The 65,666-nt window shown below is 49.8% G+C and overlaps 1 protein-coding gene and 2 long non-coding RNA genes across 3 annotated transcripts; 2 read left to right on the forward strand and 1 right to left on the reverse strand.

Annotated features, from left to right (window-relative positions):
- The first annotated feature begins 32,115 nt into the window (after positions 1 to 32,115).
- Positions 32,116 to 39,396, forward strand: LOC122173435 (uncharacterized). The gene is made up of 3 exons (XR_010591968.1): positions 32,116 to 36,126; positions 37,605 to 37,674; positions 38,625 to 39,396. It is a non-coding gene; the product is annotated as an uncharacterized LOC122173435 (long non-coding RNA).
- A 1,564-nt stretch (positions 39,397 to 40,960) lies between these two features.
- LOC101948475 (E3 ubiquitin-protein ligase TRIM15-like) lies at positions 40,961 to 58,441 on the forward strand. The gene is made up of 7 exons (XM_042847973.2): positions 40,961 to 41,683; positions 45,449 to 45,544; positions 47,428 to 47,658; positions 48,836 to 48,858; positions 50,163 to 50,278; positions 51,786 to 51,818; positions 56,058 to 58,441. The coding sequence occupies exons 1-7, from the start codon at positions 41,504 to 41,506 to the stop codon at positions 56,615 to 56,617; spliced, it is 1,239 nt and encodes a 412-aa protein (XP_042703907.1). The 5' UTR covers positions 40,961 to 41,503; the 3' UTR covers positions 56,618 to 58,441.
- On the reverse strand, positions 41,457 to 44,549 carry LOC135974904 (uncharacterized). Its single transcript, XR_010591970.1, has 2 exons — positions 44,411 to 44,549; positions 41,457 to 41,710 (listed from the first exon to the last, which is right to left on the reverse strand). It is a non-coding gene; the product is annotated as an uncharacterized LOC135974904 (long non-coding RNA).
- Positions 58,442 to 65,666: the final 7,225 nt, after the last annotated feature.

Consider the following 65,666-nt stretch of genomic DNA (forward strand, 5'->3'; position numbering starts at 1 on the left):
GCCCGCCCAGTGCAGTCCACCACCATCCTGGCATCGTCCTGGACGCAGAGGGGCTCCTCTGCAAATTTCTGCACGGCGAAGTCCAGGCAGCCTCTGAGCTCCTCGGTCAGCGCCCCCCAGGCCTGGAGCCAGCGCCGCACCCTCAGCAGCTCGTCCACGCTCAGCGGCTCCGGGCGCACGGCCAGCCTGGCCAGGTACAGCTCAGCCGTCCGCACCTCAGCGCTCTACCAGACGCGGTGGTGGAGGAGATAGACCGAGATCTCGCAGTCCCCCTGGCCGGAGAGGAACTCCAGCACCCGCCCCGCACACTGGACGCTCAGCCGGGCATTGGCCTGGACTGCCGGCGGCTCCTTGCTGAACTCCTCGATGGCCCGCTCGAAACAGGCCCGGAGCTCGTAGCTCCCCTCGTCCAGGCCCTGCAGCCGGTCCCGGTGCCTCAGGAGGTTGGCAATGGTCAGAGGCTCCCGGAAGGACAGCAGGGCAGCAATGTGGAGCAGGACGTCCCGGAGGAGGCTGAGGACACCCTGGGGGAGGCTCAGCGGACGGATCGTCAGAGCTGTGGGGTCCCTGGCGCTTGGAGGGGAGAGGCCCAGCGTCTCCTGGTGCAGCACAGGCGCCAGGATGCAGAGGACGATGGAGACCAGCATCACGGCCAAGGCCGTCATGAGACACTTTCGCAACAGGTGGCCCAGCTGCCTCCTGGCCCAGCCCAGGAGCAACCAGTGGAGCCAGTTAACGGCCCAGCTGTAGCTGATGGTCAGTGGCTGAGCCATGGCCCTTCAGTGTCCACGCACAGCTGGCTGGGGGTGGGGGGTCAATGCAACTCAGTGTCCGGACGACCAGCTCAGCACTGCCCAGCCATGGCCTGGGCCCTAAGGGGTGGGAAGGAGACTGGATCAGTTCTGGTGACCCTCACTCCCAACACACAGCCAGTGTGAGCTGGAGCCGGTTCGCACCGGTTCGCAGGAACCGGTTGTTATATTTAGAAGCCCTTTTAGAACCGGTTGTCCCGGTTCTAAAAGGGCGTTTAAATTTAATATAAGCTCCAGCAGCTCCCTGCCCTGCCCCCGGCCCCCAGCCCCCGGCCCCAGCTCACCTGGCTCCGGCTTCGCCTCTGCCTCCTCCCCTGAAGGCTCCACCTCCCGGCTTCCCGCCAATCAGCTGTTCGCACGGGAAACCTGAGAGGGCTGAGAAGGAAGCAGCACTTCCTCCAGGTGAGCTGGGGCGGGGGGCGTGAGGAGGGCTCCAGGCGCCGCGTGGCTCCGGCCGGCCCTGGCCCTGGCCCTGGCCCTGACTCCGGCCGGCTGGGCAGCGTGGCTCCAGGCCAGACCCCGGCCCCGACTCCAGCCCGGGCCCCTGACTCCGGCCCGGCCCCCAAGTTCAGCCCAGACCCCGGCACCGACTCTGGGCCGGCCCCGGCTACGGGTCCCGGACCCCGGACCCCGACTCCGGAACGGCCTGCGGCTCTGGGCTGGCCCACAGCTCCAGGCCGGCCCCTGGCTCCAGCCCCCGACTCTGCGCTGGCCCCCGGCTCTGGCCCGGCCCCCGGCTCTGGCCCAGCCCCGACTCCAGGCTGGCCCCTGACTCCGGGCCAGCGCCCACACCTCCTGGCTCTGACTCTGGGCAACGCAGCCCCCACCTCCAGGCAGCCCGGTAAGGGGGGTGGTGGGGTGGATTAGGGTCGGGACTGGTGGCGGTCAGACAGCAGGGAAAAGGGGAATTGTATGGGGGCAAGGGTCCTGGGGGGCAGTCAGGAAGGAGCAGGTGTTGGATGGGGCGGTGGGGGGCAGTCAAGGGCAGAGTTTCCAGGGGCAGTCGGGACAGAGAGAAGGGGTGGTTGGATGGGGCAGGGGTCCTGGGGGGCCATCAGGAATGAGAGGGCGGGTTGGATGGGGCGGCAGGGGGCTGTTAGGGGACAGGGAAAGGGGGTGGATGGGGCAGGAGACCCGGGAGTGGGGTGTCAAGGTATGTGGGGGGTTGGATGGGGCAGGAGTCCCGGGGGGGGCAGTCAGGAAGGAGCAGGGGTGTTGGATGGGGCGGTGGGGGGCAGTCAGGGGCAGGGGGTTCCAGGGGCAGTCGGGACAGAGAGAAGGGGTGGTTGGATGGGGCAGGGGTCCTGGGGGGGCCATCAGGAATGAGAGGAGGGGTTGGATGAGGTGGCAGGGGGCAGTTAGGGGACAGGGAAAGGGGGTGGATGGGGCAGGAGACCCGGGGGTGGGGTGTCAAGGTATGTGGGGGGTTGGATGGGGCAGGAGTCCCGGGGGATGGGGGGCACAACCCCCTCGTGGGGTGGGGAGGAGCGAACTGGTTGTTAATATTTTGGCAGCTCATCACTGCATGCAGCCCCCTGCTAGCCCAGCCCTGTGCTCCCCCCGCCCCCAGCCCTGCCTGCGCCCCTCACTCCCAACACACAGCCCCTGCCAGCCCAGCCCTGCCCCCCCAGCCCTGCCTGCGCCCCTCACTCCCAACACACAGCCCCTGCCAGCCCAGCCCTGGGCTCCCCCCGCCCCCAGCCCTGCCTGCGCCCCTCACTCCCGACACGCAGCCCCTACTAGCCCAGCCCTGCCCCCCCCAGCTCTGCCGGTGCCCCTCACTCCCGACACGCAACCCCCTGCAAGGCCAGCCCTGGGCTCCCCCAGCCCTGCCCGGGCTGCAGCTGGGGAGTGAGGAGCACCGGCGGATCTGGGTGGGGGGTGTCAGTGACATTCCTACCCCAGCACTTCCAGTGTCTCCTGTTCTCTCAGCACAACTTGCTTCTCTGGCTGTGTCTCTGCCCCAACATGAATTAAAATCCCCCCCCCCCCCGCCACTTCTCCCGTTAGTTTCGGTTTCCTTCCTTCCCCTGGAGCGGGGCGTGGGGCCGGGCAGGAGGCAGCTGGTTCCCTGGTCTGTCCATCCTCTCCGCCTTGTGATCTGTGTCCCCCCCCATCCTGCCCAGGGGGCCCCTGCCCCCCCCCACACTGTTTCCAAGGTGGGGCGTGTCCCAGACTCCCAGCTCCATCGGGCTCACCTGGGATTTTCCGTTCACAGGAGATTTGGCTTTTCTCCTACTCTGTTTTCGATCTTATCTGGAAAAATCGCCCTGCTGACTTTCAAATTCCCCACAAACTGCAGCCCCCCAAAAGTTTGAGAGCCACGGGCCCTGAAATGCAGAGGTCAGAGCCCGGCTGATGGGGGTGAAAGCAGGGACTGAATGAGCTCTCCCCGGACAGGTATCTGGGGAGGGGAAAACGCTTCAGGCCCAGACTGTATTTACTGTACTTGAACACACCTTCTCTGCCCAGGTATCCAGCAGACACAGCTGTGTTTGCCCAAGTGATCAACTTTGGTTGGTGTTGGGTTACAGGCTACACTCATTACTCTAGTTGCTTTCCACACACCACTCTTAGTATAACTTGCTATAGGTGATGCACCAAAATATTTGGACGCTAATATTTTCACTGCATCATTCAATGTATTAACCTTTTTGGGGGATATTGCAGGTTATATACAGTATGTGTTTAATGACTTTTAAACCAAACCTTGTACTTTTGGATAATTTTAAGCATTATGCCCACTGTGACGGGTTGGATCACAGAAACCCCCTTGGGAGCTGCCACCCGATGTGCAAAGACTACCCCTGCTTCTGCTTTCCCTGCCAGCTCAGGACTCCAGCACCCTGTCTTGCTGAGCCAGACACTCCCGTCTGGCTCCAGACACAGACCCAGGGTCTGAATCACTTGTCCCAAAGCTGCAAGTTACCTGAAAACAGCGTACAGAAGTGCGCTTGTCTTTAGCACTCAGATGCTCAACTCCCAATGGGGTCTAAACCCAAATAAATCCGTTTCACCCTGCATAAAGCTTATGCAGGGCAAACTCATAAATTGTTCGCCCTCTATAACACTGATAGATATGCACAGTTGTTTGCTCCCCCAGGTATTAATACATACTCTGAGTAAATTACTAAACAAAAAGTGATTTTATTAAATACAGACAGTAGGATTTAAGTGGTTCAAAGTAGTAACAGATAGAACAAAGTAAGTCACCAAGCAAAATAAAATAAAATGCGCGAATCTATGCCTAATCAAACTGAATACAGATAATTTCCTCACCAGTTCCAGAGTGCTCCCTTTTACAGGCTAATCTCCTTTTAGCCTGGGTCCAGCAATCACTCACACCCCCTGCAGTTACTGTCCTTTGTTTCAGTCTCCTTCAAGTATCCTGGGGGGGGTGGAGAGGCTCCTTCTTTAGCCAGCTGAAGACAAAATGGAGGGGTCTCCCCTGGGTTTAAATAGATTCTCTCTTGTGGGTGGAGACCCCCCTCCTCCCTCCTCTGCAAAGTCCAGCTCCAAGATGGAGTTTTGGAATCACCTGGGCAAGTCACATGCCCCTGCATGACTCAGTCGTTGCAGGCCGACGCCATTGTCCACATGGCATCTTGCATGTCTCCAGGAAGACTTCTCATGTGGATTGGAGCATTCCAAGATGCATTGTTCCCCAAGTGTTTCCTGATCAGGTACTTAACCTGGTGAATTCCTTCCTAAAGAAGCTGACCAAATGCCTCACAGAGCTTACTTAGAAATCAAGCAAGCATACAGCCAGTTATATCATACATACATTTATAAACGTCCCCCCATAAAGCCTTATGGGGTACGCTGTCACACCCTCCCCCTGAACTTACTGCCAGAGACTTGGACACTGTCCATGGCGGAGGCAGTATACCTAAAGTTCCTCTTTTCTGGACAGGGCATCTGCTACCCAGTTCTCCTTTCCTTTAATATGAGTAATCTCCATGTCAAACTCCTGTAGGACCAGGCTCCAGCGTAGCAGTTTGGAGTTGGTGCCCTTAGTTCGGTGAAGCCATACTAAAGGTGAATTGTCAGTTAGAATTCTGAACCTCCTATTAAAAAGGTAAGGTCTCAATTGTTTGACGGCCCACACAATGGCATAGCATTCCTTCTCTATGACAGAGTAATTCTGTTCGGCCGGGGACAGTTTTTTGCTCAGGAAGGCAATGGGATGCTTCTTACTGTCTTCCCCTGTCTGCATCAGCACAGCACCCAACCCTGTGTCTGACGCGTCAGTGCACAACTCAAAAGGCTTTTCGAAGTCAGGGCTGGCCAGCACAGGCTTCGCAGACAGGAGTGCTTTCACCTTGTTGAAGCCTTTTTGGCATGCCTCTGACCAAATGACCTTATTAGGTTGATGCTTTTTACATAAGTCCGTGATTGGGGACACAACGTCACTGAACCCCACCACAAACCTCCTGTAATAGTTTGCCAAGCCTATGAAGGATTGGACTTGCCTTTTAGTCTGGGGTACAGGCCATTTCACGATGGCTTCCACCTTAAGAGGGTCGGGGGATATTTTACCCCCCCCCCCACCCAGTGCCCCAGATAAGGGACTTTGGCTGCCCCTATCTTGCACTTGGAGGGCTTCACAGTTAGCCCAGCCTCTTTGAGCTTTGATAGCACGACTTCCAGGTGCTCTTTGTGGTCACCCCAGGTGTTGCTGAATACAGCAATGTCATCTATATACGCCCTAGCATAATGCTGTAAGCCATTTAACACTCTGTTGACCAGTCTCTGGAAGGTGGCACCCGCATTTACCAGACCAAAAGGTAACACTGTGAATTCATAGAGCCCTATGTCCGTGATAAAAGCTGATTTTTGTTGTCCTCTCCCTCCAGAGGGATCTGCCAGTAACCCTTGGTCAGATCAAAGGTACTAAGGTACTTGGCTTGGCTCAGCACATCCAGCATGTCATCAATTCTTGGCATGGGGTATGCATCTGTTACAGTGACAGCATTGAGTTTTCTATAGTCTACACAAAATCTAACGGTGCCATCTCTTTTGGGGACCAAGACCACAGGGGAAGCCCATGCACTGTCGGAATCCTTAATTACCCCCAAGTCCAACATGCTTTGTATCTCAGCCTGAATTTGCTCCTTCACCTTGCCGGTGGCCCTATAAGGCCTGGAAGGAGGAGGTTGAGCCCCTTTCGTGAGGATCCTATGGGACAGCAAGTGCGTCCTCCCTGGTTTGTTGGAAAACACCTCACTGTACTTCTGCAGTGTTGACAACGCTTCCCTCCTTTCGAGTGGTGTCAGCTCACTACAGATTTCTATACTTTCAAGGGACGACCCGTCTTGGCATTCAGCCATCAGATCAGTGAGTGGGTGTGCCTCAGTTTCCCCTTCGACACAACAGATCATGTTTACCTCGGCCACTCTGCTGTGATAGGCCTTGAGTCTGTTTACATGTACCAACTGGGGTACCGCATCATCCAGGGGCTTTTTAACTTTGTAAGTGTCCTCATTCGCCACTTCAACCACTTCAAAGGGCCCCTCCCAGGAGTTTTGCATCTTGAACTTTTTGGCAGGGCCGAGTACCATGACCAAATCTCCCACATCAAAAGTGCGTTTACAAGTATTTTTATCATACCACGCCTTTTGCTTGGCCTGACTGCTCTGGAGGTTGTTTTGTACAATCTCCATCATGTCTTTCAACTCCCTCCTGAACCTCTGGACATACTCAGTTACAGGTTCCTCCCTTACCGTGTTGCATCCTTCCCAGGTATCCCTGATGAGATCGAGGGGTCCTCTCACTTTCCTCCCATACAGAAGGTCAAATGGGGAAAAGCCTGTGGACTCTTGGGGTACCTCCCTGTAGGCATACAGCAGGAACGGTAATAGTTCATCCCAACTTTGGCCCCTCTTTTTGGCATACATCCCCAGCATGGATTTTAGGGTCCCATTGAATCTTTCCACCAGCCCATTGGCCTGGGGGTGGTAGGGGGCCGTCTTAAGCTGTTTCACTCCACACACCTTCCATAGCTCATTGAACAACTGCGACATAAAGTTTGCCCCCCGATCAGACAAAATCTCCTTAGGGAAGCCCACTCTGCTGAATATGGTGAGCAGAGCTCTTGCCACTGTCTCGGCTTCTATGTTAGACAGTGCAATTGCCTCAGGGTACCGAGTGGCGAAGTCTACTACCACCAAGATATACTTGTTCCCTCTCCGAGTGGGGCGTGGCATAGGACCCACTATGTCTATTGCCACTCTTTGGAATGCCTCCTGGATGATGGGCAAGGGACGCAGCGGAGCCTTCTGGGGTCCCCCCGGCTTCTTCCTCTCCTGACACACCGCACAAGTCCTACAATAATCCCTCACATCGTTCTGTATCCCTGGCCAGTAGAAATTCCTCCTCAGCCTGTCATATGTCCTCTGTACCCCCAAGTGACCAGCAAAGGGACTATCATGCGCTACCAGCACTAATTCCCCCCGGTGTTGGCTGGGTACAACCAACTGCTTATAGGGTTGACCGGGACCCTGGTTTTTACCTACAGGGGCCTGCCTGTACAGTTTCCCGTCTTCTTCAAAAAACTTCTCCCCCCCCCTCCCTTCCTGGAGTTCCCTCCGAGATACACTCTCTTATACTTTCAAGGGAGGGGTCCGCCCTTTGTCTAGCTGCAAATTCCTGACAGACAACCCTTGAGATAGCATCCCCGTCCCTGGGCACTGACTGCATCTCCCCTGCCCCCACCCCTGGGAGCCTGTTGTCCTCAGCCAGACAGAGGCCTGGCTCTGTCTCTCCCATATTTGGAAGTACCCCGCCTCCCTGCACTGTCCTGTCAATGAGACCCTCCCCCAACTCCTCTATGGGTTCCAAGGTCCCCGCCACATCCCTGGGGGCTCCCTCTGAGTCACCCACCCCCGTGTTCCCTGGGGCAGGAGGGGTTGGCTGTTCAGCTGCATCAGACCTACAGTCATCAGCCGGAACAGCCTCCCCCTCACAGCCTTTCTTCATGCTGCGAGTTACCACACTAACAGTCCTAGTTCTGCTGAAAAAATCATTTCCCAGCAACATGTCCGCGGGGATGTCCTCGAGCATCCCCACCAGTAAATCCCTTTCCCTACCTTCCCATTCCACATGAACCTTAGCCAGGGGCACAGGGAACCTCTGCGGCCCCACCCCCTTAATGTGGGTCATCTGCCCAGTCAGGACACTAGTGTCTGGGACCACACTCGGTCGAACCAGAGAGAACTGAGCCGCCGTATCCCTCCATCCCAGACACTCCATGCCATCAATCTTGACGACCTTGATGTGTTCCCTGTCCGCTTCACCAGGCCCCATGTCCACCAAGCTGGTGTGATAAGAGGTGGGGGTGCCCTCTGGGCCCTCAGGGCTGAAGGCAACCGAGCTAACATGGGACAAGGGAGGTTTACTCTCCTTCAATTTGGGACAGCTACTCCTCAGGTGCCCTGGGGAATTGCAGTGAAAGCACCTTCTGGGATCCCCGGCTTGTGTAGGAAATTTGGGACGAGTAACAGGAGAATGGGGGGATGACTGCCCAGGCTCCTTTTCCCCAGACCCCGGAGTAAAACGGTGATTCTGCTTTCCCCCAACCTTATACCCCTCCGCCAGTGGTTTATGTTTGATCGCGGCTTGGGCCTGTTCATAAGAGTCAGCATACTCAGCTAATTCACCCACTGCATTTACCTTTTTGTCCCACAAATACTGTTTAACCTCATCACTGCACATATTCAGGAAGTGTTCCTGAGTAACCAGATCACACATCCCTTCAAAGCTGGTAATGCCTCTCCCCCGCACCCATTTATCTACCAAATCTCTCATTTCATTGGCATAAGCCACATTACTTAATCCAGATCCCCTCTTAAGGCTCCTGAATTTAACCCTGTAGGTTTCAGGTGTAACCTGAAACTGTTTCAAAACCAGTTCCTTAAATTTACCATAGTTTGAAGCATCATCAATAGGCATCTTATTGAATATGTCCAGAGCTCTGCCAGTCAATTTTGCTATCAATGTGGTCATCTTCTGATCTTCAGGGATGGCATGGAGGGTGCACAGTCTCTCAAAGGTGATGAAATATTCGGCGATATCGCTGGACTCATCATACTGTGGACATAGCCGCTCCCATTTATGGATTTTTGGGGAAGTGGAGCCAGCAGGGGGAGGGTTTCGTCTCTTTGACTCCATAACAGCCAGTTCATGCTTCCGGGCCTCCCTCTGGGCCTCCATAGCCCTCTCGTGGGCAGCTGCCTCTGCCTCCGCTCTCGCTGCCGCCCTCGCTGCCTCTCTCGCTGCCTCTGCCTCCGCCCTCGCTGCCTCTACCTCCATAGCTCTCTTGTGGGCAGCCTCTTCCCTTGCATGTTCTGCCTCCATGGCACTAATTTCTAATTGTCTTAGTTCCAGCCGTCTCTTATGTTCACTTTCTCTCTCTCTTGCTTCCAACCTGGCCAGCTTTAGTTTAATAGCAGCGTCACTGGTACTCATTGTCCTGCTTTCTTGTGCTGGGCCACAACCACTCTGCAGTTCACTGGAACTGAGATCACTAGTACTCATTGTCCTGCTTTCTTGTGCTGGGCCACAACCACTCTGCAGTTCACTGAAACTGAGATGCACTCAGCTCAGGGGATTCTTAATTAACAGAGAGCTTCCTTTTCTGTCCCTACTTCCCTTGCCCGAAATAAGCAAACAGAAAATAACAAACCAGTAACCACTTTGTCTGTTCTCCAGCCACCACACTTAAAACTCACTTAAAATCACTACCAGTATCTCAAAGCAATCAACTATGCACAGATCCTGCTCGACTACGCCACTGTGACGGGTTGGATCACAGAAACCCCCTTGGGAGCTGCCACCCGATGTGCAAAGACTACCCCTGCTTCTGTTTTCCCTGCCAGCTCAGGACTCCAGCACCCTGTCTTGCTGAGCCAGACACTCCCATCTGGCTCCAGACACAGACCCAGGGTCTGAATCACTTGTCCCAAAGCTGCAAGTTACCTGAAAACAGCGTACAGAAATGCGCTTGTCTTTAGCGCTCAGATGCTCAACTCCCAATGGGGTCTAAACCCAGATAAATCCGTTTTACCCTGCATAAAGCTTATGCAGGGCAAACTCATAAATTGTTCGCCCTCTATAACACTGATAGAGAGATATGCACAGCTGTTTGCTCCCCCAGGTATTAATACATACTCTGAGTGAATTACTAAACAGAAAGTGATTTTATTAAATACAGACAGTAGGTAAGTGGTTCAAAGTAGTAACAGACAGAACAAAGTAAGTCACCAAGCAAAATAAAATAAAATGCGCGAATCTATGCCTAATCAAACTGAATACTGATAATTTCCTCACCAGTTCCAGAGTGCTCCCTTTTACAGGCTAATCTCCTTTTAGCCTGGGTCCAGCAATCACTCACACCCCCTGCAGTTACTGTCCTTTGTTTCAGTCTCCTTCAAGTATCCTGGGGGGGGGGGGGGGGGGGGGTGGAGAGGCTCCCTCTTTAGCCAGCTGAAGACAAAATGGAGGGGTCTCCCCTGGGTTTAAATAGATTTTCTCTTGTGGGTGGAGACCCCCCTCCTCCCTCCTCTGCAAAGTCCAGCTCCAAGATGGAGTTTTGGAGTCACCTGGGCAAGTCACATGCCCCTGCATGACTCAGTCTTTGCAGGCCGACGCCATTGTCCACATGGCATCTTGCATGTCTCCAGGAAGACTTCTCATGTGGATTGGAGCATTCCAAGATGCATTGTTCCCCAAGTGTTTCCTGATCAGGTACTTAACCTGGTGAATTCCTTCCTAAAGAAGCTGACCAAATGCCTCACAGAGCTTACTTAGAAATCAAGCAAGCATACAGCCAGTTATATCATACATACATTTATAAACGTCCCCCCATAAAGCCTTATGGGGTACGCTGTCACAGTGATGTACCAAAATATTTGGACGCTAATATTTTCACTGCATCATTCAATGTATTAACCTTTTGGGGGATATTGCAGGTTATATACAGTATGTGTTTAATGACTTTTAAACCAAACCTTGTACTTTTGGATAATTTTAAGCACTATGCCCAGATGGATAAAGACTCTTTCCTTGACCTGTGTATTAGATCATTTTAATATCAGCTTTAATAAAAAATGTACATTTGAATGCAGGGGCAGTGAAATGTTGTTATCCTTCCTGTACGAGTATCGGGGAGAAGAACCGCATTTAGCCTGAGGGCGTCACCCAGAACTGGACTGAACTTGCTGGATGCCAGACACCTCTGAAGCGGAAGAAGGGGTGGAGACAGGTGTCCCTGCTGGGAGGTGTGGAGCCTACCTAAGAGTCCTAGGCATGGTTTAACCTGCCTCTCCCCACTGCTCAGAGACGGAGCTAATTAAGGCTCCAGTAGGAGTCTTTTGTTAAGTGCTCACTGGAGCTGGAATCACTGGTGGTGGGACGGCGTTTCTGCCCAGCCTCCTTCAGCAGTGAGGTTCCCCCACTAACAGCTGAAAATAACTGAAAGTCGGGTGGAACCTCAAGAGACCGACCTGCAGAGGTCACAGTAGAAAAGCAGGTAGTGAGTGGCTGGCAGGGTGGCCAACGGAGCGGTGAGCAGCCGGTGGGGCGGACGGCGAAGCAATGAGAGGCCGGTGGGGCGGACAGCAGGGTGGTGAGCGGCTGGCGGGGTGGCCAGTGGGGCGGTGAGCGGCTGGCGGGGCGGACAGCAGAGCAGTGATGCCAAAGGAAGTGGTCAGACGTGGAGTGAGAAAGGTGCCTTCTCTCCCCACCCCACCCTCATGGGAGGTGAACTCACACAGATCCCCTCTGAACTTTGGGTCCTCACTGACCAAGGGGAACCATTGTGAGTGGGGTGCAGTGGAGGGAGAAGAGAGGGGCATGGGGAAGTAAATTTTGGTTGAACGCAAGAACCTGAGGCAAAAGAACCCCACGCACTCTGGGGTGGGGGTTTTTGCTCAGGTTGAATGATCCTTGCAGCATTTTCCAAAATGAATTCTGGGTGACTTCTCTCCTTTCATTAAAAGTTTCTTTCCTACATTCCTAAGTTCCTACACTCAGACTCCGTGCTTGCGAGTGGGAAAGTTTTGCCTCTCAGAGACACCTAGGGGTGGGGTGTAATTTTCCCAGGTCACTGGGTGGGGGCTTAAGCCGGGTTTGTGTTGTATTGTTGAAAAGGAACCACTAGATATTGAACCCAGCCCTGGTTGCTGCTGGCTCCACCTGGCAGAAGGGTGATGGGAAGGGTCCTGCTTCAAGGAACCCAGGAGTCCGTGGAGAGTGTATGTCCCTCCCCCCAGCCCACAGAGAGGGGAAGTGGCTGGCAGAGCTTGGAACCCTTCACCTATCCCACCCTGTGTCTTTGGATAGGAGGTTACTGTTTCTGAACCTGTAAGGGCATAACCAGGACCTCACCCAGGCCCCTCCCGGCAGCCCCTAAGTTTTTATTTCCCCGTTAAGTGTAATTAAGACGCCTCCTGGTTTCTGTCGCCCACCCCAGGCAGGGGAGGAGGAAAGGACTTGTCGAACCATCGAGCAATTCTGCAGTGAGAGCGTGTCTAGACAGAATCAGGAAGAGCAACTGCGCTTTACGTTTGCACCCGGCCTTAATCCAAATTAGGTGTCAGGTGTAACCAAATGCTAATACAATCCAGGAGTCCTGGCTCCCAGCCCCCTACCCCCCTGCTCTAACCCACCAGATCCCACTCCCCTTCCAAACCTGGGTTAGAACTAAGGCATCGTAGGGATGGAGATCAGGACCATATTTGGATCTGAGTGACCCTGGTGTAAATGCAGAAGCCAGTGGAATTGCTCCAATGTAACTGAGGGTGAAATCAGACCCAATGTTTCATTTTCCACCATCTCCATTCCCCCAACGAGGCTGAGTCCTCCACACACTCATCTCCCCTGTGCCTCAAAGGGAGATCTCCGACCCCATGACCTGTTTCCTCTCGCTGCTACAGGCTGTGTACAAATGTGTGCATTATTTGGAAACTAAAAGGAAACATCATGTGTTTTGGGTGCAGCTAAATCTTCTCCGCTGTATGTATACTACAGAGAATTCTTTCCTGGGTGTCTGGCTGGTGAGTCTTGCCCACATGCTCAGGGTTTAGCTGATCGCTATATTTGGGGTCGGGAAGGAATTTTCCTCCAGGGCAGATTGGCAGAGTCCTTGGAGGTTTTTCGCCTTCCTCCGCAGCATGGGGCACGGGTCACTTGCTGGAGGACTGAAATCTTTAAACCACAAGTTGGGGATTTCAATAGCTCAGACATAGGTTAGGGGTTTGTTACAGGAGCTGGTGGGTGAGATTCTGTGGCCTGCGTTGTGCAGGAGGTCAGACTAGAAGATCATAATGGTCCCTTCTGACCTTAAAGTCTGTGAGTCTATGAGTATGTGATGCCGAGAAGAGAGGGAAAACACAGAGCGTGGCTCATCTCTTTGGATCATCCCCGGCTGGGTGAGTAGGTGAGATTTCTTGCTTTCTCTGTCTTCATCTTTCCTTCTCGATTCTGCTTTCAATTGACCTGAAGTGCATTTCCTGGTGGAACAGACATATACATCTTGCAAAAGTTATGGTCGTTGATGATTCCCTCCTTAAAATGTCAGTGGAATAAGGCTCAAATCAGGGAGCCAAATCCTCAAAGATAACAACCGCTGTCTTGGTCGATGTCAGGGATCCAATCGGTAACCTCCAGAGCGAGGCTGATGTACCCCGAGAGCTTGAAGTAAAGAACCATCTTCTACAGCAGGGAGCTGAAGTTCACTTGTGTTCTCTTGAAAGAGACAAGGTAGGTGAGATAATATCTTCTATTGGACCAACTTCTGCGGGTGAGAGAGACAAGCGCTTTCCACCCACACAGAGCTCTTCTCCGGGTCTGGAGATGGGAACCAGAGTCTGGACTTATTACAAAGCTGGTTAAGCTCCCCTGTTGTGCAGGGTGTTTCCTTTGATCACGGACGGCGGGTATCACAGGCCAGGGCAGGCTTAAGCCTCCCCTAACCCAGGCCGGGCCCCACCACACTCCCCCTCTCCCCCGAAGCCAGCGGGGGCTCGGCTTGGGAGAGCAGCCTAGAGCGTGGGGCTCAGATGTCCAGTGGGCTTGGGCTGGCTGGTGGCCCAGGCTTGGGCCAGTGGGAGGCTCAGGCCGGTCCCGGGGTTGGGCCAGTGCTTGGGGTCATCCGGCAGCCCGGGGGTTGGGGTGTTTTGGCCAGGGCCCTCCGGCCATGAGGGTAGGGCCTCTGGGCTCTGGCGGGTGAGAGGTGGCGGGGGGGCTTGGGTGGGAGGAGCAGGGCTGGAGAGACTCACCTCCCCGAAAGGGGGGGAGTTTTCAAACACTGCCCATGCCTTTGGGGGTGACAAAAAGATCAGAGATGGATCGATCGCTTTGTGAAGAACATTCACCCACTGTTGATTTTGTTTTTGTCTTTTAGCATTTTTACCCTCTGTGAGTTCATTCGAGAGCACAGTGATTGTCTGGTTGTTGGGGCATTTTGTGCCCTGGGCGAGGTACCGCAGGTTTTGTGATAGGCGGGTGTGGGACCCTTGGATCTTGAAAGGTGTGTTGTGGTGTGTGGGGGTGAGATATTGCCCATCATAGCAGTGGAGATACGGCTGCAGGCTTTGTCTCTGTTGTCCTGACCCAGAAGTCGATGGCAAAGGTTTAAAGATCCAAGATCAACACCTAAGAAACATGCACCCAGGGTATTACACAGAGCTGGATTGCCTTGTGTCATAAATATAAAGGGAAGGGTAACAACCCTTATGTATGCAGTAACATAAAATCCCTTGTGGCCAGAGGTACCGAATCCCCTTAACATTTAAGGGGTTAATCTGTTCAATTAACCTAGTTGGCACCTGACCAGAAGGACCAATGGGAAAAGAAGATACTTTCAAGTCGGGGGGCGGTTTTGTTTGTGCTCTCTTTGTTTGTTCCCTCTCGGACAGAGAGAGGGACCAGGGCAGGAAAAAACATCACCTAAAAACATACCTGAAATGAGCATGTAAGATTACAACAGAGGGTCCTGTGGCACCTTTGAGACTAACAGAAGTACTGGGAGCATAAGCTTTCGTGGGTAAGACCCTCACTTCTTCAGATGCAAGTAATGGAAATCTCCAGAGGCAGGTATAAATCAGTGTGGAGATAACGAGGTTAGTTCAATCAGGAAGGGTGAGGTGCTCTGCTAGCAGTTGAGGTGTGAACACCAAGGGAGGAGAAACTGCTTCTGTAGTTGGATAGCCATTCACAGGCTTTGTTTAATCCTGAGCTGATGGTGTGAAATTTGCAAATGAACTGGAGCTCAGCAGTTTCTCTTTGAAGTTTGGTCCTGAAGTTTTTTTGCTGAAGGATGGCTACCTTTAAATCTGCTATTGTGTGGCCAGGGAGGTTGAAGTGTTCTCCTACAGGTTTTTGTATATTGCCATTCGGAATATCTGACTTGTGTCCATTTATCCTTTTATGTAGGGACTGACCAGTTTGGCTGATGTACATAGCAGAGGGGCATTGCTGGCACATGATGGTGTATATAACATTGGTGGACGTGCAGGTGAATGAACCGGTGATGGTGTGGCTGATCTGGTTAGGTCCTGTGATGGTGTTGCTGGTGTAGATATGTGGGCAGAGTTGGCATCGAGGTTTGTTGCATGGATTGGTTCCTGAGTTAGAGTTACGATGGTGCGGTGTGTAGTTACTGGTGAGAATATGATTAAGGTTGGCGGGTTGTCTGTGGGTGAGGACTGGCCTGCCTCCCAAGGTCTGTGAAAGCGAGGGATCATTGTCCAGGATGGGTTGTAGATCACTGATGATGCGTTGGAGAGGTTTAAGCTGAGGACTGCAGGTGATGGCCAGTGGAGTTCTGTTGGTTTCTTTCTTGGGCTTGTCTTGCAACAGGAGGCTTCTGGGTACACGTCTGGCTCTGTTGATTTGTTTCCTTATTTCCTCGTGCGGGTATCATAGTTTTGAAAATGCTTGGTGAAGGTTTTGTAGGTGTTGGTCTCTGTCTGAGGGGTTGGAGCAGATGCAGTTGTACCTCAGTGCTTGGCTGTAGACGATGAATCGTGTGGTGTGTCTGGGATGGAAACTGGAGGCATGAAGGTAGGCATAGCGGTCGGTGGGTTTTCGGTACAGGGTGGTGTTAATGTGACCGTCACTTATTTGTACTGTGGTGTCTAGGAAGTGGACCTCCCGTGTCGATTGGTCCAGGCTGAGGTTGATGGTGGGGTGGAAACTGTTTAAATCATAGTGGAATTCTTCAAGAGTCTCCTTCCCATGGATACAGATGATGAAGATGTCATCACTGTAGCGTAGGTAGAGAAGGGGCATGAGTGGACGAGAGCTGAGGAAGCGTTGTTCAAGGTCAGCCATAAAAATGTTGGCATATTATGGGGCCATGCGGGTGCCCATAATGGTACCACTGGTCTGGAGGTATATATTGTCACCAAATTTGAAATAATTGTGTGTGAGGATAAAGTCACAGAGCTCAGCAATAAGTTGTGCTGTGGCATCATCAGGGATACTGTTCCTGACAGCTTTATTCCATCTGTGTGTGGGATGTTTGTGTAGACAGCCTCTACATCCATGGTGGCTAGGATGGTGTTTTCTGGGAAATCACCAATGCATTGTAGTTTTCTCAGGAAATCAGTGGTGTCATGCAGTGGCGGATTAACAGTTTTGCCACCCTTAGGCAGGGAAATAATTGCTGCCCTGGCCCCGCCCTGACTCCGCCCTTTTCCCGCCCCCATTCCAACCCCCTCCCCAAAGTCCCCTAAGCAACCTGCAAACTCAGATTTGCATGTGCAAATAAGGGTCTTCCCGGCAGCCCAATTTGTGCTCAAGGTCCCTGTGTGGCTTAAAATCCAAGATTTATGGTGTGCCAAATTTTATGTATCCAAAACGGTTTTCAGAACTCGTGAGAGCAAATGATGGAGCTCAAATTTTAGTACTTTTTTTTTTAAATGCCCTTTATGTCTCTAGGTATTTTGTGGACAGCGTGTGTTCCCCAGTTCAAGTCTAGTGCTTCTTAGTTTGGGTTCTGCTGTTTCCTCTACTAAGTCCAGTTCTGAATCCCACACCTGCTGTGCTTCCTGTTATTAGAAGGATCTGGTTTTCTAGAAGCCACTGATCACAGATTATCTGAATCATGCAAGAAAAATTCATATTCTAAACACCAGTTAGGACTCTTGAAAATCTATTGGAAAATCTTCTGTCTACTGAGCATAGAGTATGTTCTCCATCAAATGTCAGAAGTTAAATTCTGTGGGGTTGCAATGACGTGCTGCCATGTGCATAAAATGTCCCATTGCTTTATAAAATGTCCCATGACTCACTCCGTAGTCTTGTCCTTGACCTGTGCTTTTCCTGTTCGTATCTCGTCATTTCAGAAACAACTGGAAACTGAGAAGCAGAAGATTGTGTCTGAATTTCAGCAACTGCGCCAGTTTTTGGAGGAACAAGAGCGACTCCTGCTGGCCCAGTTGGAAGAGCTGAATAAGGAAATTGAAAAGAGCAGGGCTGAGTATGTTGCCAAATTATCTGAGGAAATATCTTCTTTCAGTTCCCTGATCAGTGAGATGGAGCAGAAGTGCAGCAGCCAGCGAGTGAATTCCTGGAGGTGAGACGGTGTTAGAAACACCCCAGAACCTTTCACAGGACAAGAAAGTCTCCTAACTCTTCACTTTTCTAGTGTAGGCATGAATCGTCAGAACATATAATATTGCTAAAATAGTGTGACGAAGTGGGAAAGTTCTTAATGTTTTCTCTGAATACTGTGCGGGTGCCTCAGTTTCCCTCGTGTATTTATTAAGTATCTAGGTGGTGGGATAAGGGGGTGTGATTGTTGCAGAGCCCTAGGGGGGCAGTGTGATGGTGTCTGCACAGAGAATGGCCGACACCTTGTCTCCTGGCAACTGATGGCCTGGGGCTCTCCTCTGCCTAGATCTGGGGGTTCCAGTGGATCACACATTGAAGGAGTCGGCAGTGTGATGCTCTTGTGAAAAAGGCGAATGTCATTGTGGGATGTTGTCCCAGGTTGCTGTATTCACCGCAGGTGGTGCCTCCTCCTGGCTGTTCTGGGGATTAGCTCTCTTCCAGGGCCAACCCCTCCCCTTGCCGTCTCTCCCCCGTTGTCTCTCTCTCACTCTGCAGCCTCATCTCTCTCTCCAAGAGCTGTAGCTTCTTCTTCGTGACTCAGCCCTGCAGCCAGGTCACTAAATGGTTCCCCCTTCTTGGGTAAAGAGTCTCACTGGTCCCACTGCCCAGGCAATGCCACTCCATCAGTGGCTGGTCGGGAAACTCGAGCCCACCCACTGCTCCAGGACCCAGCCCAGGGACCCTACCACATGCAGGCAAGGTCTGCTCGCTCCCTGGGCTGCTTCCTACTCACCTCCCATAGGCTTTCTTCTCCACCCTTCTCTCTTATAGGGGTTAGACTAGATGACCCTGGCAGTCCCTTCTAGCCCTATGATTCTAAGTACGCCCTTCCCTTAGGGCCAGGCTCCCAGCATATGTAAGACACAGGAGGATGTTGTTCCACCCTTCTTGCCACGGGGAGGCCTCAGCTTTAAGAAAGATGTGGAAAATTGGAGAAAGTTCAGAGAAGAGCAACAAAACTGATCCGAGGTTTAGAATGGATGAGCTGTGAGGAAAGGTTGAAATAAATGGGTGTGTTTAGTCTAGAGAAGAGAAGACGGAGGGAGGGCCTGATAACAGTCTTCAAATATGTCTGAGGCTGTTCTACAGAGAGCGGTGATCAGTTGGTCTTCAAGTCCCCTGAGGACAGAACAAGAAGTAACCGGTTTAATTTGCCACAAGGGAGATTTACATCAGTGTGACGGGTTCCCGGGGTGCAACCTGGACTGTGGGTCTGGGGAGCCCTCCAAATCCCCAACCTGGGCTGCCTCTTGACTGTGATGCTGATGTCAAGCTACAAGCCTGGCAGGCCCTGCGCTGACACAGACACCTACGGGCAGGGACCCGCCCAGCTGTGTTACATGAATCCTCTCCCAGCCATTGATGGACCAGCAATAGAAGGCGCCAGCCAGTTCCCCCCAGCTCCAGCCCTGCCCCCCAGAAATGCACCGACTCACACTGCTCAAGGCACCCTTGGGCAGTGCAGGTTCATTCAGTAGTTTGCCGTCCCTCCGTGTGGAGTGGACACATCCTGGCCTTGTTAGCTGAGAACCCCTGTGCTAGTGGACTGACCATTGTATGTATCCAAAGAACTAAATAAAAACATAAATGATCTTTGAAATGGGTTAGTGGGTCTCACGCCAGGTCCTGGTACGATGGTCCTGGTACGATGGGTATCTACATCACCACAAGGATTGTCACTAATTATCTCGCTTAAATGGTGTACGGATATAAGTCAAGTGACCGGAACTGGATGCAGTTTTCCAATATCGGTCTCACCAGAATGAAGGGGAAGCTTGTAGTGTCCAAGCTGGGATTGGACCTATTCCTGGGGCAAGAGAGACCTTAATCCTCCAGGGTCTGCTGAGCTACAACCATTCACTAGAGTAAAACACAAATATGACCGAACTCCACAACGAGTAACACTGGGTTGTTCTTCAGATGCGAGAGGGAGAAGTTTCAGAACCCAGTGGCCTTTTCTTCTGAACTGAAATGGAGAATCTGGGAATCTTCTCAAAGAAATGCATCTCTGGAGACCATAATGAAGAAATTCAAAGGTAATAAACAGTCACCTGGGGGATTTTCTCACCTATGTTACACTGATAATTGACAGAGCTGGGGAAATCTCCTAGGGACAATGTTTGTGGATGGAGATAATCAACTAATCATTTGGAACCTATGAATTCCCTCCTCAGCTCTCAGTACAGCACATACACACTGGGTTAGGGGCCTACATACGGACTCCCTGGGGGTTTCCTTTCCTAGCAGCTATGAACGTTAACCTGAGCTTGGGCTTCCTGCTGAATTCACTGTTTTTGAAGTATGTTTGTTTGGATTTTTTGTCTGCAAGGCCTCCGGTGTCACCATAGTCCCTCTCTTGCTTTGGAGCAGGGCTGGGGCACTTTTTTCTATCATGGGCCATTGACCCACAGAAAAAAATCAATCATGCGCCACTCACCGGCGGGGGGCGTGGAGGCTCTGGCTTCCCCCTGCAGCAGGCCGTGCCAGCGCTCATGGCTCCAGCCCCACAGGTAGTGGTACTGGAACAATTTTTGCAGCGGGGGGGCTGAAAGCCAGTGGTCCCCAAACTTACCCCTGTCTGTGCCCCCTCTCCCCAGAGCTGGGGCCAAGACTGTGCCATGGCACTGGGAGGGGAGGCAGGACACAGACAGGGGTAAGGGGGGCTGAGGCTGGGGACGGGAGCAGAGCCCCAGGGGCAGAGCCAGCAGATGGGAACCCGCTGTGGTGCTGGGGGCAGAGCTCAGGTGGGGGTCCAGCAGCCAGACTGGGACCCTGGGCACAGGGCAGACGGCTGGGACCCCGCGCAAAACCTGGGAGATGTTGCAGAACCCGCCACACTCCTAGTTCCCGTGGCTCTGTGCAGAGGCTCGAGGCTTCCCCCCCAGCCCCCAGGGGTGGGGCAAATTGGCACTTGTCGCTCCACCCATCACCATGACAGGGGGAGGGGAGTGGCGCTGCAGGCTGGATGAAATTTAGCAGCAGGCCGGATCTGGCCCACGGGCCATAGGATCCCTATCCTTGCGTTAGAGATTCTCCACCATTTATCCTCCTGAGCTGGGGATAATGAGACCACCAGGGCTGTCAGGAAGGATGAGCCAGTTTTACTAAGTACTAGTGGAACAGGGGCAGATGTAAAAGTTGATCGAATGCTAATCAGTGAGAAAGTGTCTGTGTGTGGGTCTGTCTGTGAGTGATGTGTTGGTTTCAGAGGGTTTGTTTACACAGCAGTTAAACACCCGTGACTGACCCGTGTCCCCCTGTCTCCGGCTCACAAGCTTCGGGCTCGGGCTGGAACTGGGCTCTGCGACCATCTCCCATCACAGGGTCCCGGAGCCCAGGCCTCTGCCCAAGCCCAAGCATCTACACCGCAATTAAACAGCCCCATTGCCCGAGCCTAGGAGCCCAAGTCAGCTGTCATGGGCCAGCCACAGGTGTGTAATTGCTGGTAAAACATCTCTGGGTCTGTCATGTAACCTTAGGTCATGTCCTTAGTTTTTAATGTTTGGGGTCAGTTTTAGTGATGTGTGTAACGATTTGTATTGGTCTGAATTGCACTTAACCTCCTTAACTAGAACTTCATAAAGTTTGTTTTCTTTTCATTTTGCTTTTGTGTCAGAACATTAACAATGTGAATATATTCCTAAACATGACAACATGACATTTCATCTTTTTCACCCATTTCTCCCTCTAGACTCTCTGTCATCTAGACAGCAATTAGACAAAGGTAAATTCTCTTATGAAAGGGTGAGTGAAAACTTTCCTATGAATTATGGTGGCTCATTGGCAGCACCATAGTTCAGGGTTTGTTTCAATTTTGCATTTGACAGGAGCTGAGCAACTATTACTGGTGGCTGCCCAGATCTTCCCTAAAAACAGAAAAGTCGATTCTTTTCTGTATTAGAATTTAGAATTTGTAACTAGTGGTTGGGGTAACCAGGTGGGTTGGGGTGCAGGAGAGGGGGTGAGCAGTGGATATCCATAGAGATCAAAGAGTTTCAAAATGAGCCTATTGGAAAATCAGAGAGGAACATTTCACCTCATTCTCAGAACTCTTTATGCGCAGACAGGGCCGGCTCCAGGCACCAGCTTAACAAGCAGGTGGTTGGGGCGGCCAAGGGAGAGGGGCGGCACCTGCAGCAATTCGGGGACAGCAGGTCCCTCACTCCCTCTAGGAGTGAAGGACCTGCCGCTGCACTGCCACCGCCGATCACGGCTTTTTTTTTTTCCCCAATTGCTGCCGCCGATCGCAATCGCGGCTTTTTTTTTTTTTTTTGCTTGGGGCGGCAGAAATGCTGGAGCCGGCCCTGTGCGTATACATCACATCCCCTGGCAATATTATTATTAGTAGTAAATGCACAAGTGGTACAGTGAAGAACGGGAAAATTCAACATACAAAAATAGACATTTCTGTTTTCTCTCTCTACTTTATAAGTCAAAAGAAAAAATGTTTAAAATGCCAGAAGGGGTTAGGTAGACATCACCTATTAGCAGACATGCCAACTCTCATGAACTATTCATGAGAGATGCGATTTATGAGTAAAATTAAGCCTCACTCATGATCTCACCATAGAGCCGTGGCTGAAAAAAATCCCGACATTTGAGAGTTCTAAAAATGAGGCTGAATTTTACTTAGAAATCCTGTCAGCTGCCCTGGGAGCGGCTGGGGCTCCCGCTGTCACCACCCCAGTGCAGCTGCTCCCCGGCCAGCCTGGGAAGTGGGAGAGGGGCCCCCACTGTAGCCCCCAGGCCTAGGGAGGGTGAAGAACCCCAGGAGGAGCAGAGGTGGGGCTGGGAGGGCTTTAGTATGGCCTGGGGGGTACAGCGGGCCTGAAGTGAGCGGGGGGCTGATGGGCTGGGGAGCTGTATTGCTGGTGGGTTCTGAGCAGATAGGGTGAGTGCTGGGAGTGTGAACTGAGGGGGGTGGGGTAGGGGTGCTGAACTGATGGGGAGGTGATGATGGGGGCTGGGGGACTGAATTGCGGGGGGTTGGATGGGGACAGAACTGATGGGGGTCTGGGGAACAGGATTAATTGCTGGGCAGGAGACGGGCAGATGGGAGGTGAGAGCTCCTGCAGCAGGAGCCAAAATCCCCTTCTCCAGGACATGTGGGCGAGTGGGCAACACTGATTGTCACATGCGCACACCCTGGGGAGGGGCCAGGGGAGTTCAAACATCAAGAGACTGACCTAGAAACCACAATAGAATCCTTTTTAAAATGTCATGATTTTTGGGTCAATCTCCTGAGATTTGATCTCTTGAAGTCGGCAATACTGTATTAGCCATTGCATAGCCCTGGGGCCAGCAGTGTGGGGTTTGGAAAGTTCCCGACAGACCAGCACAAGCCGAGCAGCCATTCAGGAAGTGTGCGGTGTCCTCACCCACCCCGTGGCTACACAGAGTCAAGGAGCCCCAATGATGTCTCTATAAAAGCAGGTTTCAGAGTGGTAGCCATGTTAGTCTGTATCAGGAAGAAGAACAGGAGTACCTGTGACACCTTAGAGACTAACACATTTATTTGAGCATAAGCCCACTTCATCAGATGCATGCAGTGGAAAATACAGTAGGAATCTATCTATCCATCCCCATCCAACCCCCCATATATATCGTTTTTTCACACCCCTGAGTGAGGAAGTTGCAGCGCTGTAAAGCACCAGTGTAGCCAAGCCCTTAAACATAGACTTGCGTGTTCTATTTTATTTCACTTTCACTTCGTTCTGTCTGTCACTACGTGGAACCACTTAAATCCTACTGTCTGTATTTAATAAAATCACTTTTTACTTATTTATTAACCCAGAGTATGTGTTAATACCTGGCGGGGGGGCAAACAGCTGTGCATATCTCTCTATCAGTGTTATAGAGCGCGGACAATTTATGAGTTTACCCTGCATAAGCTTTATACAGGGTAAAACGGATTTATTTGGGATTTTCTCACTTACCAAGCAAGATTTTAACACTGTCCTTGAATTATATCAGGGGGCCTTTTTGTTTGAATTAACTCCCGTCTTTGTCTCTCATTCGTACCTCTTCCCTTCAACATTTCTTATTATAGTAACATCTTATGGACTTTCACATCTTACAGTTGAGCTCACATTGAGGGTAAATTGCAGGCCCAGTTATCACAAGAGAACTCTGCGTTTTGCATCTTTCTTCTACCTGCTCTGCTCAAGGAGGACAGGACAGGGACTCCCTTCCCCAAACCCACCTGCTTTAGAGACCCCTCACCCCCTTAAACCCACTGTTTCTGGTTTTAACGCTGCAGCCCTCCACCACCCCTAGTGGCCCAGCCTTTCAGAGACCCAGCTACTGGTGCTGTGTGTATTTAGGTCCCTTTGCTAAACAGCTGGTGTGTAGGAAGATGAGGAGAGAATGCAGGTGACAGAGCTAGCAGGGAAATGTGTGTAGGTGGCGGGGGGAGAGGGGTTCAGGCAGCAGAGATGCACATACGGGGATATAGAAAGGTTCAGAACACATGGGAAGGGGATAGGACATGAAGAACAGGAGGAGACACAGTGGGATGAGATGTTCTCAAAGCAGTGATAACGCTTGTGGCAGGGGTGTTAGACTCATTCAGAGCACAGGGCCGGGTTCCCTCTAGGGCTCTGATCTGTGGGCTGGGGTGTAAAATCTGGACTACGCCCTTCCCACAATGCACAGCAGGTCTCCCGCTCAGGTCAATGGCAGGATGTGGCCTTCCCACAGATTTTGACAGGCTAGCTTAGGTGGCCCCTGCCCAACCTGCTGGCGTTTGTGAATCAGGGCCGTCCTTAGGATTTATGGGGCCCTACGCAGCATTATTAAACTGGTGCCCCTGTGCTCCACTGACAGCGATCCCCAGCTGGTGCCACTGACCCCAGTGTGTCGAGGGCGCACAGCCACTTCCCCCGTGCGCAGACCCCCAGAACTCCCCCCATTGCTGACACACACTGAGCTTTGTATGCAGCAGATGCTGAGGCAATGACTCAAGACAGGCTTCACACTGTCACATGGGGGCTGCATCTTACCAGAGCCCCCCGCTCCTGCAGCCCCTCACCACTCCTGGCTCCCCACCGGCATTGTGACAGGAAGTGCCAAGCCGTAACAACAACAACAATAATACAAGTGTGTGTGTGTGTGTGTCTGACTGTGTGTTGATGTGTGACAGCGTGTGTGTTGGGGAGTGAGAGACTATGTGTGTGTAAGCAGAGTCAGGATAAGCTCTACCCTGACATCTGGTGGTGAATTATGGTGAAGGTTGAAAAGAACTTCAGGGGCTGATCTTGTTTGCATAGGCACACCCACCCGCCTAGTCTGGGACAACAACAACTGAAAGTGGTTACTTTGGCTGGTGTGGGATCCCCAGTTTCTCTGTTATTGGGGCAGGAAGAATAAAGTGTTGTTACCCTGATTCTGTGAATCAAGGCCAGTGGAACTGTTGTACGACAGAGGGACTCACCAGTAACTAAGTAGCACTCGCTAAACAAGGGGCATGGGTTACAAAACCCCTTGGTTGGGGACAGGCATGTGTACCTAATGGTATAGGTTGTCCCCCTCCCCTCCCTTTGAGAGTCTTGAACATGAATTGTACTACTCTCTTCCTGCCACTGTTGAATAGCAGAGTTAAGTTTGCTTCCATTAGGATTCTAGCTAGAAGTTGTTGAACTGAATTCACTTTGGGACAATGGTGAACCAGCACTGGGGCTCCCCTATTACAAGCTAAAATCACTAAAATTGCTGAGCTGAGATCAGTGAGTGCTGTGTTAACCAGTGGGGGAGCCTGAAGCTATATTGCTAAGCGGCTGGTGGAGCTGAGCAGTTTGTGGGATGGTTGGAGTGGCCCATGGAATAGCGAGCGTGCGGAGCAGCGTGGAGCTGAGCCATTTGTGGGGGCAGCTGGAGCAGTTCATGGGACAGCTGGTGGCACGGCGTGGCTGGTAGAGTGGAGCCATTCGTGGCAAAGGCTGCAGCAGAACTCCACGCACAGGTGGGGCAGTCGGCCTCGGACCACGTAAGGTGCCCCTTAACATCCCATGTGCCGCCCCCCACCCCCATTTCCGCCCAGACTGGGGGGGATAAAACTCTGCAGATAAACTTTTGAACTCTGGGGCGGCACTGACCAGGGACAGAAACTTTGGGGTTGTTGGACTTTGGGGTGATTGGACTTAAGACCCTGAGGGGGAAAAGGACACTGCCAAACTTACTTGGAGGTGGATCTTTTGCTCATGGTTTGTGTTATGAATCCTGTTTGTGGTCTTTCCCCAACATAATGCCACATTGTTTCCCTCCTTTATTAAAAGGCTTTTGCTACACTCAGACTCCGTGCTTGCGAGAGGGGAAGTATTGCCTCCTAGAGGCGTCCGGGGGGGTGGTATGTAATTATCCCAGGTCACTGGGTGGGGGCTCGAGCCAGTTTTGCATTGCGTTATTGAAACGGAACCCCTAGATACTGAACCCGGCCCTTGTTGCTGCCAACTCAGAGGGGCAGAAGGGTTACATGTGTGTGAGACAATCTGTGTTGGGGGACTGTGTCTCATGAGAGGCTGAGTGTATGTGGGTGTGAGAGCCAGTCTGTGGGTGAGAGAGACAGTGTGTGCGCGTGCGTATGTTAGGGAAGTGTGAGAGACAGTGAGCGCACTGGTACTTTCGTTTCCCCCCCCGCCTCCCCACTGACTCATGAGGAAGTTTTCACTTCTTCTCTCCTAGCCCAGCCGGGCCCCTGGCGGAGACCGAGCGGTGCAGGCAGGCAGGGTGCAGGGAGAGACTTCTCTCCTGTGTCTACTCCATGAGCCATTGCCTGGGGCTGTGACCTGAGCCCTACAGCTCTGGGAGACTCCAGACTCACCCCCCTGACCAGCCCTAATGTTCTTCTGTTTTCTCCTCAGCACCTGCTGAAGCAGGATGGGAGAGGAGCTGAGCGGAGCCCTTGGGAGGACGATGCTCCAGAAGAACCAAACTGAATCCATGTGACCGGCATCTGCTCCGCCCTGAGAACCTGGTGAAAGCTGCAATCCCAGGGGGATGCGATGGATGAGATGAGAGCCCATCAGCTCCGCTCTGCAGGACTCCAACCTTGGGGCCATCCATGTGCCACACAAAACCAAACTGTGACCCAGATCTCGGGCCCATGGTGTGGGTGCATCTCCATGGTCTTAGAGGGGAGAAGGCAGGCAGAATGGGCAAGTCACCGATGGGGCCGTGGATCGGCCTTCAACAGGGTCCAACCCAAAGTCTGTGAGTGTGATGAAGTTGCACATCATAGCGTAGAGAGTGAATCACCAGTAGGGAAGCTGCTTTGACTGAGTCCAGCAGTGAGCCCTCGTGTTTGCTAGGCAGCGCCAGGATGGCTGACCCTAGCGAGGGCGGGAAGCTGTCACCTCAGGGGAGGGGGAGTGTGAGACGCCCGTGTGTGACATGGATGGGGAGCCCCAGTGCCACGTCGCTGAGCCCATGGGGGACGTGTGTCTGGCCAGGTTCCGCGCCCGCCCCCAGCCGCTGAGCATGGTGACCCTGCAGGGAGCACGGGACGGACTGGAGCGACGCGGGGAGCTGAATTGTGGGAAGCAGCTGCCCGGACCTCCCCCTGGAGAGATTTGGCTCGGAGCCCCATACATGCAGGGGAACGCCAGGCTGCTGATCCGCTGGAGGGGGGGAGCTGGAGTTCCTGTCGGGGGAGGGGCAGGACACGTTCTCTGTTTTCTATCACAGAGGAAATCCCTGTTATTATCTCCATATTAAGGATCTGCCCGGGCACTTGTATGTGGCCTGGTTACATTCCCACAAGGAACAGCTCAGTTCTAACAGTCTGCTGGTGTTGTTCATTGGGCAGCATCTCTCTCAGGGAGACAGTGCCAGGGCCAGCTCCAGGCACCAGCGCAGCAACCAGGTGCTTGGGGCGGCCAAGGGGAAGGGGCGGCACGTCCAGCTCTTCGGCGGCAATGTGGTGGCGGGTCCCTCAGTCCCTCCTGGAGCGAAAGACCTGCTGCCGAATTGCCGCTGAAGAATGAAGCGGCGGCGGTAGAGCTGCCGCCAAAGTGCCACCAATCGCGGCTTTTTTTATTATTATTTTCACCGCTTGGTGCAGCAAAAATGCTGGAGCCAGCCCTGGACACTGCTGTGCTGAGGGACTGCTTTCACAGAGCCTGGGATGGGGTCAGACGGGAGCCCCGGTGTGTGCAGGAGAACGCCAGGCTGCTGATCTGGTGGGGTGGGGGGAGCTGGAGTTTGTCTCCGGCCAGGGGCAGTGTGAGATCTCAGTGCTCCTCGCCGATGGGGAACCCCAGTATCACATCACAGAGCTGGGAGGGGACAGGCCAGTGACTTGGTCACACACCAGCCCAGAACCACTGAGCGTCACAGACCTAGTGAGGGTGCGGGACAGACTGGGCCACTGGGGGGCACTGGGAGAAGAGCTGAGCGGCTGCTTTGGGGAGGCCATTTCCCAGTTCAGCCGGGAGCCCGTTAGCATACAGGGCAATGCCGGAATGGGGATCTGGTGGGACAGGGAAGCCTGGAATTCCTGTCAGGGGACGGGAAGTGTGAGATCTCCATGTGCTATAGGGATGAGAGACCGTCTTACGATATTGGGGAGCTCCCCATGCACATGTATCTGGCTCGGTTATGCCCCTGCCCAGACCCACTGAGCGCCGACAACCTACGGAGAGTGCGGGACAAACTGGGGAGTGGGGAGAAAATGGGGGTCTTGTAAGGGGGACAGAGATGATCTAAGCGCCTGTTTTGACCGAGCCTGGCAGGGTTTCTGCCAGGAGCCCCAGAGCATGCAGGAGAACACCAGGCTGCTGATCCAGTGTTGCAGGGAGAAGCTGGAGTCTGTCTCCAGGTGTGGGGGGAGAATTTAATCACTGTGAGTAAAGGTGAGGAGCGGAGAATCCAGTACACAGTGTAGGAGTCAGGATGGTGGCCACGGATTGCTCGACTTTTCTTATAAGCTGCAATGTGGGGGACAGAGAGTAAAAATGCAGACTTTGACTCCCTCAGGGAACAGATGGGCAGGATCCCCTGGGAGAATAACATGAAGGGCAAAGGGGTCCAGGAGAGCTGGCTGTATTTTGAAGAATCCTTATTGCAGTTGCAGGAACAAACCATCCCAATGTGTAGAAAGAAAAGTAAATATGGCAGGCGACCAGCTTGGCTAAACAGTGAAATCCTTGCTGATCTTAAACGCAAAAAAGAAGCTTACAAGAGTGGAAGATTGGAACAAATGACCAGGGAGGAGTATAAAAATATTGCTCAGGCATGCAGGAGTGAAATCAGGAAGGCCAAATCACACTTGGAGTTGTAGCTAGCAAGAGATGTTAAGAGTAACAAGAAGGGTTTCTTCAGGTATGTTAGCAACAAGAAGAAAGTCAAGGAAAGTGTGGGCCCCTTACTGAATGAGGGAGACAACTTAGTGACCGAGGATGTGGAAAAAGCTAATGTACTCAATGCTTTTTTTGCCTCTGTCTTCACGAACAAGGTCAGCTCCCAGACTGCTGCACTGGGCAGCACAGCATGGGGAGGAGGTGACCAGCCCTCTGTGGAGAAAGAAGTGGTTCGGGACTATTTAGAAAAACTGGATGAGCACAAATTCATGGGGCCGGATGCGCTGCATCCGAGGGTGCTAAAGGAGTTGGCGGATGTAATTGCAGAGCCATTGGCCAACATCTTTGAAAACTCATGGTGTTCGGGGGAGGTCCCGGATGACTGGAAAAAGGCTAATGTAGTGCCCATCTTTAAAAAAGGGAAGGAGGAGGATCCGGGGAACTACAGGCCAGTCAGCCTCAACTCAGCCCCTGGAAAAATCATGGAGCAGGTCCTCAAGGAATCAATTCTGAAGCTCTTAGAGGAGAGGAAAGTGATCAGGAACAGTCAGCATGGATTCACCAAGGGCAAGTCATGCCTGACTAACCTAATTGCCTTCTATGATGAGATAACTGGCTCTGTGGATGAGGGGAAAGCAGTGGATGTGTTATTCCTTGACTTTAGCAAAGCTTTTGATACGGTCTCCCACAGTATTCTTGCCGCCAAGTTAAAGATGTATGGGCTGGATGAATGGACTATAAGGTGGATAGAAAGCTGGCTAGATCGTCGGGCTCAACGGGTAGTGATCAATGGCTCCATGTCTAGTTGGCAGCTGGTTTCAAGAGGAGTGCCCCAAGGGTCGGTCCTGGGGCTGGTTTTGTTTAATATCTTTATTAATGATCTGGAGGATGGTGTGGACTGCACTCTCAGCAAGTTTGCAGATGACACTAAACTGGGAGGAGTGGTAGATATGCTGGAGGGTAGGGATAGGATACAGAGGGACCTAGACAAATTAGAGGATTGGGCCAAAAAAAAACCTGATGAGGTTCAACAAGGACAAGTGCAGAGTCCTGCACTTAGGACGGAAGAATCCCATGCACTGCTACAGACTAGGGACCGAATGGCTAGGAAGCAATTCTGCAGAAAAGGACCTAGGGGTCACAGTGGACGAGAAGCTGGATATGAGTCAACACTGTGCTCTTGTTGCCAAGAAGGCTAACAGCATTTTGGGCTGTATAAGTAGGGGCATTGCCAGCAGATCAAGGGACATGATTGTTCCCCTTTATTTGACATTGGTGAGGCCTCATCTGGAGTACTGTGTCCAGTTTTGGGCCCCACACTACAAGAAGGATGTGGAAAAATTGGAAAGAGTCCAGCGGAGGGCAACAAAAATGATTAGGGGTCTGGTGCACATGACTTATGAGGAGAGGCTGAGAGAACTGGAATTGTTTAGTCTCCAGAAGAGAAGAATGAGGGGGGATTTGATATCTGCTTTCAACTACCTGAAGGGGGGTTCCAAAGAGGATGGAGCTCGGCTGTTCTCAGTGGTGGCAGATGACAGAACAAGGAGCAATGGTCTCAAGTTGCAGTGGGGGAGGGTTAGGTTGGATATTAGGAAAAACTATTTCACTAGGAGGGTGGTGAAGCACTGGAATGGGTTCCCTAGTGCTCCCCTGCCCCAGCATAACTCCCCTTCCCCCCATGCAGAGAGAGGCAGAATCAGATCGAGAGGGGGAGAGAGGGGCAGCGAGTGGCTAAGCGACCCCACAAGGCCGTCAGATCCACACGGGGCTGCAGGGGTTTGCTCCCTCTGAGAGCGAGAAAGAGCAAAATCTGTGGCTTGGCCAAAGCACGCTCTGGGATGCTACAGAAACCAGGGCTCGGGGATACTGGGTGCAATGGACACCAGCTGCGTAGGAACTGGGCCGCAGGGAACTGAGAGACCTCAGGGGATGCTGGTGATGAGAGTGGCTGACATGAGGGACACAGGGCCTCAGAGTAACCCGGCCTCAGGAAATCAGGTGCCATGGAAAGCTGGCATCTGGGAAACAGGATTTAGGCAAACTGGGTCTCAGGGAAGGCAGACCTCACGGCGCCTGGGCCACCAGGAAGGTCAGCACCTGGGAAACCAGGCCTCAGAGAAACCACGTGTCATGGAAACCAGGCTTTAGAGAAACTAGGTGCCAGGGAAACCAGGCCTCAGAGAAACCAGGCCTCAGGTGAAATGGGCCACTAGGAAAGTCAGCACCTAGAGGATGCTGCTCAGGCAGTGGCTTGATGGGTGCATGTTTCCTGCCCTTTCTCCCCGACCAACTCCGCAGTGATGCCCAGGTTGGGCGGACAGCCGACTGCGTGCTGGGGATGGGGCAGACACCAGCTGCAGGGGGCAGACACCAGGAGAGGGTTGCCAAAAATACAGTACAGAGCTCAGCTGTTCCGTGTCTTGACTTGAGTCTCTGGGGGGGCCACTCCCTCCATCTCCTCTGTCCTTCCTAGGGGGTCTCTCTCCAGCTCTGGGTGCTGCAGCCACCCCAGGATCTCCGGGGCCAGGCTGCCCATCCTCTGCGGCTCCTTTTCAGGTTCTGCGCGGGCGCCGAGTCGGAGGCTGCAGTTGGTGGTCTCCGCCCACTGCAGAGCTGGGCACAGCCGGGGGTAGGGGCTGAAAGAAGGAGAGCGGACCAGAGGAAGGCAGCAGCTGGAGAAAGCTTTGCTGCAATGGGGCCTCACTTCAGATTTCCATGGGAAGGGGGCGGCTTTTGGAGGGGCGGCCGCCGGGCCAAATTAGAGTGGCTTTGCGACCCTGTGCGCCGGCCTGCATTACCAGCCGGTGGCATTTTGCAAAATGGTCGGATGGAGGCGCAATTCTGGATTTCAGGTGCCGGAGGGAGATGCTGGGCCTCTCTGCCAGCACTTGGCTACTCCCTCCACCCAGGTTGAAATATGGGATAAAAGTCATCCCGTATTGATTAGTATGAGACAGTCCTTTATGACGTGGGACTGATGGCAACAGCAGCCCCTGCTGGTGGAGCTGCCAAGCGCCTCTCAGCTGGGTTGCTTGCCCCGCCACGGAAATGGCCCCCCTGGTCTCTTACCATGGCTCGCTTCAGGCCTGGCCGGGTGTGGGGCGTCGGGGGCAGAGGAGGCACAGGGACAGGGCTCCATGGCGAGGGGGGCTAAGGCCCACCTCAGCCCTGCACTGGGAAGATGCTTCCTCTGCCAATCCGTGCCTGCCCCAAGCTACTGCGCTTGTGTTCAAACATGGGTGGCCGTGAGGGCCCCGACACAGAGTATTTTGAAGAAGGTTGAGTTTCTGAACCCACTCTACCTCCCTCATTCAGTAAAGTTTTGACACCCCTTTCTGCTGGCAGCACAGGGTTCGGTGTGTGTGTGAAAGGGGAGGCCAAGCGGCCCTATCACAGGAGCAGAGACCTGAAGCAGTTGGCACCTCTGGGGGCTGTTTAAGTATTCAGTGACTCCCCTTAGTCCCTCTCCCACCCACACACCCTTTCGAGTTCCTGGAGGACTTGTGGGACCCTCCCCCAAGGAGGAAGACACAATCATACATAAACCTTTCATCAATGTATACAGTGGTCACCAAAGATACTGCGTGGGGTTGCAATGTATGTCACAACATGATGTCTAATGGCCAATCAGAACACAGGACTTCCTAATGCTGTTTTGTAATGTTCCATACATTATAGAGTCACCTTTCTCTGAGAATAGGGATGGGCTGGACTTTAGCCTTCAGATTGGCAGTGATAAGACTAGATGAAATGTTTATGCCCATAAACTCTTGCCACACACTATGATGATTACTTATCATATTAGCTCTGTCCTCAAAATGAAACCTCCCAAAGTGCAAAGTGCAAACTTGAATGGCTTGTGTTGTTTTAACAGTTGGAAGAGCAGCTCAGAGACGTCTCTCCTTAATTTAAGAAGAGAAGCTTGTGGCAGCCTGTATGAAAAAGTCCTCAGGGCAGACAGAAAATTGCAAAGCACGACCTATGGGATCCTCCTAGAAAGAAAAGGACAAAGCCACGCAAGTGTAGCGCTATGAGTTACAACTCACCATAGTCAGGATATCAAAGACGTCTGACAGATGTAGAAGAGTCAGCATGTTTGACTTGATCTTCACCCCTGATCTGGAGAAGGTCCTTTAGCAATGTAGTCTGTGTGCTACACGCTGGCTAACAACCAGACTGACAGGGGTCAAGGAAATCTGAGGTTCCCCCAACTAGCACTAGAGTGGCCTGGACAAAAAAGTGGCACTTGGCAAGTGATAGTGGCTCATAATAAAGCAGAGATGACAACCTTTCCCCCCATAGATAAGTCCACCACTTTGGAATCTGAAAATTTGGTCTGAATCTGCATGTTATTTTCTGAGAAATGGGTTAAAACCCCCTCACAGTGAAAACTACTTGATTGGATACGTCACCGGAAGCAACACAGATCCACCAGGCCTTTTTGTCACTTGGAATAGCTTTGCCGACCAGGACTTGGCAGAAGTTAGATGGAGGCTAAGAAGCCCAGCTGTGCCTCCTGCAAAGCCCTTGGAACAAGATATCCAAATGTTTTCATGCTGCAGTTGGTGAGAATCAGGCAGTGACTCCGGCCCCCATTGTTCTAGCCCCCTGTTTTCTCTCTTCCTCGGTCGCAGACCACGTGTCTATCCCCTGCTGAGCTGTGAGAACATGACTAAGAAGATGGTATTGAGAAATTATTGTATCAACCACAGAGGACAAACATTGAGCAGAAAAAAACAGATGGTCACTGCCCCAGTCATTGGTTGAGGGTGCGGGGCATGACTCTAGGATCCTCCCCTTCTAAAGCCTGGAATACCACTAACAGCCCACAGCACTTTGTATATTTTCCCAGAACCACCTGCTGCAGAGAGCTGTGCCATGAGCTAGGCTGTAGGTCCCTCTGGAGTCCCACAACACACAATCATACATAAACCTTTCATCAAAGTCATACAGTGGTCACCAAAGATACTGCGTGGGGTTGCAATGTATGTCACAACATGATCTCTAATGGCCAATCAGAACACAGGACTTCCTAATGTTGTTTTGTAATGTCCCATAAATTATAGAGTCACTCTTCTCTGAGAATAGGGATGGGCTGGACTTTAGCCTTCAGATTGGCTGTGATAAGGTCAGATGAAATGATAATGCCTATGAGCTCTTGCCACGCATTATGATGATTACTTATCATATTACAGAGCCAGTTATCTCATCATAGAAGGCAATTAGGATAGTCAGGCATAATTTGCCCTTGGTGAATACATGCTGACTGTTTCTGATCACTTTCCTGTCCTCGAAGTGCTTCAAAATTGATTCCTTGAGGACCTGCTCCATGATTTTTCCAGGGACTGAGGTGAGGCTGACTGGCCTGTAGTTCCCCAGATTCTCCTTCTTCCCTTCCTTAAAGATGGGTGCTACATTGGCCTTTTCCCAGTCACCCAGGACCTTTCGCAATCGCCATGAATTTTCAAAGATAATGGCCAATGGCTCTGCAGTCACATCCTTTAGCACCCTCAGATGCAGTGCATCCGGCCCCACGGACTTGTGCTTGTCCAGCTTTTCTATATAGTCCTGAACCACTTCTTTCTCCACAGTGAGCTCGTGAAGACAGAGGCAAAAAAAGCATTGAGTACATTAGCTATTTCCACATCCTTTGTCACTAGGTTGCCTCCCCTATTCAGTAAGGGGCCCACACTTTCCCTGACCTTCTGCTTGTTGCTAACAGATCGAGGGACGTGATCATTCTCCTCTATTCTACATCAGTGAGGCCTCATCTGGAGTATCGTGTCAGGTTTTGGTCCCCACACTACAAGAAGGATGTGGAAAAATTAGAAAGAGTCCAGTGGAGGGCAACAAAAATGATTAGGGGGCTGGAGCACATGAGTTATGAGAAGCGGCTGAGAGAACTGGGATTGTTTAGTCTGCAGAAGAGAAGAATGAGGGGGGATTTGATAGCTGCTTTCAACTACCTGAAAGAGGGTCCCAAAGAGGATGGATCTAGACTGTTCTCAGTGGTAGCAGATGACAGAATGGAGTAGTGGTCTCAAGTTGCAGTGGGGGAGGTCCAGGTTGGATATTAGGAAAAACTTTTTCAATAGGTGGGTGATGAAGCACTGGAATGGGTTACCTAGGGAGGGGTGGAATTTCCTTCCTTATAGGTTTTTAAGGTGAGGCTTGACAAAGCCCTGGCTGGGATGATTTAGTTGGGGATTGGTCCTGCTTTGAGCAGGGGGTTGGACTAGATGACCTCCTCAGGTCCCTTCCAACCCTGATATTCTATGATTCTATGATAGTAGCTCTATCTTCAAACTGAAACCTCCCAGCACAGAGTGCAAACTTGCATGACTTGTATTGTTTTAAAAGTTGGAAGAACAGCTCAAAGACCTCTCTCCTTATCTTAAGAGTAGAGGCTGGCAGCCTGCATGAAAACATCCTCAGGGCAGACAGAAAATTGCAAAGCCCTATCTATGGGATCCTCCTAGAAAGAAAAGGACAAAGCAACTGCAGTGTAGCGCTATACGTTACAATTCACCATAATCAGTATATCAAATACCTCTGACAGATGTAAAGGAGTCAGCATTGTAGTGAGAGGAGGCCCTGAGAAATAAACCTTGGTATCAGAGGCCTGGTATGAGGCCTAAGGCCTGAACTAAAGTAATGGTCAAGACTTTGCTAACATAAAGCAAAGCTAAGCTGTGAGCCAGAGGCAGGCCCTGCTCACAGAAGCTGGCAAGGAAAGGGCTGATGCTGCATAAATATATATTCACTTAGCAAAGTTAAAGTATAAACATGGTACCAAGACATACCATACGGGAACATTCCACAGGTAACATGGAACAGGCCGACCCATCCCAATGACAGGGGAAAAGGGTAAAATGATGGATAGAGTTGTTTTGATCGAACCAACATGTACAAGGTGAGAGGCGGCACCTTACTACATAGAGGGGTTGTACCTTACTACATAGAGGGGTTGTACCTTACTACATAGAGGGGTTGCACCTCAATACGTCAGGAGTGATGTGTAACTTGTTTGTACCAGTGTATAAGAATGTATACTGGGGTGGTGTTTTTGTCCGGCCACTGGGGCAGTGGAAAGTCCCACCACTGAGCCGGGTCCTTGCCAAGAGGCACTTTCTCGTAGTATGCCCGGTAGACTAAGTAATCTACGGGGAACTGCCATTGTGTCCGAGATCGCAATAAACCTAGTCGAAGTGACTTTGTATCTTACTAGACTCTGTGGTTATTGGGGTTTCTCGTCGGGTTTGCTGTGTCAGCTATCTGTGCAGAGCTGGGGCAGCACACAAAGGGAACACACGCACGCAGCCGAGTGATATCAACAGGAAAAAACAGAAGCACCACACCGGTAGCATCTGACAACACTGGTGACCCCGACCGCTGATCTGGTGAGTAAGCAAAACTGCCGTGGTAAGAATCGCTATCTAACATAGCAGTAAACCTCGAACTAGGGAACCCCCTTATTCCCTTCCTTATAATCCCCACGGAGTCTAATAACTCTTGGACCCGCTGCATTGCCAGTAAGGGGGGTCCATATGAATTTAAAAAAGAGAGTGGGGAAACATGGACTGGCTTATGTAGAGCAATGGTAGAAACCGAGGCTCTGAGAAACAGTCATAAGAGTAAAAAAGCAAGAATTTTGCAACTCATGTCTCTGGCAGTGAGACGGCTCAGACAGCATGCTGGAATGCTGGCCAAACAAGTAACAGAAAAAACAGGAGAGGTAGAAGAGGTAACCCGGGCAGTCGAGCACGGGAAAGCCCAAGGTCTGTTAACAGGGCAACAGGCGGTCCAAACTCATGATATGCTCGAGCAAGTAAAGCAGGAAAATAAAAAATTGGAAACAGCTGTAGAAAACCTGCAGAAGCAAAAAGAGCCGTCCCCTGTTATAAATATTGGTGGTAAACAGCAAGATTCAGGTAGCTCCCCTGTGCCTGAAGAATGGGGACAGAAGTGGAAAAAGGTGGTCCTAGTAAAATTAAAAGATGAAACGGGGTCCACTGCATTGCAACCACCACCTTATGCTAAAAGCCAGGTTCCAGTTAAACTTAAACTGAGACCTAGACTGGTGCCTGTCAGAACGGGACAAGTAAGTGCACAGAAGGAAAGAGTAGCACATAATACTTTCACTGAATTGGTAAATCAGATGAAGGAAAATATGGAACAGTTCACAGAGCACATTAGGAGACAGGAGCTGCGACTCGATCGCAGGGGAGTGAATAAAAAAGAATTTCAAAGTAAAAAACCAAAATGAAGTGGGTTAACACCTAGAATTAATGCATTAACACATGGAGTTGCCCAAAACCAGTTAACTGCAGCAAAAAAGGGCACTCCCGCCATCCATTTGGCATGCACACAAAAGCAACAGACATTGGGGGAACAAATTCAGGTTTTACAAGAGCAGGTAACTACCCCCATTCTCCTCTCAAAGCCAGGATAAAAAACAGGGGCGTGGTTCCTAACTGTGCAGGTTCCCAACTGCTTTGACCCACAGAACCACACTCCGCGCTCATATCTGACCATAGAACCTTCTTTCTTAAATATTTTTACATACCAGTTAAGTTTTGTTCTTTATATGCTTTCTTTCATATATGATATGCATCCGAAGAAGTGGGCTGTAGCCCACGAAAGCTTATGCTCTAATAAATTTGTTAGTCTCTAAGGTGCCACAAGTCCTCCTGTTCTTCTATATGCTTTCTTAGTTTGCTAAATTTGCTGCTGCTGCTGCCTGTACTTTCAAATATCTTGATAGAGTTAATCTCTCTTGGCTCAGGTCTCGCTACCTTCCTAGGTTGCTCTTCACCCCCCCGCCCCCCGCCTCTCCTCAGTTCTGCTCTCTTTTTGTTTTAAAAGTTAAAAGTTATAGTTTTTACAGAAACCTCCAAAAGACAAAGCAATTGAAAACAGAATAAAACAAGAAACAAAAACAAAACAAGGTAAAAACTTTATTTCAAATAAATCCAGTAAATTAAGTATTTTAACCCTTCAGGAATGCAACAGCTAAAATTATTCCTAACTTTCTTGAAGATATGGTTGCCAAGCAACAGAAACGCACACTCTGTTTCTAGTCCTAACCACTCATTAATATTTGAAACATGGGCTTTTCTTATTTCCATATAGCAGAGTTTTAAAATAATGTTAAATATAAAGTAATGCAAAATTCCTTGTTACCAAATTATTTGGCAAATATTAATATATTTTTAACCATTTATGTAACAAGTTTTAAATAAGGTCATAATTTGTTTATTCAAATATAACCCTTTTTATTTTTTATTTTTGTTTGTCCTACTTTGTATAGTTATGAATAAAATTCTGGCGCCATTTGTTGTTAATTGTAAGTTTGTCCTGTATGTCATGTGTGTTGTCTTGTGTTGTATGTTGTGTGTGTGTTACGTGACTATTTTGTATTATTTTTATTTTGTTGCAACAAAAGTCAATTTTATACCCTTTTAAAAATTTATGTATATGTGGTACCACACTATTTTAAGATCATGGTTGGGGTATAATCATAGTCTTATTAGCACCAATATTTTGTGCAAAGTTCAAAAAAGTTTCAGTTACAAATATACGTACATATATTTCCATATATTTCTGCCTCAACAAATAATGCAATTGCAAACAAAAAATATACTCTGATCAATCCCAGTTTTGTTGTGATTTAAAAAAAAAATGTATTTGTTATTCAAAGAAAAAATGTAAGGGGAAACCTTCAACATTAAAGTAAATATAATATTAACAAAATGTTAATTTCTTTTTTAAGCTTTTTATAAACTTGTTTGCACTTTTAAATATAGTTATAAGAATGTCATAACCAAAATGTTTTAAAATAACAATTTATGCATAAAGCTAACCAAACAATTTCAACAGGTTTCCATGTTTTCAACAGGTTTCCACGTGATAACTGGAATTGCCCTAATAGGAGTGTGTTTCTATCTGTGTCACCCAAGTAAAAGGGCCAGAGTACAACACCGGACTAGAAAAACATGGTTATGCTTTGCAATAAATCTAGTCGAAGTGACTTTGTATCTTACTAGACTCTGTGGTTATTGGGGGTTCTCGTCGGGTCTGCTGGGTCAGCGATCTGTGCAGAGCTGGGGCAGCACACAGAGGGAACGCACGCACGCAGCCGAGTGATATCAACAGGAAAAAACAGAAGCACCACACCAGTAGCATCTGACACCAAGCATGATTGACCTGATCTTCACCCGTGATCTAGGGAAGGTTGTTTAGCAATGTAGTCTGTGTGCTAAACACTGGCTAACAACCAGACTGACACTGCTGTAGTAAGATGAGGCCCTGATACCAAGGGTTTATGTCTCAGGGCCTCATTTGACAACAACTGGGAGCCCACAATACTCTAGGCTCCTCCCCTTCTAAAGGCTGGAATACCACTGGCAGCCCACAGTACTTTGTAAATTTTCCCAGAACCACCTGCTGCAGAGAGCTGTGCCATGAGCTAGGCTGTAAGCAGTACCGGGTTTACCATGGCACCAGTGATACCATGGCGAGAGGCCCAGAGTCAGAAGGGGCCCAGGCCAGCCCGATCCACTGGCTGGCTCAGCTCGCCAGGAGAGCTGCCCCTGCTCTGCCCCCCACGCCTCTTCCCCAAAGCCCCTGCCCCTGCTCTGGCCCCACCCCGCCTCTTCCTGCCCCTGCTCCGCCCCTGCCCTGCCTCTTCCCACCCCTGCTCTGCCCCACCCCGCCTCTTCCCACCCCTGCTCCGCCCCTGCCCTGCCTCTTCCCGCCCCTGCTCCGCCCCTGCCCTGCCTCTTCCCGCCCCTGCTCTGCCCCAGCCCTGCCCCTGATCTGCCCCCTGCCACTTCCCCAAAGCCCCCGCCCCTGCTCTGCCCCCACCCCGCCTCTTCCTGCCCCTGCTCCACCCCTGCCCTGCCTCTTCCCGCCTCTGCTCTGCCCCCACCCCGCCTCTTCCTGCCCCTGCTCCACCCCTGCCCTGCCTCTTCCCGCCTCTGCTCTGCCCCCACCCCGCCTCTTCCCACCCCTGCTCTGCCCCACCCCGCCTCTTCCCACCCCTGCTCTGCCCCACCCCGCCTCTTCCCACCCCTGCTCTGCCCCACCCCAACTCTTCCCACCCCTGCTCTGCCCTCACCCCGCCTCTTCCCACCCCTGCTCTGCCCTCACCCCGCCTATTCCCGCCCCTGCTCTGCCCTCACCCCGCCTCTTCCCACCCCTGCTCTGCCCCACCCCAACTCTTCCCACCCCTGCTCTGCCCTCACCCCGCCTCTTCCCGCCCCTGCTCTGCCCCCACCCCACCTCTTCCCACCCCTGCTCTGCCCTCACCCCACCTCTTCCTGCCCCTGCTCTGCCCTCACCCCGCCTCTTCCCACCCCTGCTCGGCCCTCACCCTGCCTCTTCCCGCCCCTGCTCTGCCCTCACCCCGCCTCTTCCCACCCCTGCTCTGCCCCACCCCGCCTCTTCCCACCCCTGCTCTGCCCCACCCCAACTCTTCCCACCCCTGCTCTGCCCTCACCCCGCCTCTTCCCACCCCTGCTCTGCCCCATCCCGCCTCTTCCCACCCCTGCTCTGCCCTCACCCCGCCTCTTCCCGCCCCTGCTCTGCCCCCACCCTACCTCTTCCCACCCCTCCTTCACCCCTCCTCCACCCCTCCCTGCCTCTTCCGGCCCCTGCTCTGCCCCAGCCCCGCCCCTGCTTGGCAGGGCTGTGGGGAACATCTGTGGGCAAAGGGGTGTGGGACATGGGAATCTGTGGGAGAGGTCTTTGGGCGAGGGGGCACTGGGCATAAGGATCTGGGGGTAGGTCTCTGGGTGAGGGGGCCTTGGGTCTAGGGATCTGGGGGGAGGTCTCTGGGCAAGGGGGCACTGGGCATAGGGATCTATGGGGGAGGTGTCTGGGCAATGGGGCGCTGGGCACAGGGATCTGTGGGGGAGGTCTCTGGGTGAGGAGGCACTGGGCATAAGGGCAGGGCATTGGCAGGGGGTGGTGTCAAAGGGGCATGCTGGTAGCGCAGGGCTGGGTGGGCCAGTGTGCGTCTAGCAGTTGTGGGTTTGTACTGGGCTGAGTGGGGCAACTCCCGCTACACCTTATTGCCCCCAACCAGCCCCTTTCTCTGCAGACCGCCCCCATCACATCCCCTATTTACCCAATGGGGCCCACAAATATGTTTGTTGCCGGGCCCACAAAAAGTTAATCTGGCCCTGGCTGTAGGTCCCTCTGGAGTCCCACAACACAGTGACCCAGCGATGGCGGGAGGAAACGCTGTATGGAGCTGGGGGTGGGTGTGGCAGGTGCTGTTTTCAATCAGCTGTTCTGCAGAGTGGCCGTGCTGCACCATTGCAGGGACCAACAGCGTCAGGTGCTGCCACTCCACAGTCTGTCCTGGTGCTTCCTCCAGCGGCTAACTCAGACCAGAAGCAGTTTCCAGCCTCCCAAGAGTAACGTGAGACAATGTACACGTAGGAAAGGCCTGTTTACTGTGCAAAGTTCAGGACCAGCCCCTTTCTGAGAACAATAAAATGAAACTAAATTCCTCTCTTCTCTGCAGAACCAGCCAGGGCTGCTGCGAATCCAGCACAACTGCTCCTAGCTGAACTGACTTGTTCGGTGTGTCTGGATTATTTTAAAGATCCAGTGTCTCTAGATTGTGGGCACCACTTCTGCCAGGCCTGCATCACTCGGTGCTGGGAGGCATTGAGTACAAACTTCCGCTGTCCTGAGTGCAGAGAAACCTTCTCCCAGAGAAACTTCAAACCAAATAGACAGCTAAGGAATATCGTAGAAGCTTCCAGAATGCTTACAATGGAGTCAGCAAAAGAACAAGAAGTTGGGACAGTGTGTGAAAAACACCAGAGGGCTTTAGATGTCTTCTGTCAAGTGGAACAAACACCCATTTGTAAGGTTTGCCATCTGTCCGGAGATAACAAAGAACACACTGTGGTTCCCATAGAGGAGGCTGCCGAGGATTACAAGGTAAGAAATCACGGGACGGTGTAAAAACTGGAATGACCAAGAATGGCATTTTAATAAAAAAAATTATGGCAAAAACCAGTGGATACGGTTACACACTGGTATTAACCTGTTCCGGCCCAAAACCATTTTTAACACCAATAGGGACCCAGAAAAGGCAGTTCTGAATTGCCCAGGGGCGGAAATGTATAACCTATAGCCCAGTACTATTACAGTGTAAGTGCTGCTGACCTGGGACACACATTCTGCTAGAAATGAAAAAACATCTTGTGTGCATGTGTTGTGCACTTGTCATGAATCAGTGCAGCCACAGGAATTGTGGATTTTCCTGAAAAAAGGCACGTGAAGAGGGAGAGGAAAAGTCTCCTGGCTGAAACGTGGCATATGGAAACAAGTGTAATGGGCTTCAATATTGTCACCTCTTAAAAAATACCCGTAACGTCTGGAAGCTCCCAACTTGCAGAGATTTCAGGGACCCGGCAGTACTGACACACAAACCCTTCCAGGGGACAGTGAAGGTCATACACATCACTAAGCATTGGGACTGATTCTGCTTTTCTGTTTTTCATACAGTATTTTTTATTTCTTGTGTATTTTTGAGAACAGTCCCTCTCATATGTGCAGCTGAGACATTAGAGTCTGTTATTTGTCACTGGTAATTTTTAGATAGGCCTCAATGTTTCTGCTCCACAACTTTTCACAGTTCAGATGATAATGTATGGCCGTGAGATCTCAAGGGATATCTTCTCATATTCCTGTAGGGCACACATGGGTCAGGTGTTTCTTCTTGTCCCAAATAATGAACAATCACTTCCTCCACATTTCCGTCAAGAACTTCATATCCGTATCTGTGACACAAAACCTCATCTGTATCTATCAGCCTTCGAAAATATCTCTTCCTTACCAGAGGCTCCCCCCATTGGGAAAAGATGTCTTCCTCTGTGGATCCATTTGTACTGATCACACCTCCAGTCATCTTTTTTGTCCTTTTGCCCTTCATAGCTGTATGCAAGCCGCTGTCCATTTTTTGGCTTAGAAGCTGGGAGAGTCGATATTTTGTCTTTTATAGGATTTCTTAAAATGTCCCCTGCTGCTTGCAGTGAAAGTGGTCCCAATTTATACATATAAACTAAATTACACACACTGGAGGAAAAAAGAGTAAACAATCTATTTTATTGTATTTGTGCACCTGTGAACATTAGGTTTTCTTAAATCTTCTGCAAAGCTTTGCGGAAATCAGATTAGAGTTACGGGTGAGACACACACCGACTGGACAATTGTCGAGAGGCAATGGATGATAGAGGAGGATGATTAAAGTAGAATCATGTATTGCATTTAAGCAACACAGACTACCAACTCAGTGATTGGCAACAATGATAGGGACCTAGGAGGTTAGTGGCCTATTCTGACCCTACTTATGTGCCATGTAACTGTACACACATGGGATTTCCACACCCTCTAAGCAGCTCTGTGCATTCTCGACACCGACTGAGAGCTACGTGCCAGAGGGGAAGGTCAAGGTTCCAAACTGCAGAGGAGCAGAGGTGAAAACGGGGTGAAAACAGGTGTTCCCACAGGTACATGCGTTCTGAAGCAGCAAGAAAGCGAGTATTCGCCCCCATGGAATACCCACCCTGTCCCCCTCACTGCCTGCTCCCTGGCCCCATTTCTGTGGGAACATCTTAGCTGGTCTAGGAGTGAGCACTGAAAGTGCTCAGTGAGGGAAGAGTGAGATCAGAGGAAGGAAATGGACTTGCAGGGGGCAGAGAGACAAGGTTGGGGAGGTAATATCTTTGATTGGACCAACTTCTGTTGGGGAGACAAGCCTTTGAGCTTACACAGACAGAGGTACACAGAGAGAGGCAGCAAATCAGTTGCAAAGCAAAAGGGAGCAAGAGAGACTCAGAGTTTTTCCCCAGAGCCAGGCAGTAGGAGGCAAACAACTCATTGCCATCCTCTGGGCCCCTTCGGAACAGAGTGTTTGATAAATAATTAACCCATCATTGTACAGTTGAAGGCTGGTTTGGCCGGTGTTTTCAGTAGTACTGTGCTGCTCTCCCTTGTGTGACATGCAGCATTTTTGTCCCCTGGGCCACTTTGGAACCAAGTGATCTGGGTGGGTTTAGTAATAAAGCGAATTATCCCCCGAAAACCCGGGTTCAAGGTCGGTTCAGACGAGTTTCTCATTAGCATTGTATCAGTCTCCCCTGTATGTGCTGCATGTAAAACTGGTCCCCTGAGCCACTTCAGAACTGACGGTTCAGGCTCCTCCTTGGTTTTAAAATGGTTCTGGGCTGGAACGGGTTAATAACAGCATGCTAGTAAGCAGTTATCAGTGGTAAAATATTGTCCTCAGGGTCTCTGGGGTTTTCTTTTTTTTTTTTTTTTTTTTTTTTTTGGTGTTTAAAAATGCTTTTGAGCCAAAATGAGTTAATGACAATGTTACTCCGGGGGGAATTCTGCACCAAAAAATTTAAAATTCTGTGCACGATATTTTAAAATTCTGCAAATTTTATTTGTCAAAATAACACTAAACAATCACACCAATTTCAATTATTTTTGTAATTTATTTCAAAATACCTATCAGCACGTATGTCTGGAACAATACAGACACAAAAAACTTCCCCCAGGAGTAGAGAGTTAAAGAAACCCCGACAACAACCCAGTTCCTGCTTCTCTGCCTCCTCCCCCACAGCCCAGCGTGACACATTCCCTGGCCCAGACACTCACAGACTTTATGGCTCCAGAGCCCAGGGATCCAGAAGGAGAAACAGCCTGATGCTGGGTCCCGGCTTGCACAGAGTTTCCTGCTTCCTGCTGCTCCCGTCCATCCTCAGTTCATGCTGGCAACTGCAACAGCTGCTGGGAACACTCCAGGTCCCTCCCCCGGCATTGTCTCTATTTGCGAGCTGGGCTCTGCCAAGTCCAGCAGCCCCTAGTGGTGGCCAACATCTCTGCAGCCCATTTCTGTGGGGGAAAAGGAAATTTTCTTGTCCAACATTAATTTCTGCAAAATTCTGCATTGCGCAGTGGCGCAGAATTCCCCCAGGAGTACAATGTGTTACGAGTCTGTTCTCATCACTAAAATATTGTTCTTAACTGTCTGTAAAAGTACTGCCTAGTTCTTGCAACAATTTTATTGACTAAAATGTTGTTCTGGGCCTTTCTGGCTCATTCCAGCTTTTACACCATCCCAATATTTCTAAGCATGCACACTGCAGTGCTGCCTCCCGCTAGGTATCTGGGCACCTATTTCCCACCTAAGCCCTAGAGCCATTCACAGTCTGGAGGAAGACAGGCATTCGGCTGCTTAAGTAGAGTGTGGGGCCCAACCTAGTAGGTGGCCTCTGAGCACACCTGCCACTTCAGGCCCCACAAGTTGATACACACAGAGGCAGCCTCCTTCCTAACTTTTAACCCGGGGATTAGGGTACTCACCTGGGAAGTAGGAAATACGGGTTCAAGTCCCTCCTCCACCTGATGAGGAGAAGAGATTCGAACAGGGATCTGCCATCTCTCAGGGGAGTGCCCTAACCATGGGCTCTTGTGATGCGGGGCTCCCTCCCTCTCCCCTGGAGAAGCTATTCCACTGGGGATAAAGAGTCATCTGGGCGAGAGAGAGAGAGACCACAAGCATGAGAATGACTGTATAGTCATGTGGTTAGAGCACTCACCCATTTTATTGTGTATTTGAGATTCTTGCAAATTAAATAAATGGAGGAAATCCTCCAAAAACAACCAAAACTAAACCAGTTTTTCTTTTGTTAGGACCAAATTCGGAGCCGTTTGGAGATTTTGAAGAAAGAGAGAGACGCGATTCTGTCATTTAAATTGAGTGGGGAAAATAAAAGCCATGAAGTGCTGGTAGGTGCCGTTATTACTCAGACGCAAATGTGCACAGGGTCATTATCAACACACGGCTTTGTCTGAGTATCATCAGAGGAATAGTGAGTAACATGGTCTCATCCATGAAAGACGATGACTTCTTTATTTTCATTGTAAAGAAAAACTCTTCTGCTTTAATTGAGAGTAAGCAGGAAAATGCAGAATTAAAGAAAGAGTTTTAATCATCCAAAGATTTTCACTGATAATTCGAGTGTAATTTGTTTACTTAACAGTAGTTTCTCCTTTAGTCTTTCAACTAAACTAGTTAAAAATTTTCAACCAAAAAAGTTTTCTGCAGATAAAAGGGATTTAGTAGAAAATAACTTGTTTCATGGGAAAAAGTCACTTGCAAGAAATTTTTCAATTTTTTGAGAGGAAATTTCAAAATGAAATAAACATTTTTGTGTCATTTCAAACTGAAATTTTCATTTTACTTTTAAAAAGCTGAAAAATTTTAACACTTTCGTATGTTTGTTTTTTATCTCTTTCTTTCTCTTTTTGGTCCTTTTTTAAGTGGGCTGTAGTCCACGAAAGCTTATGCTCTAATAAATTTGTTAGTCTCTAAGGTGCCACAAGTACTCCTGTTCTTCTTTTTGCGGATACAGACTAACACGGCTGCTACTCTGAAAACTAAAATGAATATAATTTCCAGGTTTTTTCCCCTTCGTTTTTCCTTTTCCCTTTGCCACTTTTTCAAAACTGGGAGATCTTTTGAAGAGGTACAGAGAGGAAGTTTCTAAAAAGAAAAATGGGGGGAAATGAACATTATTTTGTTTCATTTTGGGAAAGGGGAGAAAGAAAAATGTGACATTTTTCAAAAGTTATTTCAAGATATTTTTCAAACAAATAAAAGAAATTCCATTCTGAAAACTGAGAAATGGAAACAACATTGAAATTTCAATTATTTTTGCAAATTCCCCCACCCTGTAATTTTTTGGCCAGCTGCACTTTCAGCAGAGATAACCACAGCTGGCCAATCCGTGCAGCTGATCTAGGAATATGCTGCCCCAGAGGAGGAGGCTGGTCACTTAGTGCCTAAGACAAAGCACAAGGACGTCATTGGAAAGACTCCGGTGCAGTTCAATGAGCTTTGGAACAGGCCCTTAATGGTATCGCTGATAGACATTGCCATGGAGAAGATCTGGGTTCCAGATCTGGTCTGATTTCCTTGCTCCTAGGGTATCAGGGGCCAGAGAGTGCTCCAGAAACAGCAATAATTGGTGGATTTCTGTCCAGTTCACATGAGCTCATTCCTAAGCAACCTGCAAACTCAGATTTGCATGTGCAAAAAGGGGTCTTCACAGCAGCCCAATTTGTGCTCAAGGTCCCTGTGTGGCTTAAAATCCAAGATTTATGGTGTGCCAAATTTTATGTATCCAAAACTGTTTTCAGAACTCATGAGAGCAAATGATGGAGCTCAAATTTTAGTACTTTTTTTTAAAATGCCCTTTATGTCTCTATGTATTTTGTGGACAGCATGTGTTCCCCAGTTCAAGTCTAGTGCTTCTTAGTTTGGGTTCTGCTGTTTCTTCTACTAAAATAATCCTTGTCAGTCCCGTTCTCAATCCCACACCTGCTGTGCTTCCTGTTATTAGAAGGATCTGGTTTTCTAGAAGCCACTGATCACAGATTATCTGAATTATGCAAGAAAAATTCATATTCTAAACACCAGTTAGGACTCTTGAAAATCTATTGGAAAATCTTCTGTCCACTGAGCATAGAGTATGTTCTCCATAAAATGTCAGAAGTTAAATTCTGTGGGGTCTCAGTGACATGCTGCCACGTGCATAAAATGTCCCATGACTCACTCCGTAGTCTTGTTCTTGACCTGTGCTTTTCATGTTTGTATCACGTCATTTCAGAAACAGCTAGAAACTGAGAAGCAGAAGATTGTGTCTGAATTTCAGCAACTGCGCCAGTTTTTGGAGGAACAAGAGCAACTCCGCCTGACCCAGTTGGAAGAGCTGAATAAGGAAATTGAAAAAGAGAGGGCTGAGTATGTTGCCAAATTATCTGAGGAAATATCTTCTTTCAGTTCCCTGATCAGTGAGATGGAGCAGAAGTGCCAGCAGCCAGCAAGGGAATTCCTGCAGGTGAGACGGTGTTAGAAACACCCCAGAACCTTTCACAGGGCAAGAAAGTCTCCGAACTCTTCACTCTTGGAGTGTAGGAGTGAATGGTCAGAACATGCAAACTCCAAAAGATTAAAGATGGAACCAGCCTTTAATTATGGAAATAGCTAAGACTGAAGCTACGATTCCATTTAAAGCCTGATTTTGCCAGTTTTCCTGCATATCACAAAAAGGGAAAATATTGGCCTTAAAATTGATACATGAGGTCTGAGGCTGTGGTGATTTTCTCTGCCAGAACTGAAGTTAGTTAGGGAAGCTGTTCATTAATTATGGTAGTCTGAATGTATAAGTAGTCATTAGAATTTCAAAAACCTTCTAATGATTTTATTTTTTTTAAAATGGCTCTAATTAGCAAAAAAAGAAAAAAAGGCGAGAAATAAAATGTAGCATCCTGGACTTCTCTAGCTGATATCTAGGTTCAGATTCTCTGTTGCGACCAGTATCTGCTGTGGGCAGCATTCTTCACTCCTCAGGTTTCCTGCATTGAACCTGGGGTGTAGGATAGTGATTGGCCCTGTGTTACTCTGTACCCCACACCCATTGTTCTCACCCAGACCCACCTCCTGTGGATGTCAAGAAGCCCACAGGACGGGCCTTCAGAATGTTTGTGCGGGAGTGAGGAGAGAGTTTACACCATGGGGGCAGCACAGGATGGGGGACATTCCTCTCTCTGGATCCACTGGAGTCTGCAGGAGGGGATCTTCTCTAGGGTGACCAGACAGCACCCTAGAGAAAAATCAGGACGGGGTGGGGGGTAATAGGAGCCTATATAAGAAAAAGACCCAAAATCGGGACTGTCCCTATAAAATCAGGACACCTGTGAGTGTTAGGAAGATCTTTGTTCGGCACATGACAAGACTGAGCCGTCTGATTCCTTGTGCCAGCTGGTTATCCAAATGTTGTTACACAAAGAGCCTGTGTGCCTCCTTATACAAACTTCCTGGACCCAGATCCTTCAGTCAAAGCACTTCTCCAAAAGAGCAAAGGCAACACATTTAATTTTTTATTTGCATTAATAAATAATAAATAATTAATCTTTGAACCTCAAACTGTGAAGACAAAGTGAGTCCTCTCCAGAACAGGCGGGATCCTTAGTATGAGAGATGAGACTGAATTTCCTTTTATCTTTCTCCTCTAGGACATCAAAGACACCTTGAGCAGGTACGTGGCTCCTTCTCACTCTCCCTTTCGCTCCCCAATGCAGGGAAGGGGTTTTAAACATGACACATTGCTCCCCATAGTCCAGCAGTGCAGTGTGTGGGGTTGGTTCCCAATCTCTCTCCATTAAATCTGATCTTGGGGCTGTTGTCATTTTGGCTAGACTCCAGAATAGAGCAGCCTGAGAAAAGAGTGATTGACCTACAGACAGGGTATCAATTTATAGTGTAGCTGGTGGAACGGAGACCTCAGAAGATTGGGGATGGAGAATGGGTCTCTCATTTCTAGGTCATAGACTCCAAACTCCACCTAGGTTGGTAGGGATGGAAAGTCAGGGCCATCTGATGACTATTTAATGAGCTGTTATTAATTGTTTTTTATTTTGCAGTGAGCACTCTCTACCCACAGAGTCGGTGCCTATGTATCACAGGTCCTTAAATTTCACCCAGTTATTCCTGTATTCAGCCCAATAACTTGTATTTGACTAAATCCTAACGTGTGTTGATTGAAGCACCTTCCAGAAACTCATTTAGTCTAGAGCTAAAGACATCAACAGACAGTGACACTTGAAGCTCCCTAGAAGTGGGGGGTGGCCACCAGTGCCCAAACCGTGGCCCCACCCCTGCTCCACCTCTTCCCCCAAGACCCCACCCCTACTCAGTCCTCTCCGCCCCCTCCCCCCATCACTTGCCTTTAACGCAGGTAAAAAGGGTTTGAGCAGAGCTCTCCCACTTTTAAAAGTGATGGGGCCACAGCCCCCCTGTTCTGGTGCATCTGTCAAGAAATGGAGAATCCACCACTTCCCTTGGCAGTTTCTTTTAATGGTTAATGCACCTGCACTCTTCAAAACGTTTCTCTTATTTCCCATTTGAATTTCTCTGGCTTCAGCTTCCTACAATTGGTCCTTGTTGTGCCTTTGGTTGCTAAATTAAGGAGCTCTTTAGTAACAACTATATTCTCCCCATGATGGTTTTTATACCCCACACTCAAGTGCCAGTGTTCTCTCAGTGCAGAGCATTTTTACCACCCTCATATCAGTTTTGTGGGTCTTCTCTGCACCGTCTCCAGTATTTCAACCTCCATTTTAAAATGGGGACACCAGAACTGGAGGCAGTTTTCCAATATCGGTCTCACCAGAATGAAGGGGAAGCTTGTAGTGTCCAAGCTGGGATTGGACCAATTCCTGGGGCAAGAGAGACTTTAATCCTCCAGGGTCTGCTGAGCTACAACCATGCACTGGAGTAAAACACATGTTAGTAAAAAATATGACCGAACTCCACAACGAGTAACACTGGGTTGTTCTTCAGATCTGAGAGGGAGAAGTTTCAGAACCCAGTGGCCTTTTCTTCTGACCTGAAATGGAGAATCTGGGAATCTTTTCAAATAAATGCATCTCTGGAGAAAATAATGAAGAAATTCAAAGGTAATAACCAGTCACCTGGGGGATTTTCTCACATATATTACACCGATAATTGATAGAGCTGGGGAAATCTCTTAGGGACAATAATTGTGGATGGAGATGATCAACTAATCATTTGGAAGCTATGAATTCCCTCCTCAGCTCTCAATACAGCACATACACACTGGGTTCGGGGCCTACATTCGCACTCCCTCGGGTTTTTCCTTTCTCAGCAGCTATGAACGTTAACCTTAGCTTGAATTCACTGTTTTTGTAGTATGTTTCTTTGAATTTTTTTTGTCTGCAAGGCCTCCTATGTCATCATAGTCCCTCTCTTCCTTTAGAACAGGGGTGAGGAACCTTTTTTCTATCATGGGCCACTGACCCACAGAAAAAAATCAATCTTGGGCCACTCACCCACACGGGGACAGAGAGGGGGCTTGGAGGCTCAGGGCTTCCCCCTGCAGCAGGCTGAGCCGGCGTCATGGCTCCAGCCCCACGGGGAGTACAGAGGACGTGGCACTGGAACAATTTTTACAGTGGGGGAGCTGAAAGCCAATGGTAACCAAATTTTTTACCTGGCACCTCCCTTACCCCTGTCTGTGTCCCATCTCCCCAGAGCTGGGGCCAAGACTGGGCCGTGGCTCCAGGAAGGGGAGGTGGGATGCAGACAGGGGTAAGGGGGCTGAGGCTGGGACCACAGCTGGGGGCGGGAGCAGAGCCCCAGGTGCTGGGCCAGCAGATGGGAACCCGCCGGGGTGAGTTGGCACTTCCGGCTCCATTCCCATGGCGGGAAGGGGTGGTGGCGCTACAGGCCGGACAAAATTTAGCAACAGGCCGGATCTGGCCCATGGGCCATAGGTTCCCCAACCCTGCTTTAGAGATACTCCACCTTTTATCCTCCTGAGCTGGAGATAATGAGACCACCAGGGCTGTCAGGAAGGATGAGAAGTTTTACTGAGTACTAGTGGAACAGGGGCAGATTTAAAGTTGGTTGGATGCTAATCAGTGAAAATGTTTCTGTGTATGGGTCTGTCTGTGAATGATGTGTTGGTTACAGAGGATTTGTCTACACAACCATTAAACACCTGTGGCTTGTCCATGTCCGCTGACTCCGGCTCACGAGGTTCGGGCTCAGGCTGAAGCCTGGTCTCTGCGACCCTCTCCCATCACAGGGTCCCGGAGCCCAAGCCTCTGCCCAAGCCCGAGCATCTACCCTGCAATTAAACAGCCCAGCGAGCCCAAGTTGGCTGTCATGGGCCAGCCACAGGTGTGTAATCGCTGGTAAAACATCTCTGGGTCTGTTATGTAACCTTAGGTCATGCCCTTAGTTTTTAATGTTTGTGGTTATTTTTTAGTGATGTGTGTAATGGTTTGAATTGGTCTGAATTGTACTTAACCTCCTTAACTAGAACTTCATAAAGTTTTTTTTCTTTTCATTTTGCTTTTGTGATAGAACATTAACAATGTGAATATATCCCTAACCATGACAACCTGACATTTCATCTTTTTCACCCATTTCTTCCTCTAGACTCATTGTCATCTAGACAGCGGTTGGACAAAGGTAAATTTCTGGGATCAAAGGGGGACTGAAAACTTTCATATGAATTATGGTGGCTCATTGGCAGCACCATAGTTCAGGTTTTGTTTCAATTTTGAATTTGACAGGAGCTGAGCAACATATTACTGGTGGCTGCCCAGATCTTTCCGAAAAACAGAAAAGTCGATTCTTTTCTGTATTAGAATTTAGAATTTGTAACTAGTGGTTGGGGTAACCAGATGGGCTGTGGTGCAGGAGAGGGGGCGAGCAGTGTATCTCCGTAGAGACCTAAGAGTTTCAAAATGAGCCTTTTGGAAAATCAGAGAGGAACATCTCACCTCATTCTCAGAACTCTTTATGCCCATACATCACATCCCCTGGCCATATTCTTCTTATTAGCAAATGCACAAGTGGTACAATGAAGAATGGGAAAATTCAACATACAAAAATAGACATTTCTGTTTTCTCTCTACTTTATAAGTCAAAAGAAAAAATGTTAAAAATGTCCAAAGGGGTTAGGTAGACATCACCTATTAGCAGACATGCCAACTCTCACCAATTAATCATGAGAGATGCGATTTCTGAGTAAAATTAAGCCTCACTCATGATCTCGAGATAGGGCTGTGGCTGAAAAAAAATCCCAACATTTGAGAGTTCTAAAAATGAGGCTTCATTTTACTTAGAAATCCTGTCAGTTGCCCTGGGCGTGGCTGGAGTGCCCACTTTCAGCCACCTGAGTGCGGCTGCTCCCCTGCCAGCCTGGGAAGTGGGAGAGGGGACCCCACTGTAGCCCCCAGGCCTAGGGAGGGTGAAGAACCCCAGGAGGAGCAGAGGTGAGGCTGGGAGGGGTTTATTATGGCCTGGGGGCTGCAGGGGGCCTGAAGTGAGTGGGGGGCTGATACGCTGCGGGGGCTTTATTGCTGGTGGGTTCTGAGCAGATAGGGTGATTGCTTGGAGGGTGAACAGAGGGCAGTGGGATAGGGTGCTGAACTGATGGGGTGGTGATGATGGGGTCTGGGGACTGCATGGGGGGGTTGGATGGGAACAGAACTGATGGGGGCTGGGGAACAGGATTAATTGCTGGGCTGGAGACGAGCAGATGTGGCGGTGAGAGCTCCTGGAACAGAAGCCAAAATCACCTTCTCCAGTACATGTGGTAGAGTGTGCAACACATGTCACAAGAAGGCTAATGGCATTTTGGGCTGTATAAGTAGGGGCATTGCCAGCAGACCGAGGGACATGATCCTTCCCCTCTAGTCGACATTGGTGAGGCCTCATCTGGAGTACTGTGTCGTTTTGAGCCCCACACTGCAAGAAGGATGTGGAAAAATTGGAAAGAGTCAAGCAGAGGGCAACAAAAATGATTAGGGGGCTGGAGCACATGACTTACGAGGAGAGGCTGAGGGAACTGGGATTGTTTAGTCTGCAGAAGAGAAGAGTGAGGGGGGGTTTGATAGCTGCTTTCAGCTACCTGAAAGGGAGTTCCAAAGAGGATGAATCTAGACTGTTCTCAGTGGTAGCAGATGACAGAACAAGGAGCAATGGTCTTAAGTTGCAGTGGGGAGGTTTAGGTTGGATATTAGGAAAAACTATTTCACTAGGTTGGTGATGAAGCACTGGAATGGGTTACCGAGGGAGGTGGTTGAATCTCCTTCTTTAGAGGTTATTTCCTACCGCTGGGTAGGAAATATAGAAAATGTGGCAAAAGACCAACTTGGTTTAACCATGAGATCTTGCATGATCTAAAAAATAAAAAGGAATCATATAAAAAATGGAAACTAGGACAGATTACAAAGGATGAATATAGGCAAACAACACAGGAATGCAGGGGAAGATTAGAAAGACAAAGGCAGAAAATGAACTCAAACTAGCTAGAGGAATAAAGGGAAACAAGAAAACTTTTTATCAATACATTAAAAGCAAGAGGAAGACCAAGGACAGGGTAGGCCCACTGCTCAGTGAGGAGGGAGAAACAGTAACGGGAAACTTGGAAATGGCAGAGATGCTTAATGACTTCTTTGTTTTGGTCTTCACTGAGAAGTCTGAAGGAATGCCTAACACAGTGAATGCTAATGGGAAGGGGGTAGGTTTAGAAGATAAAATAAAAAAAGAATAAGTTAAAAATCACTTAGAAAAGTTAGATGCCTGCAAGTCACCAGGGCCTGATGAAATGCATCCTAGAATACTCAAGGAGCTAATAGAGGAGGTATCTGAGCCTCTAGCTATTATCTTTGCAAAATCATGGAATACTGGAGAGATTCCAGAAGACTGGAAAAGGGCAAATATAGTGCCTATCTATAAAAAGGGAAATAAAAATAACCCAGGAAACTACAGACCAGTTAGTTTAACTTCTGTGCCAGGGAAGATAATGGAGCAAGTAATTAAGGAAATCATCTGCAAACACTTGGAAAGTGGTAAGGTGATAGGGAACAGCCAGCATGGATTTGTGAAGAACAAATCGTGTCAAACCAATCTGATAGCTTTCTTTGATAGGATAACGAGTCTTGGAGATAAGGGAGAAGCTGTGGATGTGGTATACCTAGACTTTAGTAAGGCATTTGATACGGTCTCGCATTATATTCTTATCGATAAACTAGGCAAATACAATTTAGATGGGGCTACTATAAGGTGGGTGCATAACTGGCTGGATAACCGTACTCAGAGAGTTGTTATTAATGGTTCCCAATCCTGCTGGAAAGGCGTAACGAGTGGGGTTCCGCAGGGGTCTGTTTTGGGACCAGCTCTGTTCAATATCTTCATCAACGACTTAGATATTGGCATAGAAAGTACGCTTATTAAGTTTGCAGATGATACCAAACTGGGAGGGATTGCAACTGCTTTGGAGGACAGGGTCATAATTCAAAATGGAGAAATGGTCTGAGGTAAACAGGATGAAGTTTAACACAGACAAATGCAAAGTGCTCCACTTAGGAAAGAACAATCAGTTTCACACTCACAGAATGGGAAGAGACTGTCTAGGAAGGAGTATGGCAGAAAGGGATCTAGGGGTTATAGTGGACCACAAGTTAAATATGAGTCAACAGTGTGATGCTAATGCAAAAAAAGCAAATGTGATTCTGGGATGCATTAACAGGTGTGTTGTGAGCAAGACACGAGAAGTCATTCTGCCACTCTACTCTGCGCTGGTTAGGCCTCAACTACAGTATTATGTCCAGTTCTGGGCACCACATTTCAAGAAAGATGTAGAGAAATTGGAGAGGGTCCAGAGAAGAGCAACAAGAATGATTAAAGGTCTTGAGAACATGACCTATGAAGGAAGGCTGAAAGAATTGGGCTTGTTTAGTTTGGAAAAGAGAAGACTGAGAGGGGACATGATAGCAGTTTTCAGGTATCTAAAAGGGTGTCATAAGGAGGAGGGAGAAAACTTGTTCACCTTAGCCTCTAAGGATAGAACAAGAAGCAATGGGCTTAAACTGCAGCAAGGGAGGTTTAGGTTGGACATTAGGAAAAAGTTCCTAACTGTCAGGGTGGTTAAACACCGGAATAAATTGCCTAGGGAGGTTGTGGAATCTCCATCTCTGGAGATATTTAAGAGTAGGTTAGATAAATGTCTATCAAGGATGGTCTAGACAGTATTTGGTCCTGCCATGAGGGCAGGGGACTGGACTCGATGACCTCTCAAGGTCCTTCCAGTACTAGAATCTATGAATCTATAAGGTCAGGCTTGACAAAACTCTGGCTGGGATGATTTAGTTGGGGATTGGTCCTGCTTTGAGCAGGGGGTTGGACTAGATGACCTCCTCAGGTCCCTTCCAACCCTGATATTCTATGATTGTATGCGCACACCCTGGTGAGCGGCAAGGGGAGTTCAAACATCAAGAGACTGACCTAGAAACCACAATAGAATCCTTTTAAACATGTCATGATTGTTGGGCCAATCTCATGAGGTTTGATCTCTTGAAGTCGGCAATACTGTATTAGCCATTGCATAGCCTTGGGGCCAGCAGTGTGGAGTTTGGAAAGTCCCCGATAGACCAGCACAAGCCGAGCAGGCGTTCAGTAAGTGTGCAGTGTCCTCACCCCCCCGCAGCTACACACAGTCATGGGGGGGCCAAAGGGGTCTCTGTAAAAGCAGGTTTTCTAGGGCTCATCTGGCTGATCGTTAGGAGGGGGGGCTCTGCAAGGAGACGGGGTGTGGAGAGTTGCATCATTGTACAGAGGGACTTTGGATTCCCTGTAATCTGCTGGGAGCCTCTTATGATGCTGAGCTCTACCCCTCACGCTCTGATTCTCTCTCTGCAGCGACCGTGACTCTGGATCCAGACACGGCCCATCCCAACCTCATCGTGTCTGCGGATCGGAAAAGTGTGAGATGGGAACGCAAAGAGCAGGATCTGCCCAACAACCCTGAGAGATTTGACAGTGTGCTCTGTCTGCTGGGCTCTGAGGGATTCACCTCAGGCAGACATTACTGGGAGGTGGAGGTGGAGGGGAGGGGAGTCTGTGATGTGGGGGTGGCCAGAGAGTCTGTGAGCAGGAAGGGAGATATCAGCCCTAACCCTGAGCAGGGGATCTGGGCTGTGCAGTGCAGTGAGGATTGGTACTGGACTCCCACAACCCCTGATCAGGGCACCCCCTTGTCCTCGAGCTGTGCACCCAGCAGGATCCGGGTTTATCTGGACTGTGAAGGAGGGCAGGTGACGTTTTTCCATGCTGGCAATGGGGACCCGATTGTCACTTTCCCGTCGGCCTCCTTTGCTGGGGAGAGAATCCGCCCGTTCTTCCGGGCTGTCCCGCCGTTCTTCCAGGCTAGCCGTACTGGCCCCCGGTTCTGGCCTGCTGTTACTGTGCGGCTCCTCTAATCTCTATAACCTCAGCCACCCAGTCTCCCCCACCCCCCCCCGCCCCATTCCCCACAGACAGGGCTGCAGGGGGGTGATGCTCTACCCGTAGCTCTATGGCTGTGGAGGTCTGTGTGAGGCTCTAGGCTGGGTCTCTGTGCCCCTAGAAGGCCAACTCTGTGTGGAATAGGGGGAAGAATCATCCCTTTTCCAGCAAACGTGAAAGAATTAAGATGTTGAAGTGATTGTTCCCTTAGACAGTGTTTATGGCAAAGCTAATATTGGCAGATTGTGTTATAAAGTTTCCTTGTTGGGCTGACCGTTGTCAGTTCCGGTATAGATTTCACTTTCTTTGTGATTAAACTAATGTTATACGAATCAGCATTTTCCGAGGGCTCCAAGGCAGGTGCTATTTCTTAGAGATAGGAGAAAAATATTTTCTCTTACAACTTAATGTTAAACGTTAAAAAATTGAAGGAAATTTAAAACATGCTGTTTTGTTGGACAATTTTTGTGGAATTTTTCCTGAGTTGAAAAAAATTAAACCAAATTTAACAAAACATTTCAGTTCTTTCGTTGTTATATTCCCCCCACCCACGCTTTTCGCTCTGCCTTTTCTCTCCCTTCCATTGGAAAATGGGGGGGGGGGGGAGGGGAGGAAGAGGGGAGAAAGAAAAGTGAGCAGACACACCCACAATTCCAAGTTTGTTTCACTTTTTCGGAAGCCAAGACTCACAAAAGCATGTTTTGATTAAAAAACTTAAATTGTCATTTAGTTTAATTAAAAAACTGAAAAATTTCAAAAGAATGAAAAATTTCCCACAACATTTTTCATTTCCCTTGAAAAGCCAGTTTTCAATGAAAAAAAATCTAACCTGTGCTACCGCTTCTGAAGGCTCAAGTGTGGGATACCTATTTTGCTTCAGGTCTTCACCAAAATGGTTAATTGTGACCAGATGCTTAATATTAACAACAAGGGGAAAGGATCTCAGACCAAAATAGGGAAAGAACAGATTAAAGAATATTTAGATAAGTTAAATACATCTAAGTTTGTGGGTGTGATGTTGCACTCTATATGATTTTATGAAAATATGCTAATAAGTTTGAATATAATTAAACTGAAATATGCTTCATGCTAAAGGTCTCTTGTAAGGTATCATTATAAAGTTTATAATCTACCGAGTGTGGTCATCCTATTTGTATAAATGTATCACTCTTGTATCTGAAACTAGAAATATGAAATATAACTCTGAGGGCCTATTGTAATTATGCAAAGTGTGGGCCATTAATGGTGGTTCGGAATCTTGATGGTTCCCATCAACCAGGACAATTGACTGCAGATGGCTCTGTTTTACTTGTAAGTTTTCCTGTATATGTGTGTGCTGGCAAGTGGGTAATGAAGTCTTACAGTGACATGTGATCATGTCACCTGAACTGGAATCCATCTTTAACCTGATGCTTTTCCATTGAGAAGGTGGGGATGGGAACCCAGAGAGGGATTCCTGCCTTATGCAAAAGACATATAAGAGAAAGGAACAAAATAAAGAGAGGAGAGGAGCCATCATGAGGAATCCCCTAGCTACCACCTGAGCTGGAACAAGGGCTGTACCAGGGGAAAGGATTGTGCCCAGATTAGGAAGGCATCCAGTCTGTGAAAGAAACTTATTGAAACATCTCTGAGGGTGAGACTTTATCTGTATTCAGTTTTATTACAGCAGTAGGCTTAGAGTTGAGTGTTTTATTTTATTTTACTTGGTAATTCACTTTGTTCTGTCTGCTATTACTTGGAACCACTTATATCCTACTTTCTGTATTTAATAAAATCACTTTTTACTTATTAATTAACCCAGAGTATGTGTTAATACCTGTGGGGGGCGGGGAAGAGCTGTGCATATCTCTCTATCAGTGTTATAGAGAGCGAACAATTTATGAGTTTACCCTGGATAAGCTTCATACAGGGTAAAACAGATTTCTTTAGGGTTTGAACCCCACTGGGAGTTGGGCATCTGAGTGTTAAAGACAGGAACACTTCTGTGAGCTGTTTTCAGCTAAGTCTGCAGCTTTGGGGCACGTGGTTCAGACCTTGGGTCTGTGTTGGAGCAGACTGGCATGTCTGAATCAACAAGACAGGGTGCTGGATTCCCCGGCTGGCAGGGAAAGCAGAGGCAGAAGTGTTCTTGGCACATCAGTTGCCAGTTCCCAAAGGTGTTTCTGTGATCCAACCCATCACAGTGGGTCCTGAAGAATTTTCACCATAGGAACCAGCTGAAGCCATCTTGGAACCATTAGCAAGTATCTTCCAGAATGTATGGAGGACTGGTTAGGTCCCAGAGGACTGGAGAAAGGCACTATGTTTGCCTATCTGAAAAAAGGAAGATCAAGGGAATTAGAGACGAGCCAACCTAATTTCAATACCCAGAAAGATACTGGAACAAATTCTTCTTCTTCGAGTAGTGTCCTTGGGGTGCTCCACTGTAGATGTATGTGTGCCCCTACGCCTCTAATCGGAGATTTTTGGTAACAGTGTCCGTTGAGCCAGCGCATGTGTCCTCCCTCCCTCGTGGTCTGCCTCGAGGCTATTTAGCACTGTACAGAAGAACCGCCCTCACTTCCTTCTGCATAAGTAGTGTTTGATTTGTTACTGCTGTTCTCCTTAAAAGTGTTTCCTTATTTTATTTTATTCCTTTGGGGGCAGGAGGAAGAGAGAGAGAGAAAGGAAAAGAAATTCAGTGTCCTGTCCTGTCTGTCAAGTATCAGGGGGTAGCCGTGTTAGTCTGTATCTACAAAAACAACAAGGAGTCTGTTAGTCTTTAAGGTGCCACCAGACTCCTTGTTGTTTCTGTCCTGTCTGGGGGAATTCCCCCCCCGCCCCAGGCAGCTAGTAGACTCATAATTTTTTTCAGTTAAAAAAAAAGTAAAGACAATGTTCTTCTGCATTCCTCCCTGCTAGAGGCTGCTCCAAGCGGTGCCTCTCCTGCCAGGAGTCAATTCCTGTCATGGCCAGACACTCTCCCTGTGCCTGGGAGAGCCGCATAGAAGTGCTTCAGCCACCACAGCTAACACGGCAGCTCTTAAAATTCCTCCCTATGGAGAAAACTGTTCAGTCTGCAAGGGTCTCTGGTGGGTGCTGACCCCAGATCATCCCTGGAGCCTTCACTTCAAAAGGGGTCCAGTTGTGAAGAGGAGAGGAGAGAAAAAAAAAGTCACTAGCAGACTCCCGCCGCAACTGGTAAGAAGGGCTCCTCTGAGCAGCTGGCCAGCCTGTGGGGCTCCCCAGAGCAGCCACCTCCGGGGATTTTACTCTGGGGTTGGGCCTCCTGCCCAGCTGAGGGATCCCCAGGCACCACCCCATGGGGCTTTGGCATGCCCCACCCACAAAAGGTGCATTGGGTAGGAGGTGGGGCACCCCACATGTCCACACTCACCCAGAGGTCCTCACACCAGTCACATGGTTGGGCCGGCTGCCCCGGAGGTTCCCCCTCCTTTTCTAGCGGGGGTGACGGCTCAGAGCCCGCTGCCCCGAGTCGGCCCCCTGTCTCGGGTCCAGGCCCTCTGTCCTTTTGATGTTGGGCCTCCCCCTGTTGTTCCACCCTCCCCGGGGGTCCCTCCCCCGGGTGGTCCTGCCTGGGAAGCTCACTTTGCTCCTCAGTGACTCCCTCAGGCCACCTATTTTGGCTTGGTTGTCTAGGCTGCTCGGCTTTTCCCCCTGGAGGTCGTGGGGCCTCCCCTTGCCCCGGGTCTACCTCCACCAGGGTCTTGCCCTCTCTTTCCAGGGTTCTCTTTCCCCCTTTCTTTGACGGTCTCTTCTCCGTGGTCTCTCTCCCCTTCTGGGGAGGGCGCCAGTCCAGCCCAAGGACCACGGGGTAGGCCAACCTCTCTATTACCCCCACCCGCTTCCAGGTAAACCGCTCTTGCACTTCAAGGGGTACCTGGATCACGGGACAATATTCCCTATCCCCATGGACGCATTCTACTAACATGTGTTCCCCAGGGATGAGCCAATGTGGCTTCACTAAGTGCCGCTGGATAAGGGAGCGAGTGGAGGCTGTATCCACTAGACCCCTCTGGGGCCTTTTCCCAACCCGCACCGGGATAGTGGCCAATCCGCGCCTCTTTTTCCGCCCCCCAGTTTTAATCCATCCACACAATTCAGCTGCCCCACACGCCATCACCGGGCAATCCCAGCTTTTATGTCCCAGCTGTCCACACCGCCAGCATACGAGCTGCCCCGGGCGGCTAGGGGTCCCCTTGGGCTCCTCCCGTCGCCTGTCTACCGGCTTCACCCCAGCGTGCTCACGGGGTTTCCTGCCCCCCTCTGTGTCCCGTGGGGCTCGATGCTCCCTTGGTGGGAAGTCAGCGTCTGCACACTCCTCCGTTCTTTGCACGGCGTCTTCTACGGTGGCCGGCTGATGTCGCCGCACCCAAACCCACACGCTATCGGGAAGGCACTGGATAAACTGTTCAAGGATCACTTGATCCATTATCTGTCCCACGATGTGGGCATCGGGTCTCAACCACCGTGTTGCCCAGTCTGTTAATTTTTGAGCAAAGGCCCGGGGTCGCACGCCCCCCGCCCACCGGGCTGCCCAAAACTTCTGCCGATATTTCTCAGCCGAAAGCCCGAGGTGGTACAAAATCACTGCCTTCCCGGCATCATAGTCCCTGGCTTGGGCATCCGTCAGGGCCATATATGCAGCCTGTGCCTCCCCCGTAAGATAGGGGGCCAGCCGCAGGGCCCAGGTTGTCCGGTCCCATCCCGCACCCAGGACCACCTGCTCAAAGGTACCCAAAAAGGCATCAGGGTCATCTGCTGGGGCCATTTTACAGAGGCTGAGGCCCAGGTGCCATCTCCCCCACCAGGACTCACCAGCTTTTGCAGGAGCTGCTGCTGCACTGTCGACTGCTCCTTGATGAAGTCCTGTAGGGCCCTCTGTTGCTCTGCCTGCCAAGCGAGTAGAGCCTGCCTATCCACCTGGTGGGACTGCTGGAAGGACTGCAGTGCTTTCTGCAGCTCTGCCTGTTGCTCGGTGAGCCACTGCAGGGTGCTCTCCATTGCCAGGTCGCCAAACTGTGTCTTTGGCACTAGATCCCGGACAAGCCCCCACTTGTAACACGTCCTCTGCCCAGCCTTCTTCCTGGGGCCCACTGGCTGCCCCAATAAAGCACAGAGAGGCTTTTCCTTCTTCAGCACCCGTGGCTTTATTTACAGACTTCTCCCACCCCCAGTGATATACTATATACAGTTTGCAGGCCTTACAATCTCCACTTCTACCCAGAACCTGCTCTCAGCCCACAGACTGACCTTCCCCCCTTCCTTCTGGCTGCCAGCCAGCCTTTATAGCCCTCAGGCCCACAGGTGCAGCCAGTTCTAAAGGCCAGGCACCAGACTTCTCCCCAGCCCCAATCTATTTCCTCTGATTGGGGTTGGCTGAGCAGGGGCTAATTAGGTGCCTCTGCACCAGCACCCTGCTACAGTCCCAAAAGTCCAACACCCCAAAAGTCTCTGTCCCTGGTTGATGCAGCCCCAGAGTTCCAAAGTTTACCTGCAGCATTTTTACCCCCCTGTGTGGAAATGGGGGCAGGAGGTGTTAAGGGGCACCTTAGGTGGTCCAAGGCCAACTGCCCTGCATCTCCATGGGGTTCTGCTGCAGCCTTCACCATGAGCCGCTCCATGCCACCAGCTGGCCCATGAGCGGCTCCAGCCATCCCACGAACTGCTTCACTCCACCAGCCGCTCCGCTCTGCTCCCGTGAGCCACTCCAGCCATCCCACAAACTGCTCCACTCTGCCAGCCGCTAAGCAATATATCTTCAGCCCCGCCCCCAGGTAACACAGCACTCAGTGATTTTTGGCTTTATAGTAATTTCAGCTCTTAGTGATTTCAGCTTGTAGTAAGGGGACCCCAGTGCTGGCACACCATTAGCCCAAAGTGAATTCAGCTCAGCAGTCTATAATTAGACTCCTAATAGAATCAAAATTAGCTCTGATATTCAACAGTGGAGAGAGGAAAAGGAGAAGGTGCAATTGGTGTTTCAGGCCCACAAAAGTGGCCCACACCACCAGGTACATATACCTGTCCCCAGCCTCTCTTAATTCACTGGGTTTTGGAACGCATGTCCCTTGTCTAGCGAGTGCTACTTAGTTGATGGTGAGTCCCTCTGTCATACAACAGTTCCACTGGCCATTTTGGGCTGCCGTGGGCTCATGCTAGGTGGTTGGCTGTGCCTCTGCAAACAAAAGCAGCCCCTGAAGTTCTTTTGCACAACTCGCCACAATTTACCACCAGATGTCAGGGTAGAGCTCATCCTGACTCTGCTTAGATATGCATATATTTATACACACACACACACATACACACACGCCAAAAAGGTTCTGCAGCTGGGGTTATAGGTACTGGTCCTTATCGTTGCTTGAGTCAGCCCAGTGGCCAGCTCGACCAAACATGAGTGGCGATCCAGGCCTCCGTCAGACACGTCCGATCCTCCGTCATTGGTGCAGAATGAACCCAATCCCTCCTAGCTCCCGCCCATCTTTCTAGCAATTGTCTAAGATGTAAGTCTATGGATTTCACTGTGTCATCTGGGATGAGATCATTACACATTTGCCGTTCTCTCAGTCATCTTCCATCAGTGACGTTTGGATCCTTAATTACAAACTTGGCGATGGATGTTTACACAGCTGATCCTTATTTTATATTTTGTTTTTAGTTTGGGGCGGACGCCTGTGCACTTCAGGGTCATATTTGTACCCCTTGGATCACCAAGGCAGGGTGGTGCTGGCCTTTGGGTTTCCTTCACTCTTTCTTCTGCAATTAGGCCCATCTGCTACTAACATCCTATCTCTTATTTGCTATACACACACACTTTGCTATACACACACACATTCACACAAAGAACAGCTACACATTCTTCTACCGAGCAATTAGAGGAAACAGCAAAGGGGTTGATAACAATTTTCTAATGAACAGGCTTGTAACAGAACATCATAGAATCATAGGACTGGAACGGACCTCGAGAAGTCATCTAGTCCGGTCCCCTGCACTCATGGCAGGAACAAGCACCATCTAGACCATCCCTGACAGGTCTTTGTCTAACCTGCCCTTAAAGATATCCAGTGATGGAGATTCCACAACCTCCCTAGCCAATTTATTCCAGTGCTTAACCACCCTGACAATTAGAAAGTTTTTCCTAATGTCCAACCTAAACCTCCCTTGCTGCAGTTTGAGCCCATTGCTTCTTGTCCGATCCTCAAACGTTAAGGGGAATAATGTTTCTCCTTCCTCCTTGTAACAGCCTTTCAGGTACTTGAAAATTGTTATCATGTTCCCTCTCAGTCTTCTTTTCTCCAGACTAAACAAACCCAGTTCTTTCAATCTTCCCTCATAGGTCATGTTTTCTAGACCTTTAATCATTTTTCTTGCTCTTCGCTGGACTTTCTCCAATTTGTCCACATCCTTCCTGAAATGTGGGGCCCAGAACTGGACACAATACTCCAGTTGAGGCCTAATCAGTGCGGAGTAGAGTGGGAGAATTACTTCTCCTGTCTTGCTTACAACATTCCTTCTAATACATCCCAGAATGATGTTTATTTTTTTTGCAACAGCTTTACACTGTTGTCTCATAGGTAGCTTGTGGTTCACTATGACCCCTAGATCCCTTTCCGCAGTACTCCTTCCTAGGCAGCCATTTCCCATTTTGTATTTGTGCATCTGATTGTTCCTTCCTAAGTGGAGCACTTTGCATTTGTCCTTATTGAATTTCATCCTATTTTCCTCACACCATTTCTCCAGTTTGTTCAGATCATTTTGAATTCTCTTCCTGTCCTCCAAGGCACTTTCAACCCCTCCCAGCTTGGTATCACTCACAAACTTCATAAGGCTACTCTCTTTGCTATCATCTAAATCATTGATGAAGATATTGAACAGAACTAGACCCAGAACCAATCCCTGTGGAACCCGACTCATTATGTCCTTCCAGTCTGACTGTGAACCACTGATAACTACTCTCTGGGAACGGTTTTCCAACCAGTTATGCACTCATCTTATAGTAGCTCCATCCAGATTGTATTTCCCTAGTTGGGAAGGTCATGTGAGACTGTGTCAACAGCCTTACTATAGTCCCGATATACTACATCTACCACTTCCCCCCTATCCACAAGGCTTGTTACCCTGTCAAAGAAAGCTATCAGGATGCTTTGATACCATTTGTTTTTGACAAATCCATGCTGACTATTACATATCACCTTATTTTCTTCTAGGTATCTGCAAATTGATTCCTTCATGATTTGTTCCATTATTTTTCTTGGAACAGAAGTTAAGCTGACTGGTCTATAATTTCCTGGGTTGCCCTTATTTCCCTTCTTATAGATGGGCACTATATGTGCCCTTTTCCAGTCTTCTGGAATCTCTCCCATCTTCCATGACTTTTCAGAGATGATTGCTAATGGCTCAGATAGCTCCTCAGTCAGCTCCTTGAGTATTCTAGGATGCATTTAGTCAGGCCCTAGTGACTTGAAGACATCTTACTTGTCTAAGTAATTTTTAACTTGATCTTTCCCTATTTTTGCTTCTGAATCTATCCCATTTTCACTGGCATTCCCTATATTAGGCATCCTATTGCCACCAACCTTCTTGGTGAAAACCAAAACAAAGAAATCGTTAAGCACCTCGGCCATTTCCACATTTTCTGTTATTCTTTTTCCCTCTTCACTGAGTAAGTGGCCGACCCTGTTCTTGGTCTTCCTCTTGCTTCTATAACCCTTCTGCCCATCTGAGCTGGCAGCAACGAGGGCCAGGTTCAGTATCTAGGGGTTCCGTTTTAATAACGCAATGCAAAACCAGCTCGAGCCCCCACCCAGTGACCTGAAGTTCTTTTCCACGCTCGCCATAATTCACCACCAGATGTCAGGGTAGAGCTCATCAGGACTCTGCTTACATCTCTGATATATTTGTAGAATGTTTTCTTGTTGCCCTTTATGTCTCCAGTAAGTTTGATCTCATTTTGCGCTTTGGCCTTTCTAATTTTATCCCTATAGACTTGTGTCGTTTGTTTATATTCATCTTTTGTAATTT

The sequence above is a fragment of the Chrysemys picta genome, chromosome 12 (assembly GCF_011386835.1).
Source record: "Chrysemys picta bellii isolate R12L10 chromosome 12, ASM1138683v2, whole genome shotgun sequence".
NCBI lineage: Eukaryota > Metazoa > Chordata > Testudines > Emydidae > Chrysemys > Chrysemys picta.

What these genes read in the sequence shown, in the direction of transcription:
- LOC101948475 (XM_042847973.2), top strand. Translation starts at nt 41,504, where the DNA reads ATGCTTACAATGGAGTCAGCAAAAGAACAAGAAGTTGGGACAGTGTGT. An exon ending in AGGCTGCCGAGGATTACAAG is followed by an intron (nt 41,684 to 45,448) that starts GTAAGAAATCAC and finishes TTCTTTTGTTAG; the next exon opens with GACCAAATTCGGAGCCGTTT. An exon ending in CAGCAAGGGAATTCCTGCAG is followed by an intron (nt 47,659 to 48,835) that starts GTGAGACGGTGT and finishes TTTCTCCTCTAG; the next exon opens with GACATCAAAGACACCTTGAG.